Source organism: Notothenia rossii (genome assembly GCF_949606895.1).
Source record: "Notothenia rossii genome assembly, chromosome: 3".
NCBI classification, from domain to species: domain Eukaryota; kingdom Metazoa; phylum Chordata; class Actinopteri; order Perciformes; family Nototheniidae; genus Notothenia; species Notothenia rossii.
Window position 1 is genome coordinate 68,743,151 of NC_136901.1, and position 72,089 is coordinate 68,815,239.

Below are 72,089 nucleotides of genomic sequence, written 5' to 3' on the forward strand. Positions count from 1 at the left end.
CCAAGTGTAAAGTTAAACTAAACTAAGTTTAAGACTTACCAACATGGACATCACGTAATGTTAGCAAGTGTAACATTAAACTAAACTAAGTTTAACATTTACCAACCTCGACATCAAATAATGTTACCAAGTATGTTTGCAGACAAATGGCAAAATATATAGCATGGAAATAACAGTATGCTACGAAATACAGCAGCATAATTAAATTGTTGTTTTCACTTCCCACAATGTAATGGTTGCTCTCTGTCTCTTGGTGCAGGAAAAGATCTGTCGTGCTGAGAAATGGCTCGCTTCCTGGGCGGCCTGGGTTGTTTGAAGACAGTCCTGTCTTATACATTAGTTTTCTGTTTAATGCACATGTGCGGGCCTATGCGTAACCTTAAGATTGTATATTCGTCAAAACGGATATTTCTTAGTTGAGCTCTGAATGAAAAATATTTACATTCAAAAAAATATATTGAAAAACAAATTATTAGTTGAAAAAATAAAACAAATAATGTTAAATTGAATGAAAGGACAATTATAAATTGTGTGGAGTACAGCTCGAAAACCTTTTTTCAGTGTGTTGTGATAACAGCAGTATATTCCGCTACTCGCCGACAACAACACGGCACTCGATCAACTGTTTGAGATTATCAACAAGACCGAGACTTGACGGCCAGAGACGGCGTTCGTTGTGGCCGGGGATTTTAACACCGCTAACGTGAAGAAGGTCCTGCCGAAGTACTACTAACACATCAGCTGCCCGGTGCACGGGGGAAATCACAACCAGTGGATGTATAGGGTCTATAGTTTCTATAGATATTACGAAGATTATTTGAGGTCTCGCCAGGAGAACGTGTATATGCGGCAGCGTCCATGTGAAGTTAGCGTCAACAAGTATTTCCTGTCTCGAAGTTTTCATAATAAAACCGTATTCCCCTCATAGATTTTAAAGCTATATCTGCAGTACTCATCCACTAAAAAACATCAGTTTATCCTTGTTAATTACATAACATTAATTGGTTTAAATTGTGTACAATGCTTTTGTGTTTTTCCCATAGGTTTTTCCCTTTCGATTCTGAGACACATTTCTTTTTTAAGAGTTTTTGATAGGCTACAACATCAAACTAATCCTCAACTACCGTTCAAGCTCGGTGATTTGGATGTTTTAGCCGCAATGCACGTTGGGATATGGTGTTTATGCGATATGAAATCCGAAAACATTTTAAAAAATAATAATATTATTCCGAGTGTGCTTGCTTTTCTCTTTGAAAGTCATCACAAAACGGCATTGTAATACATGGTTCGGCTGCATTAAATATTACACATCTGAGGTAGTTCTTTATTTATAGAGCCCTGATCAGAAGACTTTTGAACAAACTGGAAGAACTGCCACCGAAACTGAAAACGTGACGTGGATCATAAATATATCCGCAATTAAACAACATCTTCCATTTCTTTTCACACAATATGATGTTGATGTTGCAGTATCAACACTAATTCGGCTGACTTTTATATTTGATCAAATTGGTAAATAGGCTGTATTTACACCATAACGGTGCACAGCTGATAGAAAGGGACTTGTCGCTTTTAAAGATATTACTGATTTTCTTTGAATTAAAGAATGTAAATACTGAGTTGAGAGAATAGTCAGGGGTTTTGGGCGATGGGAGACACATCTATGGAATCAGAATTTCAATAGCTTACCATTAAATCAAGGATATACCTTTCTGTCTGTGATGTTTTACAAATCAGATATTAATGTCTATACACATTAATATCTGGTATATTACATTATATATATATGATATGTAATATATATATATATATTATAGTGATGGGATTTATGGCTCTTTGAAGGGAGCCGGATCTTATGGCTCCGTTCCTTTCAAAGAGCCGTTCAAAAGAGCCGTTCAAAAGACCCGTTTTTTTGGCGGGGTTACTTGGTTTGTCTGTGAAATAATCACCAGGATAATGATTGACTGTATTGCCAGACCTAATGTCAATAATCTGCTTTGTAAACACGACACAAGGTGGCGCCATATCCATGTCATTCATGTCCGTGAATGTACTACTTTGAATTTACCCTCCGTATTTGTTAAGTAAATAAAGTTGCCTTGCCTTGAATGAAATTCACGCAACTCTTAATATTAGATACTGTGTTTTTAAGTGGCGATGGAGATCATTTGTTGGCCCTGCTTTAAAGGATATTTTGCCTTTACAAATGGTGCGCTTTTTTGGTTGAAGTGCATCAAAATGCTGCTGCGTTTTCGCCTTTGGCTCATTTTCCATCCGAAAAACACGTCGTCTACCTGTCCTGTAGCCTACCACTTGTTATGACTTCTCTCTCTCGCGTATTCCGTTAAGACCCACCCCATCTCACTCCTCCTGCTGAAACCTACTAATCAGAGTAGGGGCGGGTCTTCACATAATACGTTTGGGGAACAAAATCAAGCTTTTTAACAGGCGAGTGGATTTTGGCAGGCAGTGAGTGCGGACTAACAATTGAACGATAACAAGAACGGCTCTCACCAAGTACGACTCGGTTCCCCTCGTTCATACCAAAGAGCCGTTCAAAAGAATCGGCTCGTTCGCGACCGACACATCACTAATATATTAATGCTGTCAAAATTATCGCATTAACAGCGGTAATTAATTTTTTGAATTCATTGTGTTAAAATATTTAACGCATTTAACGGATGTGCAGAATGGCCCGCCCCATACATCCCACCAGTGGCAACGCTGGGGTAGGCTACAGCCATACCAAGAAATGGCTTAACCCCACCTTAGCCCCACCATGAAAAATGATGTTAAAGTAAGCAAAATAAAGTCCGCCAACTCGCGCCGAGTAAATTGCACAGACAGCAGTTAGTAAGATTGATTTCAGTAGTCACTTGTCTGGAAATACCAAAGACTAGAAACGGTTTTGAAAACTTTTGTCACGTATTGATCGTCTTCTCAATAGAACATCTTTGATAATGTCTTCTGGCCAATCAGAATCAAGATAACGGCGTGGTGTTGTTGCAGGAAGTCCTGACAGAGAATACCTTTGCTGTAGTACATCTCTATATACATCGATACAACATTACTTGTTGATAGAAATCAACATGTAATGAAATATGACCCCACGGTTTGATGATTGATAGGTGTGTGGAATGTCTTTCATTTTGACACACAGAACAATGTTATAATAAACATACATACGTATGTTAAATGGATATATCCGCCTTCTTTCATTTATCTTTCCATTCCCACAAAAATATACATAAAGAAATGGCATATTTTGGACATAGTTCGAATGGTGATTAATCATGATTAATTAATTTTTAATTTTTAATTTTTAATAATTAATTTATATATATATATATATATATATATATATATATATATATATATATAAGTATATATTGACTGTTACAGGTCTTTACAGGTTTATTGTCATCAGACAAAAGACCAGCTATGAAATAAAGCTCTTCTGACCTTAGCTGTCATGCGGGTATATTAATGCTGCCCATTATGGACACAAGCAATTTTGTTTTAAATTTGATAACACCAATGTGTTTCGTATCCCCTAAACCTCCAGGGATGTACACAGTTTAATACTGGCAACTTCTAATCATGGGAAATACGAAAACATATTTTTAATACTACAATTCCCAGTTGAGACGTGCCATAGAACATGTTGCGAAACACATTAGCCAGCATTTGTAGTTCTGGGGGGGGGGGGCGGCTGTTTTGGATAGTCTGCCGTGGTTACATTCCATTTCAAAGAGCTGTTTGACGCTCGGCGTAACCTTGTCGCACTGCCACTCCAACATCCAAATCACAGAGCTTGAGGACTAATCACGGGGTTTGTAAAGCAAAGCGGATGTTGTAGTCCCAAACGATAGCTGAGGATTCTGGGTAGTGTAGTGTCTTCGGAAACTCTGTAGTGTCTAAATTCCGAAAAAACTATTTGTTTCTCCGAATCGAAGGTTAAAAACACATAAGCATTGTACACAATTTAAACCAATCAATATTGTGTAATATTGATGTTTTTTAGTGGATGAGTAATGCAGATATCACTGTGTAATCAGTGCATGTCATTAAGGATTTTGGGCGTTGGCCCTGTGGGCCATCTAAGCTAATTTACAGATGGCCCTGAGCCCAATAGAGATTGCCCTGAAAAATGTGCGCAGACGATATGACGCACAAAGGGTTTGGGGGGCCTCCCCCTAGAACATTTAGATTTTTTTTACAATTTCTATTTTATTCTTCATTTCACGTTTGTTTGTTCTTGTTTGTGTTTGCTCGCTTGCATGCCCTGCATAGCTATAAGAAATACTTAAGTTGTTGGTCAAGACACTTTCCATCTGATGAAGGCAAATGCCTTCCCAGATGTAAAAAAGTAGAAAACATTACATTCAGTTATAACTGCCAAAACAAACATGATTTACACTATTATATCCCCTGTTTAAAATGTTTTTAATGTTATCTACTGTAAGTTGGTCGAACGAATGCCTCCTCATCCGGAAGCTGACCGAGCAGACCCGAGCAGCAGTCGAGAGGAGCCGAGCGCATCCGCGAAGCAAACAAAATGGCAACGTCAGAATTCCCTTTAGCCGGCAAATCGAAATCTCTCCGGTCAAAATAATTTTCCTTTAGCGCAATACCGCTGTCACTACCCGACCTGCAGCTCTGCCCGATCTGCAGTGCGCATGTGCAAGATGGTCCACCATATTGGACAACTCCGGACGGCAACCCAAGAAGGACGCTTGACACAGTGGCTTTTGGCAAAGCTGAAAAATAAAACTCGAGAGAGATGAGTTATTGTTATTACAACGTGACCTCACTATTATTTAACAACTCTTTTTATTGGGTTCTTTTATTTGGGGTTAATTACATTGTCAGCATAAGTGAGAAATGAATTTAACTTCTGTTAGACAGCTATCATACTGAATAAATATCTACTGTGAATGTATGCAAAAATGTATGCCATATGGCTGTCTAACAGAAGTTAAATCCATTTATCACTTATTCTGACAATGTACTTAACCCCAAATAAAAGAACCCAATAAAAAGAGTTGTTAAATAATAGTGAAGTCACGTTGTAATAACAATAACTCATCTCTCTCGCATTTTTCTTTTTGTGATTTGCCAAAAGCCACTGTGTCAAGTGTCCTTCTTGGGTTGCCGTACGGAGTTGTCCAATATGGCGGACCATCTCGCACATGCGCACTGCAGATCGGGCAGAGCTGCGGATCGGGTGGTGACCATAGACTGTATATATAAATGGACGTAGGGTCTGTAACGTCACCCATAGGATTCTGCAGAGTTGCCGAGAAGCCCTTAGTAGGCGGAGTCGGCCACTAACGGCTCGACAGTGACGTCAGAGTTCAACTCCCGCCTTCTCCAGCCTGCTCCAAATAAGGGCAAAGAGGCGGAGCTGAGGCGGGACGTGCTTCCACCGAGCTGAAAGTTCCAGAGCTAGCTGAAGCTACCAAGCTAAGCTAACATGCTCCCCATCTGCACACTGCCGTGGCATTTTACGTTTCTAAGGAAGGCGGACATGAAACTATCCAGCAAAACTACAAATAATAATCTAAGTTATTATGTTTTTAGCATAATACTTAGAATCTTAAAATCCCTTAACGTTTGTATGCAATTGTGCTAAATTCAACACTGGAATCAAGCAAATATTAATATGTTTGCATGACATTAGTTATTTATATTTTGATATCACTTAATTATACGTTTAATACATTTAATAAAAGCTAAGGTACATGTGATGCTAGCTAATTAGTGCTCTTACCTGTGAGGCCTCCTCCAAACAGCATAATAACCAGACTGTATCATTAAAACTAAGTACCAGTTCTAGATCCTTGACTTTAGACAAACAATTCAAAAGACAACATGTATTTAAAGAACAATCTTTATTTGAATGTGCCTCTTAACCTGATATATTAGTTATACAGTAATAGTATTGACAATCTAAAAAAACTGAGCAACTCAACAGTCAACTTTATGTTTCTTATTGTCTAAAGTATTTGTTATTTTCATTTTTCCCCTCTCATATTCAGTGTGGACGGATTGAGACAGCGTGGTGTCCAGAGAGCTGCTGAGACTTCAGGGAGAAACCTCTGCGTGATGGACGTCCTGTCTGTTGGTTTGGATAGGACTGAGGGTCTTTCCTCTGCGAGGAGGACCAGGCCTGATGGAGGAGCCCATGCTGGGCAAAGCTGATACCAACTGAACAGGCCTAGTCTGTCCCTTTATTTGACTAAATGTGTTTAATTATACATTTAATAGGTTTACACCTTCTGTCCATATGTGCTTTTTATTTAAAACATGTTTGATTAAGTTTGGGTTCGAATTTCAATCAATTGTATTTGTATTTGCACTCCTTTTGTCCATTATTCTTACAGAAAATGTTAGATTACACATTCACATCTGACTGAAGATTGGCCTAATTTATTCAGAACAAGTGTGTTATTTATGAAAGCGGTGTGTTTGTGTGTTTAGGGGCTGTAGATATAATTATTTTGTAATTGTAATGTTTTTTTTTTTATTTCAACAGTGAGCTACAAAGACAATCAGATTATGAATGAAAAGTATGAAGTTCATCAACATTGAAATATATGTTATTATCAAAATAATATTTAACTGTTACAAAACGTAGTGCAACTGTAGAAGCTTGCTCTGTTGTCTCACTGAAATAATAACTTTTAACACTTTTTTTGAACAATATTCAGAGATAAATAGTAGCAGTTCTCACTATGTGTTAAATATCTTTGCCTTTAATACATTAAATTAGAAAGCTGACAAAAATCGTATTGCTTGTTAACATCTAAATGTAACTTTTTGCACAGAAAAACCTTCATCTTCACTGGTGTGTAGGTGATCTAGTATTGTTTAATGGAATGTATATCAGTGTATTAAAGTCAATACTTCATTCATTTAAACCAATATCTTTCTTGATTATTTGTACAGTGTGAAGAAAATAGAGTCTTTGTACCTGTGCTGAAGTTCACTGCTGTGAGGAGTCCAGTTCTGTCTCTCACTCTCTGGTCCAGCCTGTCTGCATCACCTGGACTCCTTAAACAAACAGATATATATGTAAAGTACCATGTGTACAAACAATATAACTGATTCTCTTCTGTTGAACCAACCATATTGTAATCATCTTGAAATATGACATTAATAACTGTAATATACACACATCTTATTGTGAAGTTGATTTCACATACACTACTTCGACATTAGCTTGAGCATTAACTTGAGCATAGCCAATTTAAATTAACCTTAGTGATGCATACAGTTCCTACCTACATAATAAAATATCTCAAGGATGACCTTATTTTATCGACCTCAAACAGAAGCTGTTTGTTCAACAGTATTATCCCACTTTACGCTTAACACTTCTCAATTTTGTTTTAACCTTTATATATACATTCTATGATTTTAACTTGGAGGCTACAATTAGCATCGTTACCACCGATGTAGCTACCACTCGCTTACACGCTAACCCAAGCCTTAACATTCATTACGTAGATTAGAATCATTAACACATAAATAAAGCACTCGAATTTCACTTACTCCAAAACCGCATTCATGCACTGTCTGTTTTAACCACAGAGCGAGTCACAATAGCCCGATATACAAGCATGAAGAACAAACAACCACGGCCGGCTTCAAGTTGTGTTTCCTGGATGTTCATCCAGGAAGTCCCTGTAGCTAGCTTCACGGAGCAGCTAGCAGAGAGACAAGAAGCTAGCAGCAGCAGTCACTTGACAGAGCCGTCATTCAATGTGACCACGCCCTAATTTATGCAAAAAACTTTAAGACCTAATATAAATAAAAGGGTTGCGTTAGAAAACAATTCACTCACAGATTCATAATCATGAAGGTGGAATCTAACTATATCGATAATAAAATGTATGGAGCCTAGGATAGAAACATGTTTTTTTCTGCTGTAAAATTGGGCATTTTAACATGGGTGTCTATGGAAATTGCTCCTTTCTGCAGCCATCGCCTATCGGCCAATATATGAACTGCAGTGTGTAGCACTTCCGTATTGGCGTCCTGGCTCTTTTCCCCAGAGTTTGCCGCTTGGTAGTGACAACCGCTTCAGTTTTGCCACTTATGTGACAGACAAGAATAGTCAATTCTAATGTCTAACACTTAATGTGGAGAAAGAGATGTCCTGTATGGGTTGATTGTGCGTTGATCTGTTGGTAATGCCTCAGGGTTCCGGTGGGCATGTAAACAAATGCATAATGCTGCGCTATACTTTGTGGCCTCACCCGGTTGCATAGCGACACTTATTGTTTAGGTGTCTTTTAATAAGCAGGTAGTCATATCATTAGCTATAACTAGCTGGATCTGATCGATATGGACATAAACGTGAGTGAAGTCTAATCTGACGGGAGAGAGAGATCAGCTGCTGCTGACGAGTCGACACGCAGCTCTGCATGATCAAATGCAGCGGTGAGCGGACAAAACACACACTTCAGGTAAGAATATCACACGTAGCTATTTTAATCTCAAACTACTTAAACTAGTTATAGATATGTTTAGTTTTACTGTCGGGTCACTCATTACTGGATCCGCGAGCTGCATGGGCAGGTGAGGCTTCATTGCCCGAGCTAAATACTAGATGGCCCTGGTCCATCGGGCAGTCGCTAATGTCGAGCCCTGGTAATCATTTGACAGTGAGGGGAATTCTTCCGGTTTTATTATGAAAACTGGAAATACTGTTTTCACCCAGTGAGGGTTGACGCCGACTTTACATGGACGCGCGGAAAGACGTAGTATACTGTATACACGTTCTCCTGGCAAGACCTCAAATCATCTTCATAATATCTATCAAACTATAGATCCTACAAATCCACTGGACGTAGATTTTAAAAGTGCAATATACACTTCTTGCTAGAAATCTAATCAAAAAGCATTTTAATGGCCAAACTATTCCACAATTTAGGATTTTCCGGAGAGGGTTATTTGTGAATAAACGACCCTTCGGAGTGTTTGCAATCAACGGGAGCATGTTGTTTCTTACACGACCACTAGAGGTGGCTCCTGGACCTGATGGCATCCCTGGCTGTGTTCTCAGGGTGTGTGCAGTTCAGCTGGCAGAGGTGTTCACAGACATCTTCAACAGGTCCCTGCTGCAGTCTGTAGTCCTCACATGTTTTAAATACTCCACCATCGTTCCTGTCCCCAAAAAGACAAAAATCACCAGCCTCAATAACTACCGCCCAGTAGCACTCACCTCCATCATAATGAAGTGCTTTGAGTGGTTAGTCAAATCATTCAACACCTCCTCCCTCCCTGACTCTCTGGACCCCCTGCAGTTTGCCTACAGAGCAAACAGGTCAACAGACCATAGCCCTCACCATCCACACTGCCCTCTCACAGCTGGACCAGAGGAACACATATGTGAGAATGCTGTTCATTGACTACAGTTCAGCTTTCAACACCATTGTGCCCTCCAAGCTGGTCATCAAGCTCAGAGACCTCGGGCTCAACAGCGCCCTCTGTGACTGGATCATGAACTTCCTGACGGGCAGACCCGAGGCAATGCGGGTGGGAAACATCACTCCCTGTTCACACACGACTGCTTGGCCACACACAGCTCCAACACCATCGTGAAGTTTGCTGACGACACGACCGTCATCGGCCAGATCACAGATGGCGACGAGACGGCGTACAGAGAGGAGGTCGAAAACCTGACATCTTGGTGCCAGGATAACAACCTCCATCTCAACGTCAGTAAAACAAAGGAGCTGATTGTGGATTACAGGAAGCAGCAGGGAGAGGGACACGCCCCCATCACCATCGACTACGGGACTACGGTGGAGAGAGTTAGCAGCTTCAGGTTCCTCGGTGTCCAATTGACTGAGGACCTGACATGACTCTTCACACTAGTGTGATCACAAAAACAGCTTGACAGCGGCTCTTCTTCCTCCGCAGGCTAAGGAGGTTCAACATGGACTCCAAGATACTCTGCAACAGGTGCACCATAGAGAATATCCTGACTGGCTGCTTCACGGCCTGATACGGCAGCTGCACCGCCCTCAACCGTAAGGCTTTACAGAGGGTGGTGAAAACTGCACAGAACATCCCTAGGACGGAGCTGCCATCCATGGAGGACCTGTACTCCCAGCGGCTCAGGAAGAAATCCCTCCGGATTATAAAAGACCCCTAACTGTTCTGTCTGATCCGGACTAATGGCACATTTCCACTGTAGCGGGGTAGCCCCGTTTAAGCGTCCTCGCTCAGGCCTCGGTCTGCCTCGCTGGCTGTCCGAGGCCGTGGCGCATCTCCATTACAGTTTAGGACCTGGGGTAGCAATGCAGTGTAGGCGGGGCGATCGGCTTTTTTTTGGCCAATGAGATGTAGGAACGTCGTCACCTCCTCGGTCGACCACGGTGTGCTTTTCTTTGACGTTGACATTTTTGTAGCTCCTCCGTTTACAAAAATGCTGTGTATAAAAATGCTGCAAGCTAGCTTCTAGATATATATGCGACGATAGGGACGATCTCGCGCGCGATCTTGTGACGATTCTCTCTGACCAATCAGCAGTCGAGAGTGTTGACGTCACTAGTTAAGCCCTGGCCCTAGCCTGATAGAACCACGATTTTATGGGGCCGGAAAAAGAGGGAAAAAGTACCCGCTAGCCGGTGCTAAGCTATATGGAAAGGCCACCAAAAACTGGCCTGGCCGTTTGAGGACGATTAAGAAGGCTTAAACGGGGCTACCCGCTGCAGTGGAAATGCGCCATAAAACCACCAGATTCAGAGACAGTTTCATACCACAGGCAATAAGACTGTTAACCCTTTGGAGTCGACCGTCACACCAGCGTGATCAGATCACATGACCTGTTCAAGCCGGTGCCGCATAAAAACAACAGCCCGGACAACATTGCCGTGTGTGTCTGTCGAAAGTACTGGCTTGAAACTATATCCCATTCTTTGTTTCATGCAAAAAAGACCCAGTAAACACGAAGATACGATGATATAAAGTTAATACATTTCAAAAGTATGAAAAATGGAAGCACATATTTGAATATCTTTGCCGTATTTGATCATTTTACGAAACGGAAAATACTGGAAAGTGTAGATCCTGCTCAACAGGATGTATATGTGTAATTCTGTCAAAAGTACTGGCTTGAAACTATATGCCAGTCTTTGTTTCATGCAAAAATACCCAATAAACACGGAGATACGATGATATAAAGTTAATACAAATATATTTCAAAAGTTTGAATAATGGAAGCACATATTTGAATATCTTTGCCGTATTTGATCATTTTACGAAACGGAAAATACTGGAAACTGTAGATTCTGCTCAACAGGATGTATTTACCAGGGAGGGGGTGAGGTAATCAGGTAAACGGAGTGATACAAAGCAAGACGAAAAGAGACGAAGAGGGAACCGAAGAGGGAACCGAAGAGGGAACCGAAGAGAGACGGCGGGAAATGGAGAGAGACGAAGATATACGAAGACAGGCGGTGGAAGACAAAGAGAGACGGCGGGAGACTGTGATTGAAGTAAAGTGACAGACAAACATTGATAATTTAGATATAGTTAGATAGATTTAGAGTTTTGAAGATTCAACTATGATGAAGAGAACTCTGAACGTGAGTCAAGCTATAAGCTTGTTTTTTGACATGGAGGAGGAGGAGGAGGAGGAGCCTGTGATGTTGCCCTCTGTGTCGTAGTTGACAGAAACTGCTTTGAAGCGTGGCACAGATAAAGACAGAAAAAACAGATTTTTGTACATAATGTGTGTAAATGACCTTTAATATGTTTAACCTTTTGTAGAGGTGGTTATATTTATGTGCCGATGTTTTCCTGTGGTAAAGTTTTAGTTTTGTACTTTTATTTTGATAGTTATAAGATCCGGACTTTTATTTTTGAAGGGACTTTTGCCGGAAGTGAATAGAGAACGAAGGATTGTAAACAGGTGTAATGACGGATGAATGACGGAGAAATTAACTTCAGATAATTAGTTAGGTTTTTAGCACCTGGCTGATAGGTTTGTTATTACTTTAATTAATATGTGTATTGATATTATGGGGTGTTATTTCGTACTTTTGCAGAGTTTTGAGTTCACGCTTTTGTATTAGCAAAACTTCTATATAAGGAATGGAGATGTTTTATCTGTGAGATGGTGGATAATTATTGTGTTTTCTTTATTTTCTTAGCTCACGTTGGTACTTGGCAATTAATGTATACATGCAAGTGTGTACAATAAAAGGATACCATCAGTTTGAGAGTTAGACCATTATTCAGCTGGGGACGCTACAATGTGTACATATATATTTGTATTATATTTATAATAACACTTTTTCCTTATCAGAATGAAATCCCATGTACATTATTTAAGCTTTTAAATGTTTTGTTGTGCCTACTGTGTCACTGTTGACAGAACTTGAGAAATGAGGAAAAAAAGCCAATGGATACACCTGTTATTTGTTCATAAAATGTGCATATTGGTTCATGCTACCTCAATCAAACTTTCACATTATCATAGTGACATCCCATGTATATATTTCCAACTTTCAAATGGTTTCGTTGTGTTTGTTTGTGTTACCTATATGAAAAATAATATCATTTTCAAAATCTGTTTTTACGTTTTTTTATGATTTTGGGTCCAAAACGTTCATATAGTATCTCAAAATGAAATAAATAACTATCAGGTTATATAGGTGAGGTTATCCTTAAAAAAAAAGATACCAAAGATTGACATGCCAAACATTTCTTAATGGGGTTTAGTAAGACAGTATGCGAAAACGGCCAAATTAGCCCAGGACTCCAAAGGGTTAAACAACTGAACTGTTAAAACAACATCCATAAAATTCATCTGCTACTTAGTAATTATTTATCTATTTCTCTAATATATAATTCCAATAACTTGCATATAGACTCTTATTAATCCGTGTATCTACCGTCCAATTGTTTTTCTTTATTAAACACGTAAACGGAAGAGCGTCTGAGAGGCCTTTTTGCTTTTTGCTTTTTACTTTACTAAATGGTCAAATGGTCATTGGAGCGAGGGACGGGGCAAAACTCACGGAAGTGATTTCAAAACAAAAGCACTCTTTAGCTAAAATCACAATTTGAATCACGACAGTATCCTGCTGAAGGACCGGTGATTCATATAAACAGGGGGGATTTAGCGATCACAACGAAAACGGCCGGCCAAGACACATATTGAGCCCAGAAGATTAATGTTATTAAGGGCTGTAAATATAATAAGCCTCTGTCTAAAATGGACAACATTGTAGGAGATTAAACTATACAGCGGTTGTGCACTGCGGTCACTCAGCTGTCTCTCGAGTTTGTTTTTTCAAATCAGCTGCTCTTCATTATTCCTGCTATATTTGATGAGTGATACAAATATTTGTTACCACAAGTTCTTAAGGAAACTGACACTGTTGGACTTGGTTCTAGTTTGACTTCTACCAGAAATAAAATGAAGAACTGTTACTGTGTACTTTGTGAGTAATCCTCTGTCAAAGTTCCCTCCATAGTTTTCCAAGTTTTTCTGCTATATTTGATGAATGATAAAAATATAATTTCACCATTAGTTCTTAATGAAATTGATACTGTTTGACTTTGTATTAGCTTACTTACAATACATTGAAGTACTTTTAATGTGTATTTATTGAGAAATCCTCTGTCAAAGTCCCCTGCTGAGAACAAAATCAAGCCACTTCTGCTAAGTTTGATGAGGGAATTCTTTTTTGTTGCCATTAGTTCTTCGTGAGATTGATCCTGTTGGACTCGGTACTACTGAAACTACCCCCACAAGTACTATGAAGTACTTACTGTGTACTTTTCCAGTAATCCTTTATCAATGTCCCCTCCTGAGAACAAGAATGCATGTTTCTCTGCTATTTTGAATAAGCGTTAAAAAACCTTTCTTCATGAGACTGATATTGTTGGACAGAGTATTTTAAGAGGATGGTAGACTGCACACTGACACACTCTGTCACTCTTGCTGGCCTCTTATGATGCTGCTGTCTTTTAATATATGATTATTTCTCAGCTGCTAGTTCGTCACAGATTCTTCATTCTCATCAGCCTCATCCTTCCATCAGTACCAGTCAACGCCTCCAGCACACTTCCAGTGTCTGACTCCATATGATATTGTCCTGATGCTGTAAGGGTCATGCCCCATGATCACACAATGACCCCTCTAAAGTCTGAGTGCCAAGGACCTCATATTATGTCTGTCATTAATGTTACATCACCCATTATAACAATTTGCTTTCCTTTTTCTCTTCTTTTAACTGAATAGCCCTGTCTGTAAGTATAATACAATGTAAAGGCCTTTTCCTGCACCCTTTGAAGGCTTCAAAACAGGCATCTTTACTGTATGTGTTTGGAGAAATGACACAATCAATGGCCCAGAATTGTACTTTATAAACTATGAATCGTGTGGTGCTTGAAGAAATTCACACTGGCTTAGCCGGACAGGTTATATGCCTTTTTTGGAGCCCTTTTTTGCAATATTTATTAAAATGTCACTAGTTATTTAAACAAACCACTATCTGAGGATAATACTAGCAACCATACAACGCTCTTTATCTAGAGAGCCATTGAAGTCCATCAATAATTTATCCTTCCACACATCTTTTCAACTGCTGTAAGTTAGGGCACTATCTGCAGAACATTTAAAATATTCTTCATTTGCAGTATTTAAAAAAAAAAAGTGTTCAGAAAGACTGCATCAATTATATGCTGTATATAATATCAATATTTGTATTAACTAACCAAAGTCAATTTAAATAGCGGGCAAAAATAGGTTAATTGCCATGCATGTGGTGTTTGATATAGTTTACGTTCAATTTAAACTATTTTAGGCAGAAAAACGTATATTGACCAAACCTTTTTTAATAATTTACTATAATTTAGAAAGGTTTTTGTGAGAAATCATTTCAAAAGTAAACTTATTTTCATTTTATATTTAAATTTGAAATGTTTGCCCACAACATTATTAATGTATACATTTTTATCAATTTTTTAAAATTATGAATCCATTTATTTTATTGTATTTCCTTGAGGCTGGGAAGATATCCAGCATGTAGTTCAACATACAAACGTTCTAATGCAAGTAAGTATAACATGGAAAAGGAAATAAAATACGTTTCATAGGAGGATGTGGATTTATTTTTCTCTCACCTTGTAATTACACAATCAAACAATCTATAATTTAGCTCTGGCTTTCACTCACAAAAAACATTTAGTTAAATTGGACACATTTTTCGAAGCTCTATTGACTGACATGCAATGATTGGGACTGATGGAAGAATCTGCGAGGAATGAACTAGGAGCAGAGAAATAATCATATATTAAAAGACAGCAGCATCATAAGAGGCCAACAATAGTGACAGAGTGTGTCAGTGTGCAGTCTACCATCCTCTTAAAATACTCTGTCCAACAATATCAGTCTCATGAAGAAAGGTTTTTTAGCGCTTATTCAAAATAGCAGAAAAACATGCATTCTTGTTTTCAGGAGGGGACATTGACAGAGGAGTACTGGAAAAGTAGTAAGTACTTCATAGTACTTGTGGGGGTAGTTTCAGTAGTACCGAGTCCAACAGGATCAATCTCACGAAGAACTAATGGCAACAAAAAAGAATTCCCTCATCAAACTTAGCAGAAGTGACTTGATTTTGTTCTCAGCAGGGAACTTTGACAGAGGATTTCTCAAGAAATACACAGTAAAAGTACTTCAATGTATTGTAGTAGTAGGCCAACTAATACAAAGTCAAACAGTATCAATTTCATTAAGAACTAATGGTAAAATTATATTTTTTATCATTCATCAAATATAGCAGAAAAACATGCATTATGTACTAAGGAGGGGACTCTGACAGAGGATTACTCACAAAGTAAACAGCAAAAGTACTTCATTTTATTTCTGGTAGAAGTCAAACTAGAACCAAGTCCAACAGTATCAGTGTCTTTAACAACTTGTGGTAAAACATATTTGTATCACTTGTCAAATATAGCAGGAATGAAGAGCAGCTGATTTGAAAAAACAAACTCGAGAGGCGGCGGAGTTGACCGCAGTTTAAATCTCCTAACAATGTTATCCATTTTAGACAGAGGCTTATTATATTTACAGCCCTTAATAACATCCATTTTCTGGGCTCAATATGTGTCTTAGCCGTTTTCGTTGTGATCGCTAAATTCCCCTTGTTTATAATGATCACCGTTCCTTCAGCAGGATACTGTAGTGATTCAAAGTGTGATTTTAGCAAACGAGTGCTTTTGTTTTGAAATCACTTCCGTGAGTTACGCCCCGCCCCTCACTCCAAGGACCATTTGACCATTTAGTAAGGTAAAAAGCAAAAAGGCCTCAGACGCTCTTCCGTTTAGGTGTTTAATAAAGAAAAACAATTGGAAGGTAGATACACAGATTCTTATTGCACTATTTCACTATTTCACTTTTTAAAACATTTTTCTTTTTGTATTTACTTGCACTATATTTTTCTGTTTATCTGTGTTATTGTGTTGCACTTTTGGAGAAGCCTGTGACCTAAGATTTTCATCGGCATAACTACATGTAGCTATGTTCGTATGACAAAATAAAGAACCTTGAACCTCTTTTTTTTTTCGAGGGAAGGGGGGGGGGGGGGGATCAGAGGGCCTAGTATAAAAGTCACGGCTCGACACTGCATCTAATGAAACCCTTTTCTCTATCCTCGGAGCAATGATAAATGCACTGCAAATCAGGCGAGTGTAGAGACAGTGTCATTAATCTCAAGCTTTACCTAAGGTTTATGGAATGGTGCTTAATAAAGCCTCACACATACAGACTGTTCTTTGCTATAACTAGCAATGATTATAGGATATTAATGTCTGCTGAAACTAATGAATCTGCAGCACACACATGACCTCTTTTGGCACTGAGCTGCATTACAGTAATAACTCCCCACAAAGCAGACTTCTCCATTTGTATCTCCTTTAACTTATTTTCACCCTGATATCGTGGACATATTCCCCCGTATCTCTTCCTCTCCCAACCTCCCTCGCTGTCTCCCCCTCTCACAGGGCTACATTCACACCTCCTCCTCCTCCTCCTCTATCGCAACCCTCCCTTTTTTTACCCGCTGCCAGTGACATCAAGTGCAGCAGGAGACGTGAGGAATCCAGTGAGTAAGGCTCCGTCTCTGCTGTCAGACAGGCCTCAGTCACAGTCTCTACCCCTGTCTGGTGATGAGGTATACACATATGGCAAATTAATCCCAATGCCCTGTCTGCCGCACATAGTGCTCATGTCAAAAGTACTACGCTGTATGGAGACTTGGGTGACATTTTCGAAAGACAGACACTCAGTGGGAAGCCATTACAGTAAGAAACAACACATCGAGAGGAAGCGATGGAGAGCGGCGGGCCTAATGAAAGAAGAGACTACGAGAAAAAGTGAAAGAAAGAGGATTAAACAGGCAGGCTAATGAAGGGTAAACGAAGGGACACAAATAAAGCTGCTAATGAGACAGATGCATCAACCTGCTGTGACCTTTTCCTCTTTATCTAATCATGCATGCCTTATTATGGTCTTTTTATTCACTGTTTACCATTAATAATAGTTGTTGCTGTCTCTTAAGCGGCCATTCAGCACGCACACAGATTATAGGCTGAAATCAAAACCATTTGTTTTACTTACCCTCATTTGTTTCACTTACTTGCGTATCTATTGATTCCATTCATCCCTGATCCGACAATCATACTGCGCAATAACAAGCATCAGTTAATATTGGTTTAAAGAACAGATGATGGAGATGGCTTTTTTAAAGATGGTGTAACCCGTTTGATGGATAGAAAAATGTGCTGAAGAAAAGGCTGGCCACTCATTCAGGTCAAATAAACACAGAAAAAAAACGTTTGGAAGCGCCTGACCTGAGGGTTCACTTGGATCCAGCATCAAATCTCACAGCAGCTCAGTAGTCAATACTGGCAAGGGAGCAGGGCTACATGCCAGTATTTATTGCTGTTGCCATGCTGGTGGGATCAGGGAAAGCAAACGCCCTTTTCATTTGCCAGGTGGCAGAGAACACTTCCTTTTCCTACACCGATGACAAATGCCACTCCTATTTTAGTTAACCTCTAAATGTGGCTTTGATACAGCATTTTATGAACACATTTCAAGAAAAGCGCACAAACACAAAGGGACATCATTTTACCTGTGTACGTTTAATTTTGCAAATGAAGATTTGAATCCACTGCTTTGACTTTTACCAATCTGCAGAGCCTCCACCAGATGTTCTATCACAGCTGGATCTGTGCTATCAGGTACTTCAAATTGACCATACTGGATTTAATTGCTTGGTTACTTTGTTATCTTCATCCAAATGTAGTTTCTGAAATCATTTTACAAGCTAACTAAATCAAGCCGCCATATGTCCTTGGTGTGTTTTCGCCAGCTTAGAATGAATGGAGCTCTTCAACAACAACAACTGCTGCTCTCGCCCCTCGAGAACCCGTACTAAGACTTGGAGCGTGCTGCTGTTGTTACAGCATTATGCTTTCCCTTCCAAGATGGAGGGGCTCAATCAAATGACTAATGGCATTTTTAAACAGATTATTTGCGATTAGCTCAGATGCAGAGAAGACAAAAAGACTGCAATATGGTTGGAGGGAACATGTCTTTTTTTTTGACAATTCTCAAAGAAAACAAGTCCCTGGAGAACTATTTCAAAGGTCCATTCTGGAGAGTGAAATTAAATGCTGCATTGTTTGGTCTTTAAAACAAGGTATTTTCTTTCTCAGTGGATGTCCCGACACCCATCGCTACTCTGAATGCTAGACAAGTACAAAAGAAGACAAACTCGGATGAACCAAAAACACATATCTTTAGTTTTATTGTCTGACTGGGTGAGAATATATTAGTGCTCCAAAAAATCTATGTAATAACGTTGCACCTCTCTCATTCAGTGAATATGGTGCACTTTGAGAGTGGAGGCTATTGTGCTTTGTGAAACCAAGAGGTTTCTCTAGGTCAAGGCTATTTGGTAGATGTTTTCAAAATGAAACAAATCTAGGCATCGCTTTCCTTTTTCTCAGACGGGAATTACTCTTTCAAAATAACCCTGACAATAAAGGAAATAGTCGCTTTGTATGCGATAAAGTGTAAGAAATAGCAAATCCTATTTTTGCCTCTGAATGTTCTCGATTCCGATATGATGCGTATATATTGAGTGTATATTTATGTCGCCAGAGCTGTTTTGTGTTGTTTTGTGTGGAGAGTGCATCCATGTAGGTTGAGAAAACAACAGCACTTGGTTTAGGGGAAGGGAAGGAAGTGGCAGGACTACTGGGATCAGAGATCAAACCAATCGCCTGCAGTGAGAGGAGAAAGTAGAGAAGGGAGAGGAGGAGGAGAGTTTGATGGAGAGAGTTACAGAAAAGTGCTCTTATACACAGCCTTCGGGACTCTCGGGTGTGAGGGAGGAAAAGACGAATGTCTATTTTCCGATCTCATTCCTGTTGAAATCCCTCTCTCCATCCTAAGTATTGAGGTTGTGTGTGTGTGTGTGTGTGTGTGTGTGTGTGTGTGTGTGTGTGTGTGTGTGTGTGTGTGTGTGTGTGTGTGTGTGTGTGTGTGTGTGTGTGTGTGTGTGTGTGTGTGTGTGTGTGTGTGTGTGTGTGTGTGCGTGTGTGTGCGTGCGTTATAGTATCTTCCAGCTTGCCTGGAGACATGGCACTGTGTTTCGCAGCAAGATCAGCAGTAACAACCATTTCCACTACCAGAGCTGTCACATGCCGTCGCTAACAAAGCTACAGCCCCCACTGCTAACACAGGTCACATTTAACAAGGAAAACAGCATGGACTGTACCCATACTGTGCTTAATGCTTGTTTCACATCAAAACTATATCTAATTTCATGTACACTAATAACACACAGTCACACACAAAACACTTGCTTTACACACACACTTTTACACGTCACATTTTCCAAAATTAAAGCTAATTTAAAAGTAAGGTTAAACGATGTTTAATATTTAGGGACAAAATTGGAAAACTTCTGTTTGAAAGCTATCATACTGAATAAATATTTACTGTGAATGTATGCAAAAATGTATGGCATATGGCTGTCTAACAAAAGTTAAATCCATTTCTCACTTATTCTGACAATGTACTTAACCCCAAATAAAAGAACCCAATAACAAGAGTTGTTAAATAATAGTCACGTTGTAATAACAATAACTCATCTCTATCGGGCAGAGCTGCAGATCGGGTAGTGACAGTCACTGTCACTACCCGATCCGGATCCCTACCCGATCTGCATTGCGCATGTGTGAGATGGTCCGCCATATTTGAAAACTACATACGGCAACTCACATAGGACACTTGACACAGTGGTGTTTGGCAAAGCAGAAAAAGAAAACAAAAAAACCCGACAATATTAATCTGAACGAGAGAGATGAGTTATTGTTATTACAACTTGACTTCACTATTATTTAACAACTCCTTTTATTGGGTTGATTACATTGTCAGAATAAGTGAGAAATGGATTTAACTTCTGTTAGACAGCTATCATTCTGAAGAAATATTGACTGTGAATGTATGCAATATGTATGGCATTCATAATTTATATCTAATTACATTAATTGTGAATTTCCTTCATTTTATTTCAAATAAAATAAAATAACAAAATATTTTTGTATAGATATTTGAGACTTTTATGACTCGTGCATGCACGATGCAAATCGGGCAGCCGTCTAGACGTCAAATGTCCTATTTGAGTTGCCGTATGGAGTTGTCCAATATGGCGGACCATCTCGCACATGCGCAGTGCGGATAGGGCAGGGATACAGATCGGTTATTGACAGTGGCTCTGCAGCAGGTATACTCGACATTGAGAAATGGCCACACCCTGATCGTCCAAGAGCGACGCTTGGTCAGGGTCCTTTGGCCTGCAGTTGTGACGCACCGAGTCTCCTTCAGCTTCATAAACGGACGCAAAGAGCTTTCAACTGATTGCAATGTATTCCCAGCGGCGGCGGTATTTGATGCTCAGGGAAGCACCGCATCTGTCCATGTCGGCGGCAGTTAAAGGCAATGTGAGCGTCCATTCCGGACACCCGGAAGTAAGTATTCTCCTTACTGTCGATTTATTTTACAGTGATATCTGCACTACTCATCAACTCAAAAACATCAGTTTATCCTTGTTAATTACACAACAGTAATTGGTTTAAATTGTGTACAATGCTTTTGTGTTTTTCTCCTTCGATTCTGAGAAACAAATAGTTTTAACAGAGTTTAAGATTGCCAAAGACACTACACTACCCATAATCCTCAGCTATTGTTTGAGACGACACCAGTCCGCTTTGCTTGAAAAACCCTGTGATTAGTCCTCAAGCTCTGTAATTGGATGTTGGAGTGGCAGTGCGCCAAGGTTACGCCAAGCGTCAAACAGCTCTTTGAAACGGAATAAAGCCCATCGTCGCTACACTATCCAAAACATGATTCGAACGAGTCCCCCCCAGAACTACACATGATGGCTATATGTATGTTTTGTAAAATGTCCTATGATGCGTCTCTACTGGGAATTGTAGTTTTAAAATACATTTTCGTATTTTATCATAATTAGATGGTGCCAGTATTAAACTGTGTACATACCTGGAGGTTTAGGGGATGGGAAACCCATTGGTGTATCACATTTAAAAAAATATCATTTATAAATCGGTGAAAATTGCTTGTTTCCATATAATGGACAGCATTAATATACCCACATGACAGCTCAAGTCAGAAGATATTTATTTAACAGCTGGTCTTATGTCTGTGACCCCTCCTGTTGTTCATTGATAAGCCTGAAACATGCACTTGTCAAGGTTCAGAGGCACAGAGGATGGTCTGAATACATTATTTTACTATGAAATAATACAGTAACATGTTGTGAAATCCTGGTAATCATTTATCCTGTACATTCACAGTAATTAACCGTGCCTGCATTGATTTCACTGTGAAATTCAAAATTACAGTATTATATTGTGAACATTACAGGTAAAGACTGTAAAGTGGAAAACAGTAATTTATTGTAAAATATTACAGCTAAATATTGTGAAATCATGGTAATATTTTATAGTGCACAACTACGGTGTAGTAAAAAAAAACTTGAAAAACTTGGGTCACAGGTTCCTCAACAGTGCATTACAAGAGATATATCTTAACCTGAAGTATTATTAATGTTTTAATAAAGGTTCATTAGTTTGTATGTTTAGCACATGCCCCTATTAATATCTTTGTACATCTGGCACTGAACTGTTTTATTCTAGAGATCACTTACAGTATCTTTTTGAAATTTTCTATTCTATATTTCTATCAGACCTTCTACTTTCCCCCTATTTTGTATGTACTCTTAATATTTAAATGTTTTCATCAAATATAACACATTCAACAAAACATACAGCAGACCTTGGGCAAGGCAAGTTTATTTATATAGCACCTTTCAACACAAGGCAATTAAAAGTGCTTTACAAAAATGAAAGAGATTAAGAAAAAGGCATTTAAAATCAGTCATTAAAAGCAACACAATCTTCCTGCATTGCAATTACTCTAAACGTGTAATAACGTGCTTTAATCACAAGATGGTGCGGGTTAAAAAACTGTCCCATTTACAGTGAAACACAATAAATTATACTGCTGTTTCCGGTTTAGTTTACGACGGATATATTTTGTTATCCACACATATGTTGTTTTGATATTTGTAACATAAAAGCGATGGAAAAAACCCACAGCAACACAGCAAAGATGGTCTTAACACGACCCAGCGGTCGAGTTAATACAAAATAATAATATCAAAACTAAATATTACTACTAACTTTATTGTGAAATTAAAACAGAACGGTAAAAGAATAGTTTCCGGTTTATTCTGGGGTCCGATAGATAAATAAAGAACTACGACAGATGTGTAATATTTAATGCAGCCTAACCATTTATTACAATGCATTCATGTGATGACTTTCAAAGTGTAAAGCAAGCACTGCTGAATAAAGTATTATTTTATCTTTTACGAAATTTTATATGGAATACAGTTGGAGGTCAACCAATCACAGAGCTTGAGGACTAATCACAGGGTTTGTCGAGCAAAGCTGACTGGCGTCGTCCCAAACGATAGCTGAGGATTATAGTTCAATCAGGAGAGACGTGATGTATGAAATACATGTTTATTATCGGGACACATGACATGCGGGAATAGTGATTGACGTATTACAACAAGTAACTGTAATGATGTTTTGGCGATTAGGCCCCCGGGTTTGCAGGATGATCATTCAGGAGGGAAAGAATCGCTCTGATGAACCCCCCGGCGTCTAGACACTGGTGGTGGTCATAGTAGTTCTTCCGATCTGAAGGGAGAAGGTTTCAGCTTGGCCCTGTATTAGGAGACAGGAGGCGAAGGGGTGGAGGAGGGTTGTGCGTTGACACCGGAAATGAAAACTGACGGGGAGGGGAGAGCAGATTTAAAGGGGTTAGCAGGTGCGATGATTGGCTAGCCGGGGCGTGATGCCCCTGATCACTTATTGAGATAACGTGTGGCACCCGATAACGTTGTCTTCCTGATTGAACTTGCGCTGAGCTACATTTCAATCAGGAGAGACGTGATGTATGAAATACATGTTTATTATCGGGACACATGACATGCGGGAATAGTGATTGACGTATTACAACAAGTAACTGTAATGATGTTTTGGCGATTAGGCCCCGGGTTTGCAGGAGGATCATTCAGGAGGGAAAGAACCGCTCTGATGAACCCCCAAAAGAAGTGAAATATGAAGTACTGAGCTGTGGGCAATTCTTACCTTGCGGCTGGCTGCGGAGATCTATGGATGAAATGAGAGATTAACATGGGGACGTGATAAGCGCCGGAATCGCTTCCGGGCTGCGGGGTTGGATATGCGCGGACCCACTGGCCGCAACCTGCACTGCAGGGTTAAACATGACGCAGACCCACTGACCGCAACCTGCATTCGCAGGGTTAAACATAACGCAGACCCATGTCCGCAACCTGCACTCGCAGGGTTAAACTTAACGCAGACCCATGTCCGCAACCTGCACTCGCAGGGTTAAACATAACGCAGACCCATGTCCGCAACCTGCACGCGCAGGGTTAAACATATCGCAGACCCATGTCCACAACCTGCACGCGCAGGGTTAAACATAACGCGGACACATGTCCGCAACCTGCACTCGCAGGGTTAAACATATCGCAGACCCATGTCCGCAACCTGCACGCGCAGGGTTAAACATAACGCGGACACATTTCCGCAACCTGCACTCGCAGGGTTAAACCTAACGCGACCCACTGGCCGCAACCTGCACTCGCAGGGTTAAACATAACGCAGACCCGGAGGTCACAACCTGACGTGTAGGGTTAAACATGAACACGGACCCGAAGGTCACAACCTGACGTGCAGGGTTAAACATGAACACGGACCCGGAGGTCGCGACCTGACATGCAGGTTTAAACATGAACACAGTGACACGTATACATGCTGACGTGCTATGAACCACCACCACCAGTTATAGGCATAATTATAATTTTTATTGTTGAGAGACCTTGGATGGCCAGCACGCGCTGATGTCCGGGCGAATGCGGGATATGAAGGCGGAGGAGGACCACCGTCCGAGTTGCAGGGATGAGGGAGAAATGCCTTGATTGGCAGCAGAGGTGGCTGCACCTATCTGAACGAAAGCCCTGATATACTATTAGGACGCCACAACCAGTTATATGCATATTTACCATAGGTAAGCTGAAGAGATCTTGGATTGGCAGCACGAGCCGATGTCCGGCGAAGAGGGAGATGTAGACAAGTAATGCACAAGAACTGTTAGCTGGAGTACAGTGATGCATGAATATCATGACCTGGATTAACCCAAGCCAAGTGAGCATAAACCCGAGAATATGGATGAAGTGCAGATGCACGCAGAAAACCCATACGCTTAGTTAAATACTGAGACATGACCCGTGATATAGACTAGCTTAATAGCAGTTAAGTGCGCCAGGATGAGTCATAGATGCTAATAAGCTGATTGAGTGATTAGGACCGTCTTCTATCATCTGAGAGAGGATGATGGAGGGACGCTAGTGTTAGATCCAGCGAGTGTGATATAAATGTGTAAGCAGGAGTGGAAATCTGAGCGTGCCGCTATAGCGGATGATCTCATGCAGATATTCCCCCCAAAACGGAGGATGTGCAGTGCACGTCCTTAAGAGTCGGGGGAAACGTGGTCGTCGTGAGGCCGGCGGATGCCACTTCCAGAAACGGGAGATGATGCGTGCCGAAGATTATCCGCATGCAAAGTACGGTTGCCCGGTGAGGAAGAGCAACTGTCGTTGAAGATGTTTGCTGTATACGCCTTGACGTTTATGTGGATGCGCGCAGTTTGGTTTGGAGAAACATTATACCATGAGCTTGATGTGATGCCTAGGCACTCCGGGTGTGTGACTGGGCCTATAGTTCCTCATAAATAGGAACGCTGTGCTCCTAAGGAGTCTCTTCTTCTTCTTCTTCTTCTTCTTCTTCTTCTCTTTTCCAGTTGAGCAGTGTTAGGTTAGTAATGTTGTATTTGAACACTAGATGACACCTGAAATGACAACTGACGGGGAGGGGAGAGCAGATTTAAAGGGGTTAGCAGGTGCGATGATTGGCTAGCCGGGGCGTGATGCCCATGATCACTTATTGAGATCACGTGTGACACCCGATAATGTTGTCTTCCTGATTGAACTTGCGCTGAGCTACATGTAGTGTAGTATCTTCGGCAATCCTAACTCCGTAAACATATTTGTTTCTCAGAATTGAAGGGGAAAAACACAAAACCATTGTACACAATTTAAACCAATCAATGTTGTGTAATTGACAAGGATAATCTGGTGTTTTTGAGTTGATGAGTAGTGCAGATATCACTGTAAAACCAATCGACAGAAAGGAGAATACTTACTTCCGGGTGTAAATCCTCCGTTATCCAATGGGAATGGACGCTCACATTGCCTTAAGTGCCGCCGACATGGACCGATGCGGTGCTTCCCTGAGTGTCAAATACCGCCGCCGCTGGGAATACATTGCAATCAGTTGAAAGCTTTTTGCGACCGTTTATGAAGCAGAAGGAGACTCGGTGCGTCACAACTGTACGCCAAAGGACCCTGACCAAGCATCGCTCTTGGACGATCAGGGAGTGAGACTGCACTGAAAAAAGGGGAAAGTGGGGTTGTTCAATTTGCAAATATGCAGTTAATATATGAGACATAATTGATTCATGTTTCTCGTCGAAACATGAATCAATTAAGTAGAACTATTTTAATCTTGAGGGGTGTACGTTCTATAAGTCTCAATCATGTTAAGAAATAAGAAAAAAGTTATGTTTATCTCTATCTCTGTAACTCCGCCCACTGAGCACATAAGTCAGCAGCTTGCTCCGCAGCCGATTACTCAGCTTCTAATTATTATTTACAAATATTTTATTCACAAATGAATATGGTCGGACTCAAACCCGTACTTTAATAGTTTCGTAATTAAACCTGAACAATATGGCACTTTAATGGACAAGATGTAAAGCAGAAAAAAATTGCTAAATATATTTATTTTAAAAAATGTGAAGCTTTTTCTTTTTTAAACAAAGGAGGGGTGGAGGGGTTCTACCATATTTTCTTCCCGCATCGGAGGAGTAAGCTGGTTCTGTCCCGAGAACATCTCTACAAGGTAAAAGTTATTTAAAGGTTTTTAATGTCATCAAATGTTCGTCATAGTTACAGGTTATCACAAGACGTATTGTTTGCAAAAAGCAGAGTTCACATTTGCCGTTACAACGAGCAACGTAAATACAGCTGACAATTTGTAAACATTGTCATTCACGAGTGTTAGCTAGGATAAAGCCATGAAAATCATAAGGTGAGTTTATATTGATTGACTTGTGTTTAGCGTGTTTTTATACTGTGAGTATTTGTAGAGCGTAAGTCCGGTGTTACCAGGGGCGGACCTAGCACATTTGGTGCCCTAGGCGAGCTTCACCACTGCGCCCCCCCCCAAAAAAATATCAAAACATCTTAACAGTTATACAGTAAAGTACTGCAGCTTTATTTATTACAAGCAAGAACAAGAGCTAAGAATAAATGTAAAGTGCACACTAAAGAATTAAAACAAATAAACAACTTAGCTAACAAACAATAATAATATCAATAACAAACAATAAAAGAATGTGCAAATTTGCTTTCAAAGAAAATTAAGAAGAAATGTAAAGTGCACACTAAAGAATTAAAACAAACAACTTAGCTAACAAACAATAATAATAATAACAATAACAAACAATAAAATAACGTGCACATTTGCTTTAAAAGAAAATTATGTATTGTAAAATATGTTACACATGTCAAATAATCAAAATATAATATGCTAAATAAACAAACAAATACATAAAAATTACAAATTCACTTTGTCTCAAGAACTATTTACATTCCACTCCCTATCATCACACAAGGTTGGCCTACATATTAGCTCCTACTGGTTTCCATTTACAGTGCAATCCTTCTGGCCTTCCTCGCTGCAAAGTCATCAATCACATCATCATATGAAATCTGACCACCAACCTCATGGTTAATACTGATTACAGCCAGACCACTGAGGCGTTCTTGAGCCATGGTGGACCTCAGGTATGTTTTCAAGAGTTTTAATTTGGAAAAACTCCTCTCAGCTGAAGCTACTGTTACTGGTAGCGTTGCACTGATCCGCAGAGCAATACACAAGTTGGGATATATTTCGGTGAGCTGCTTTGTATGTATGAATTTCAACAACTCAAGAGTTGTCATGCTCTTTGATGGCAAGTCAGGTACATTTTCCAACTCCTGAGCCAGCTCCTTCCCATCCAAATCAGATTGCCCTCCATGGCTTAAGGTGTGTGCAAGTGCCTCTGCTTGCTTCATCAGCTCTTGGTGTGGCAGGTCTGGGAAGTTGTACAGAATGCCAAACTTGTCTTGCACATGTTCAAGAGTGGTAAACCTCTCCTTTTGTGCTGACACTGCTGCATCTACCACCACGTTAAAGAACGTTACCTCCAGATGTTGCAAGGCATTCCTCAATGGCTCATCAGGAGACTCATATGAGAAGTGCCTCTTTGTTGACTTCAGCCGCTTTTGCACAAGGACTGCATCCACATTCATGTCTTCACACATGTCCTTGGCTGATGTTTGTGAAGCCACAAAGCCTGTGGCTCTGTAGGATTTGAGAGCTTTTCAGTCTTTTTCAGTAGACTTACTGCTACATCCACTTGCATTGTTTGGGACTGCAGGACTTTGCTCACCTGCTGAATTTGACTTAACATGTCATACCAGACCACTGTGCACAGTGAAAAGCGGAATGACCCCACTTCTTCTGCCAGAGACTGGGCTTCAATCCTGATGATTGGGTCTTTGGCCTGGTTTCTCACCTCAAGCAGTGCCTCTCTCACAGCTGCGGCTTCATATCGCAGAGGCTCCACAGCTTTCACTCTGCTCTCCCATCTGGTTTCTGACCACATTTTGAGTGAAAGGTTGACGTGTTTCTTGAGGATGGCCCATCTCTGTGTAGAGGCAGAAAACAGGCAGTATAGCTTCTGCACAATGCCAAAAAATGATATGGCATCTTTGGAGCTTTTGGCAGCATCAGCAATGACCAAATTGAGTGTATGTGCCCCACAAGGCACAAACAAAGCTCTTGGGTTCAACTGCAGTAGCCTGGCCTGTACTCCCTTGTTCTTCCCTCTCATATTTGCGCCGTTGTCATATGACTGTCCTCTGCAGTCATCAAAGGCAATCTGCAACTCCTCCAGCCTCTTCAAAATCAGGGCGGACAAACTTTCACCAGTGGACTCCTCTGCTACTAGGAATCCCATGAAGTGCTCTTTAATCTGGGGGTCTTCTTCCAGTGTCACAATTCTGATGACTACTGACAGCTGTTCAGTGTGGCTAACATCCGGGGTGCAATCTAAAATGAGGGAAAAGTACTTGCATTTCTTTATTTCTTGCACTATTGTTGATATAATCTTTCCACTGATGCATTCAATCAACTCATTCTGAATGGTTTTGCCCAAGTAGCTGTGGTGGGATGTTTGACTTTTAATCTTGTGGATGTGGTCTTTCATCACTGGGTCAAACTGCGCCAAAAGCTCAACCTCTTTCAAAAAGTTTCCATTTGAAGGAGAGTGGAGTATTTCTGTCTTTCCTCTCAATGCCATATTTCGCCCTGCCAGAGACTGTACAATAGCAACCAGTCGTGTCAGCACTGCTCTCCACCGACTCGTCTCTGCCTCAAGGAGGGCCTGCTCTTGTTTGTCTATTGTTGTACCTTGTTTTAATCGAACTGCCAATTCTTTCCATGACGCCAAATTGTTCAGGTGTTCCGGACTATTTTCATGGCTGGTCAAAGCAGCACTTGCATTTTTCCAATCCGACAGTCCTGCATTTGTTAAATGAATTTGTTTTGGAGATAAAAGTTGACAACAAAAACAAAAAAGACTGTTCTTCTTTTTTGAATATGTCACCCAACTTCTTTTGATCCTTTCTCCATTTACTAAGGTCCTGCTGAAGTACTGGTGGTGGCAACTTCTCCCATCATCTCTCCTTGGGAAAATGAAATCAGGTGTTATCTGATATGGTCCTCTCCGAACAAACTCTGTCCTCATTGTGTCTGTGAGATGTGAAGGGCAGTCAGCAGGATCGGTTGGTAGTGGATCGTCTGTCTTTGCTGCATCTGGAGGGCATGTGAAGCACATTTTCTCACCTCATATTCACAATATCTTCACACACACACACACACACACACACACACACACACACACACACACATACACACACACACACACACACACACACACACACACACACACACACACACACACACACACACACACACACACACACACACACACACACACACACACACACACACACACACACACACACACACACACACACACACAACCCCAATTCCAAAAAGGTTGGGACAGTGTGTAAAATGTAAATAAAAACAGAAAGCAATTATTTGAAAGCATGAGGACAATTAGGTTTATAGCTAAACATCTTTACATTCATAAGGCACACACCTGAGAAGAGTGTATGGGTGGAATCTGTGGTGCAATCAGGATGAGATGCAGCAGGCTGTTCTGACGTTCCTTGCAGTGGTTCTGGGCCTATACATATATAGAGAACACACAAGAGCAAATATATTGGCTGGATTAGAAATGGCACGACAGTCATTTTTACATTCAATTATTTATCATCACATCAGGAACATCTATTGACATATTGTACTCACCAGAACAAACAGACACAGTGGTCAGTGGCAGGGTGGAATCAGTGGTCATCTCATCAGGATGAGCAGCTTGCTGTTCTGACGTTCCTTCATGTGGTTCTAGGTCTATAAATATAGAAAGAACACACAAGAGAAAATATATTGACTGGATTTCACATTCAATTATTTATCATCAGGAACATCTATTGACACATTGCACTCACCTGAGGAAGCCGGCACAGCTGAGGTGCATGGCGGTTCCTTGTCAACTGATGCAGCAGATGGTCCCAGATATTTTAAAAGTGAATCTAAAATGATATAACAAAATGTGTATTATCAACATTGAATCATTTCCATTTGTTAAATGTAGCTATTATTTAGTTAGTAAGCATTAGGACAGCCTGACAGGTCTGATTCAACTAATCAAGAGCTATGCCTATCTTATTAGAACAGTTGAATCAGGTGTGTTAGTTCTGGGTTGGAACGAAAACATTCAACAGGACTGGAGTTGAGAACCACTGAGCTAGTTAGCTAACGTTAGCGCACATTATGACAGGGTTGAATTTGGCAAATGTTTGACTCGGATAGTCAATGTGCTTTCTAAGGTAAACTTAACGTTAGCTAACGTTACCAACTAACTAACATTCCACCACACTGGCTAGCTCGCTACACCAAAACTAACATTGTTTTTATTACTAATATTTCTATTTCATGACACAAAGAAAATAGCCTTATGACAGTTTCGACTGAATGGCAATAACAAACGCTGGCTAGCTAACGTTGGCTTGGCTAACTAGCAAGATTACATGATCCATTCGCTAATGTTGACAATACAATCAAAATTGCATACCTTTCACCTTGGCACGTTTCTCTTATTCTTCTTTTCTTCTGTTTTTATACTGCGCCCCAGATGGCTTTTGCCTCTTCATAGTTCTCTAACGTTAGTCTTTCTTTCCTCAACGCTCAATTTGATAAACACTTGACCGATACCCATCAATGCACAGCGCTCTAGCATGTTCTGACTGTGAACACCTAAAGCCGAGGCTCTCCGACCGACCGTTTTAGATTTTTGGCTCATTTTCCCTTATGTTAGAATTTTTTTTTTATGTAAGAATAATGGTTGCAGATATAGAGGGGGGGCGCCAAAACTGCGCCAAGCAAAAAAAAAAAAAAAAAAAAGAAATTTTTTTTTTTGTTGCAATATTTGGCGCCCCCCTCTGGGTGGCGCTCTAGGCAACCGCCTATATTGCCTGTAGGAAGCTCCGCCCCTGGGTGTTACCCAATAAGATGTGGGCCGAACAACTGGTGATATTCTATAACGGTATAGGCAGATGTATCAGGGGCGTGGCCTTTGTCGAATAACCAGGAAATTTCGATCGCTTCTTCTGTCGTTTACATACATCTTTTGGCTCCATAGGAACACTTTGATGCACATTCAGTACCACTGTGTGAGGTTGTGGTTGCGATGCCGATATGCGGACGCGTACAGCGAGGACTACAAAAAGACACATGAGGTGACTGGGGATGTGTGTTCAAAAACATTGCAAGCTTGAATAAATCATTTAAACCATTTATTTTTGCCAGACTTATTTCTGAATATCATTCTTAATGTGATACCAAGTCCATCTGAGACCTGTGTATACCTTCAGACAGCCTACAAGTGAAGCACACGTTGTTTACTCACAGTTTGAAAGTAGCGTGGAGAAGTCTTCAGCTGTGGAGCTGTGATCCGCCCAGGATAAACTGTGATACGACTTCTGTGGCTTGTTCTGGTTGTCAGTCTTATATTTGTATCATGTATCGTTATTAATATGATGTCGAGTTGATTTGAGTCCCGTTTATACTTTCATACCGTCTTTTAGTGAAACATACAGTCTGTCTGAGTTATTTACACCCATCTCCAACGCAGCGTGGAGAGCTGTGGTAAACAGTGATCCGCTCAGATTAAACTGTGATACGACTTCTGTGGTTATCAACCAGCGATCATGTTTAATATTAAAGACTACACACATGTATCCCTTATCAAAACGGTATTCTGCACTTTGCCGCACTTATCCAGATCAAATTTGACTGTTTACTCGTTTTGCAAAGATAGAAGCAGAAATGTCATTGCTACATTTGCAGGGATATTTAGAATTTAAAATGCTGCTTGATCGTTAATTTTGTTCTCGGCAAACAATATTATGAGCTCTATTCAAAAATATTATTCAGTGTCCATCGACATGAAAATAACAAAAAAGTTAATGCTGGACTCAAACCCAAGTCCCAATAGCAAAAATCCCCTATCGCCATGCGCGTTATAAGTGAGCCACGGATCAGTACGATGTATTTTATCATCACAGGTTATTTTCTCACATTAACATTGTTAAAAGAGTCAGAACAATTCAACCCGATCATCTTTTATAATGTGAGCGAATGTATGTACACTTTAAGCCACATAATATAAATATTATAGTAGGCATTTGCTTTGAATTAGTATACTGACCATCATTAAGACCCACCGAGATCAGATATCCTAGTTTATCAGCCTGCGAGCCTACATTATGTTGTGATAAGTGGTCATTTTACGTATTATGTATTCTAGTGCACAGATTAAGTTCACATATGCAAATCAGGCCATGTGTTTCGTTATGTAGTAGCTATAATCATCACCTGTCGTGGAAATACAACAATAACAAGGAGTTCATATTAATATTACCAAGTTACACAGAAATAGATAAAACACATGAGAACAAAGACCACATGGATAAATGCATACACGTTAAATTAGAAACTAAAACATGTCAACAACAGTGTGAAATAGTATGAATATATGTGTTTCTAGTTCTCAACGTAGCCTATGAGTACCCTCGTCATTCGGTGTCGCTGTATCGAAATGTAACCAAGTAAAAAACAGTCACATCTTATCTGGATAAGTGTGGCAAAGTGCAGAATACCGTTTTGATAAGGGATACATGTGTGTAGACTTTAATATTAAACATGATCGCTTGTTGATAGCCACATAAGTCGTATCACAAGTTATCCTGGGCGGATCACAGCTCCACAGCTGAAGACTTCTCCACGCTGCATTCAAACTGTGAGTAAACAACGTGTGCTTCACTTGTAGGCTGTCTGAAGGTCTCAGATGTACTTGGTATCACGTTAAGAATGATATTCAGTAATAAGTCTGGCAAAAATAAATGGTTTAAATGATTTATTCAAGCTTGCAATGTTTTGAACACACATCCCCTGTCACCTCCTGTGTCTTTTTGTAGTCCTCGCTGTACGCGTCCGCATATCGGCATCACAACCACAACCCCACACACTGGTACTGAATGTGCATCAAAGTGTTCCTATGGAGCCAAATATACCAAAAGATTTATGTAAACGACAGAAGAAGCGATCGAAATGTGTATTTCCTGGTTATTCGACAAAGGCCACGCCCTGCCCTGATACATCTGCCTATATCGTTATAGAATATCACCAGTTGTTCGGACCACATCTTATTCGGTAACACCGGCAGTTGCTTGATTTACAATATTTAAAACTATGAACCTTGCCCAAAGTTATGCACATTAAACCGAGCTCAGTGAGGAGGGGTGAGTCATAGCTGATGGATGAGCTTGGCATGTTTGCATGTATATAGGCTACGTCTTGTTTTAAATGATCTTTTCATGTCTGCTGTCAGGCGGTGTAGAACTTTACTGCGTCGGTCCGGCTCTGCATGTGTACTCTTGTGCCGACTTTTAAGGGCGCTGATGCAGGTTGTAGGCCTACCTTACGTTAAGTCACCATCTTTACCCATTTAAGGTGTTGATTTTTAAAGATACAATATTGTCTGTGGGACCGCAGTGTTTTCCCTAAAAAACTGTGTTTATGTCTCTGCTTTGATCCGCTCTGTGTTCATGTAAATACCGTAAATACACACAGATCAAAACAGATCAAAACAGAGACACAATATTGAGTGTGGGGGGTGTGTCCCGGAAAGCGATACTGGAAAGTGGAGGATATTAATGATTGTGTTACATTTTAGCAGCGGTGCATGAATATGGGGGACATGCCGGAAAGATCAAGTAAAGGTTACGATCCACCCGCTGGGAAATGAACTTATCTTCCATATTTGCCGTAGGCCTACACTTGTGTTTACGGAAGTTGAGATGTTTCTCGGTTGTGATTGGTTGTTCCTCGTCACATGACGAGCGGTGCGCGCTGCTGCAGTGCACGTCTCGATTGAAACCAATGGAAATGAGCTCGCAACGCTGATGTGTATGGCTCCGTACAAAGTTGTAGTCATTGCATTATTATAGGCTACTGTAGCTTTTTACACTGGAGGCGCCCATCTCGGCCGAAGTCGGTTCATATTAACCTAAAGGTACATAATTAAATGGTAAATGTCGCCTTTAAGGAGCAGAACATTTTTGTTTTATTTGTGTGTGAATAATGAAATAATTTCAAATATGTTTTTCTGTGATAGGTAATTGGTGTGGAGAAGATTGACCTCAGCCTTGCTTTGAACATTGTTCCAAAGGTTCTGTAGTAAATGGTGAGTATTCAAATGTTTTGTGTGATTTACTTGACTAACTTAAACTTGATCTTTAACTAATTGAAAACTGGTATTAGTCTGATAATGTCTGAATATTTATTCATAACATTTACATACTGCAAGCATTGCAGGGATATACACATTTTCTGATTTATTAGGCAAAAGTTATTCAGAAAGTGAGAGGCAAAAGGCAAACATTCTGTGATAAAGCCTCCTTCACAAAAGTGATAATGTTTTGTTTGTTGAAATGGCTATGTCGCGTTCACACCAAAAAGAGCCGGAACTCAAATTAGTTCATGAGAACCTTTTTACCCCCTTTTCCGTCTCTGCTACAGAGTAGGGACTCTCATGCGGCTCTCTTGTGAGAAAAGAGCTATATTTCTGATTGGCTGGGCGGATTGCTAACCACGCCCCGTAAAACAAAAAAAAAGTGTTGTGAAGCCACCATTTTATTATACTCGCATTAGCATTAGCATTAGCCCAGCGCAGAAACACAGAGAGACTAACTTATGGCAACACAAAATAAAACATGGGAGCGGTGGAGATGAGGAGGTGTCGGCGTTCTGGCGATTTACTCGGAAGGCTTCAGTAGAAGCTGCTGGGAGTCCCAGCAGCTTCTACTGAAGCCAGTCCCCAACTCCAGGGACTTCCGGCCGGGGATTTTGGGCGGCAGTATACGCCGTGAAGTTGTTTGAGGCCTGCCAGTAAACCCAAAGCAGAAGAAGAAGAAGTTACGTCAGCGGCTTCATTTGCCTAATCCACCCCCAGGGACTTATTCCGGTGTGAACGCGATCTGTACTTAGTTCATCAGAACTAAAGAGTTCTGATGAACTAAGTTCTCATGAACCTTTGTGGGAAAAGTACTGCAGTGTGAAAGCGCCTATTGAGACTTAAAAGTACTGAAATCTGACCAAATGTACTTGTTAAACACAGGGATTTATTAATGGGTATATATATGTATTGATTTGTTAGATCTCACTCTGTTCCTTTTGTGACTCTGCACTCTGCAGGCAGAAGATGAAGACGTCATTCTGCGGTCCATTCAGAGGATTACAGTGGGACTTTATGTTGTCAAACACAATTCCACCATGAGAGCAGATGACAGATGAGACCAGAGGACAGATTGTCCTGGAAGGCCAACAGGTAGCCTACTAACTGATGTGGACAACATTGCATTAGCTGCTACCATGCTGTTTGGACTAATGTATGCTATGAACCTGAACTACCCCCCTAAACTGAAGTGCACGTTCGAAGTGCTCCAGCAAATGTTAATGGAGCTAGATGGCAACATGCTCTCCAAGAAAGCCCAAGCGTTTAAAAACAATCTGTTTGAGTGAGCTGTTGCCATGGATCATTGTGCACTTTTACAGCATTCATACTGGACTTTCATCGATACAACTGTCTTGCACTTGCTTTGCTCATGCTTTTTGCTTGATTTGCATGTTTCAGAAATGTGGGTTTTTCCTGGGGTCATGTGTTTTCAGAATGTACCACTTGTCATGTGTTTCAGAATGTACTAATTGCGCTACTTCAAAATGTCAGTTCTTGTTTTTATTTGTAATACTTTCTGTAGTGCATATGAGAAACCAGGCCAAAGTAATGCCATTTCTTTTTTGCATTAAAGTGCCCTTTCATATTAGCAGGTTACTATTTAAATAATGGATTTGCAAGAACATTTCCGGCTAGGCGTTGACATTTCCTGTTAATTGTTTACTATGAATGAGTTACAAAAATAAGCCTTTCTTTGCCATTTGGCACAATAAACCTTTATTTTGGTCGGGAGAATAGTTTCCTTTAAGCTTCTTTGCTTTGTTCTAACACAATAATGTATATGTACATGCATCACAAACTTTTTCTATTTCTTCTATTTCTTTATTTTCAATTTATTTGTTCATTCTCCTGGGGCTGCATGATGGAAAAACCAAAAGCTCATCTGGATGTGTGATGGTTGTTAATATTGTTTTATTTTTTGAGAAAAATACATGAATGTTGTTCAAAGAAATGTGTTTGTCTTTATTGACTATTTGTTTTAAAATGTTGTGATAAATGCTGTAGATATAAGAGATTAGGATGGATCCTAGAAGAATGTACGATATGCCTCTATTCACATGAAATAAATAATCTTATACCCCTTGAGCACTAGGTAGATTAAACAGAAAACTATAGCATGTAGTTTAAACAAAACATTAATGTGGCTCTGTACAGAAATATACTGAGTATATTAAAAGCCTAAAATGAACATAAAAAGTCATTTTGGTTAAACATAGGGTAAATTAATATAACTAATATTAAAGGAAATATTCACATTAACATAACAATTTCATGTTTCTTTGACATAACATAGTTGTGTGTCTTTAACATAATGGAATAGTTTTGAGTACACATGATTTTAATATGTGCAACCGATTTCCATGTTTTTTATTACTTAAGTCCAACAGACTTTTTTTTCAGTGCGTGTTGTTTCGAGAAACCCAAGCTGAAAGCTAATGCTGCTACTCAGTATCCTTGTGTAACCGCATTGACTTTTGCCTACAGTGACATCACTTGCACAACTTCTAAAGCAATGTTAATAGAAAGATAATATAAAAACCCATTCAGTGTTTGTTAACTTTGTATGGATTTTATCTACAAAGTGAAATAAACATAGTTAGTTTTAAATTCCCCCTTTCCACTCAAGGCTAATCCTTAAATGGTTGAAAATGAAATGGGGAATTGACAGCCATTATGTAGAAAGCATTGTTCTCAGCCAGCTCAGTGTTTCCCTGAAAATCCTCATTATTGTGCAAAAAAAACAAGAAAACAATTAAACATGCATCTGTTTCAGAGGTGGGTAGCAATAATACATTGATGAAACAACTACTCACAAACACTATTGGACAAATAATAGATCCAGCACCATTCTCCTTTTCTCATTCCCTCTCATTACTTGTAATATAAGCAGAAGAAAAGGATATTTCATCGAGTGCCACCAGGGACACGATATAATGGAAAGGAAGCTAAAAACAAGGAGAAGAGGGAGATATACAGTAAAGGACACAGATAGATGGATAGATAGACAGAGAGGAGTAAGGACGTGCTGGCTCGTCCCGAGGGAGGTGCTGGCCTTAATTATGCTCATGTGGCTCATCAGTCTCCAGGCTGGCCTATAGCCTCCACGTCCTTTCTTATCGTACACTGGGAATTATACATCGCTGCGGTGTTTGTCCATAAAATTAGTCTGACAGATTAACAGCTAAACACCCACAGATCACACCAGTGGCCCATGGGGACTCTGCTGCCTGGGGAGCCCTGCCCAGTAAAAGAGAAAGATAGATGCAGAGAGGGAAAGTAAAAGCTTCTCTTCGGTTTCTCATCCTCCGAGGCACACAGAGAACTTTACCTGCTCGGTTATTTCTGTCTGTATATCTCGAAGCCTCAAAGGCAGCAAGGAGGCTAAAGTTTTGGAAATAAGGAAAAAGAGAAGGAGAAAAAAAAACAAGTGAGAGGACGAAATTGGGTATAATGGGGATGGATGGGGCAATGTAAAGGCTTGCATAGAAGGGATGTGAGGAGATTCAAGTCAAGCAGGGACTTGCTAATTGGAACAACAGCAGCGGTACTCTATTCCTGCGTGTCTAATTCTACGACAGGAAGTATTGTAAGTGACATCTTCCACTCAGGGTAGTGCTTTACAGCCACAAATGTTAAGAATAGGGCCAAAAACCCATGCAGGGGAGGAAGCATTTTATTACTTTATAATGGCTCGATAGAATGTGCACTCAACGAAGAGAAGGGGAATGTAGATTTTTGAAAATGTAAAAGTGAAATAACAAACAAGATATTTGAGAAGCAAATCCTGGCTGGAATTATTCCAACACATGTTTTTTTTATTGCAGGGTTTAAATGTTAACATGGAAAGTAATAACTCCGAAGCGTCTAAGCCTGCTTGATTATGTCTTTTAAAAGAGAATGAAATTGACTTTTCAGATTGACAGCATCCAGGGGGATTTTAAAGACCTTTGGGTATTTTATGTCAATACTTTTTAATATAAAAGTGCAGTGTGCTTGTGTTGAATTGTTAAACAAAAAATAAAATCATTTGAAGTCAGCACCTTCAGGTTTGTCCCATGGTGAAATTATAGAGCTCTTTAGTGCTTTCAAAAATACTGTAGACAGGTGTGTTGGTAGAAGACAAATCTGTACATTTGACAGACTGTTTCATTTGTACCTTTCCTCTTTTGATGAAGCAAACACTATTATATGGTATAATTAAGTGTAACATTTCCATGTTTTTAAAGCATTGACGATAATAATTTATATTTAATATCAAATGTAGAGATGCATTCTTTGAAATGCAAAATGGGTGAGAAAAAAAAAAAACTCAGCAAATGTGTCATTTGCAAAACAGAATAATGAATAACTGTAAAAGTTATCACTATAAATGAGTGTTAAGCAGCACCAAGACACTGGTGCTAAAACATACTGTCACTTGATCAAAAGACCCTTATGCATGTGTCAACTCCCATATTGCTTGCAAACAATATTGCAGAGAGAGTACGCTTACAGCATGCAGCTTTCTCTTCATGCCTTGAAGTGAATGTGTTGTGCAGCTGCGGCACATAGTACCACAGACTAAATGAAATGCTGCTTTTGTTTATGCTCATTCTAAGAAACAACCACTCTAGTGTGCTGCGAGCATAAACACCAAGTTCCTTCAGATCTATTCATTTTCTTTCTGTTTTGATCACAACAGCATGACAGACAAAGTGGTTGCATTGAGAGGCGGTGTTATTCCGAGGAGGGGCTTACTCCTCTTCACTTTACTCTGGTGACAGAAATATTATTCAGCATTATCTCTATGTACAGCTAAACCTGTTCTCTTCACAAAAGCCAGCTTTTCAGGAGGAAACAATGGTGTGCGGCTCGAGGAGCTCTGTTGTAATTGAGTATTAATGAAGGTGGCGAGGAGGTGGATGCCTGATGTCTGATCTGTTAGCAGTGGCAGGGCCTCTGTGGTGCAGGCAGCTAGTGTCTCTGTGTTTTAGAGGATTTGGTTATCTATTATGTATGAAGGATTAGTCTCCTTCTGCTCTCTCCACCGGCGGGATATCAGCTCCTCGATAGCCTTGACTGCCAGGCTCCAAACTTGTTAGCAGATTTAGCGCCCTCACTGCTACACACCCCCCGCCCTCAGAGTCCTGTTTAACCTTGAGGACAGAGAGCCAGAAGTCCTGCTAACGATCAAATTCCTGGTGGGAAACACTGCTCGTGGTCTCTGCTACATAACTGGTGGCTCAGGTTGCCTGGGACACGGCAAGCAAGCGGTCAGGGCCAAAATGGAACACACATAAACACAGGTACTGTAGGATACACATACACATATACTGTATATCCGCAGAAGCATAACCGCCACACACACTGGTTCCTGCATATATATGCACACAATGGGGCTGCTGGGTTCAGCTGCTCACCGACAGCTTAGAATTGGCTTGTTTCATATGCATATAAATATTAATAAAAGACCCTCGACGGGCCACAGTCCGGCTATGCTCCTTTAATCTCTTACAATTGAAAGCCAAGGCTCATGAGATGAGGAGAGGAGGCATAGGGAAAGGGAGAATGGGAGAGAGACAGGAAAAAATAAAGGAAAGAGGGAGTATAAAAGGCCTTTGTGATTTATCATTCTGAACATTTCTCAGATGTGGAGAAGGTCTGCAATCCATCAAGGTCTATTTTCTTATTAAATTCTTCAGGATACACTTTCCACTCCCTAAATGTGGTTCACTGTCCCTTTTGATTTGATGCATAAATAGATAAAGGACCAACAACTAAGTGAAACACCCATGCCTTGGGAGACAAAGTAAGGTTTATGAAATTACATTTGTGCGATATGTACATGACAGCACTAATGCCATGTCCCTGATGATTTAGCACAGATGAGTAAAAAGCCTCATGGCTTTCTTACTTGTCAATATCAGTGCTGCTGACACAGTTCTTTGTAAGTCAAATGCAGAATATTACAGGGTACTCAGGTTACTCAGCTTCGGAGAAGTATTTCCTATGCATTTCCGTGTGCAAAACTAGGAAACTACTTACAAAATGGTGAATTTTAAGTAAAACATTATTTATAGAGCACTTTCTAAAACACAAATTAGCTTACACTCTTCTTTCAATTTCCTGGATCTGAGTACAATGTAGAAATGCAAGTCCTAAAAAGATTTATAAAGTAAACCAAATACTTGCCTATTTTGAAAGTCTTGTATTAAAATCAACCCTTTTTCACAAACAAAAGGAATTTACTCAGAAAAATATATTTGTGAGAAACGTCAGGTCATTCGTTACATGTATTTTTCGCCATTGTTGGTCATGTACTGTAACTTGTTTGTCACTGACGTTTATGTCATCTTTACTCTTTTACTTACCTCAACCAAGGAATTTTGTTGCCTAAACTTACATGTTATAGCAACTTCCTAAATGTTTTAAGCAAGTGGTAATTGACATGCCATCCCTGATGTTAAAGGGCATTACTAATAGCTAGCTTGTTTGCACTGTATTGCCATTAAACAAACTGTCATTTTTGACCACTCGGGTGTGAGAATTTGTTTGACCAAAGATAATGTGCACATCATTTTCTAGCCATTTTCTTTCACATTTCTACTTTCAAATACATTTTTCAATATGTTTGATTTTAGGGAAGCAATCATCAAACCTTTTCTGTGTTAACGCCCTCTTGTGCAGAATTTAACAATATCAAACTGTGGTGACAGACAGCAACACACTTTGTCGAATTGTCCTATTCTGCTGACAAGGACATGACCTCCCATTGCCACCATTTTTGTTAGTTGGAAAGCCCAAATATGCTGGAGGTACTGCTACAATGACAACAATTGGATGACCAAATTGTTGAAATTGTTCATATAACAGAAGTTTAACTCACGTTTTTATATTGACTACTGTTTTAACTGATATGTATTGCCAGTGTGAAACACATCCCAAGTACCCAATACTGTTTTACTCAGAGTTAAAATTAAACAATAAAAACAACACATAACTGTTTTTATTGCTTTGATTGGTAATGAAAAGCATTATAGGGTAGCTAAAAGCAAACATGTTTTTGTAACTGAAAAGAATGACTAGAACTGCGTTTGATATATTTTTTCATTTTCAAATTTGAAAAAGCAAAAAATAAATTACTTACCACTATTTGTAAGAATGTCTCTAGTTAAATGCCATGTTAGATGTAATAATGTAGATAAGAAACTCAAGGCACAAAGGCAGCATAAAAGAGACAAAGGAGGAAAGTGCACGGGCACTGGCCACCACCAGTGGCTTTCTAATGATAAAGTAGTTGCCATGGTGACAAGCCTTTATGAGACTCTATGAGGCCTAGCCCCGTACCAGTGTGTTTGCGTGTCTGTATGTGTGCTCGTGTCCTGAGCACATGCCATGCCAAGCCTGCCTCCCTCACCGTGTCCTCAGGCGGGCTCGGAGGCTGTGAGTCAGCCTGAAGAAGCCAGGCTGTGATAAGATGTTCCCAGCAGCCTTCAGTCCAGATCTGTGCCCTTTCTCCAAGGCTTGCATACAGTGCCGCAACGTGCCCTGGCTCTCCTACTGTGCCAACCCCAGACATGACACTCCATGGGGGTGGGGGGGTTGGGTCTGCGTGACCAGCTATAGCCTCAGCCCTGACCTTTTTTTTCTGGTGGCTCTCCTCCGGCCCTTGGCTTTCTCACTAGCTTTACTTGACCAACCAAGCCACAGCCTCTGTCCCCGTGTGTTGTCCCCATTTGCCACAGTATTGAGCGGAGAATCAGGCGGGGGACCTCTGCCTAATGCTTCCCGATTGCTGTTAATTCAATAAGTGAGCGGCCCTGTCTTGATTTGCCCTTGTGGGGAGAGTAAATGGAAAGGAAAAATACATGGATACAATGGTAAGTAGGGAGCAGATAGAGATTAATGGAAGAGAAACACAATACCAGAGAGGGTATCCTGTCTCACTTTATCACTCAAACATCCAAGAGTGTTAATGAGGCTGGATGTATCCTTCCATATCCTCTTCATTCGTCTATCCAAGACATGACGTAATGAGTTAGTCTTCACCAGTGCCTACTTGACACATGAATCTACAGGGGCTCAAACTCTGGAGGCTTCCAAGGGACCACAATAAGACAAGTAGAGGAGAAGGGGCCCCTCCCTGCAACTGCAGTACAATGTTGCTGCTTGTCCAAAGCTCACATTCACTATTTTAAGGAGAGCCACAATGGAAATTCATATGATGTTGTTGTTATAAAACTTAAAACTTAAAAATACCATGCATACATATTACCTACCGTGAGTGAGTGAATTTGATAAATAATCTGAAGTGATTGTTATCGGCAAAAAAGGCTGGAAGGAACTCAGCCAATACTTTTTTATTGGTATCTTAGTAGTTCTTTCTGTTTTATATATTTTTGTTTCAATTTATTAAGCAGAGTGATATGTGACTTGCCAACAAAACATTTATTTAAAAAACTATAACCTTCAATAAACCTTCATTAATCTTTTGGCCAACGTGAACTGTTGATTTGATGAACATTCACTGTAAACAGTTGGCTATTTACTTGAATGTTTTGCTGAGAACTATCTGCAAAAAACCACATTGATGAGATGGTGAGATGGAATAAAATAGTAAAGTTGTAGCCTGCGAATCCAAAACATCAACTAAAAACGCTTTTGGTAGTTTGATTTTCCTTTGGGCGAGGCTTGCCCAATGCAGTGCTCTTGCAAGACGGATATTGGTGGACAATCTCATCTTAACAGGCAGAGATTCACAGGTTTATGAGCACCGTCTAAGTCCTGTGAGTCAGACTTTTGTTAATATAAAAATATCGATTAAAATCCTTAATGAATGGTAAAGAAAAGGGCAGTTTGTTTTTAAAAACCAACCAAATGCCATTGTAGGATTTCTTTAATTCCTAGATCATGCTGTTATTTTATCTAAAACCACATCACTGTTACAGGTGAAGTAGATTCAGGTGAATCGGAGGAACCTTTTTTATATTAGAAAATGGAGGGGCCAGGTGATCAATTTAGTTTTAAAACTTTAAATTAAACACATTGCAGGAAACAATTGTTTTTCTTCTTCCTAAGATGGCTGTGCTCTCTTGCAGACACCCTAAAGAAAGGGTGTGGGCGTTTGCCCCTTGATATTTGGCTGTTGTCACCGTCTAGCTGTGTGACACGCTTTTTACTCAGATGGCTGCTTACGGCGCTGCTCTGAGACGAGAAGATCGGCACGTCATACAGGGAGGTTCACAAACAAGTAATCTCTGAAATCCTGCAGACAAGCACTCATCAATTAGCCTGGTCTTAGATGATAACGTAGCTGTTCTCACTAGCTGTTACATCACACTCCATTTAATTTACAAGAGGAGGCACACACTGTCTCTGTGAAAACATTATAATGAAAGCAACAAGGATTCCTCCTGTCAGTGTGTCGTAATATTTTAGCTATTTCCATAGAAGATCTTTAAAAATTAAACGCAATTCATATACACATGTATGATCTATCTATGAAAAATATATTGCCGGCTTTGCTCTCTATGCACAAATTTCCTTGACTTTAAGGTATCATGCCAATTTGAAGAGCTCTTAAACTGAATAAGGTTATGCATTTCTAACCCGCAAGCCTCAAAGCAGGTTGTGAGTTATAACCCGACGGGAAAAGAGAGGTTCTGAAATCTCCTTATACGAGACTCGAAGGTTCTAAGATCAAATTCCTCCGAGCCATACTTGAGAGGGAAATGCTGAAATGGGCTCTGAGGCATCTCAACCCCCTCCACAAGACAAGTGGAGTGTGGGATATTCCTGCTTCTCCGCACAAACAGATCCATCTGACATGACAGACCTTAACCCCTGAGGGCCCACTTAACTCACTGCCACATTAATTGAATCTGGCCCTTGTGAAAGCACTCCAGAAACCCTACACCATGAAATCCGGTATAGAAAAACGGCGGATTTGGAGCAAAAGAGAATGCACGTCATGGCTTTGAGACTTGATGTGTTTTGAAGCTAATGAAGCAAGAGGCTGTGATGTGTGTTCCTCACATCATTAAGTTGAATCAGCTGAGATTCATCTGAAAATGCTGCTGTATGGGGCAATTCTCACAGATAGCTGGTTACATCTCATTGTCTATTTCTGCAGTGCTCTCATTCCAATCCCTCATTTTTCTGCAGGTAATGGAGAGGTCATCTGAGCGCATTTTTCGTATCTGTGCTCCGTGTGGGATCTCCGCAGAGAAAAAAGGTTGACCTCTTGGTATGTAATCATCCTTCTCCACATCGCAGGTGAGGAAGGTAAGGGCATGATCTCGGAGAAGACGAGAGCATGTACGCACATACACACAGAGAGGGAGAAAGACACACTTAAAGCAAACACACTACCCTCTCCAAACACATTCCTTCCGTTCACCTCAATATGACCCCTGTGTTTACTCCCAAGAACAACATTTTCACTCTGCCTCACTCCGTCAGAGGATTAATTCACTGGATAGAGGCTGATAATATAGACCTACAGAAATCATGGTGCTCCTCCTTTTACAAATGTCAGATAAAGTCATCATCATCATTTTATTACACAAAGCCGATTACTCCTCCAGCCAGGCGCGTATGGGGATAAAAGTGGGGATCGGGTGGAGAGCCCTGACACAAATTGGATTTCCGCTCTCCTATATCCTTAAATATAGATTTATTATCCATTAACACACCAGTATCCCCAGCTAGTTGCAACACAGGGATTTACGCTAATGAATAGAAATTCATGCCATGTATAAAATTCTATTATTTACTTTCCAGGGCTTGATTGAATTTAGAGCAGAAAAATGCAAATGTGTAAAAGGGTGCAGGGAAAGCACCTCTTTTTTAAACATTACTGAAAATGCAGGTGTTGCATGAGCTTGAATTAGCTTTTCCCAACAGTAGAATTATTATTTGTAATGTTGAATGTCTGGCAGATCACATTAAGCATGTTGTTCTAAGGTTATTTGAATAACAAATCAACGTTATGCTCAAAAGAGGCAGAGCTTCTGTGTGTTTCATGCATATGTGCAGGTTTCTGCTGCTTGTGAACATGCTCATACATACTAAGTGTGTTTTATGTGTTTGTTTGCATGTCACAGGGCCTGCACGTGTGTCTTTTCCGACATGTGCACGAGAGTGCGCATGTATTGAGGGTCAGAGTTTGTTTCTCTCCCTGGCTGGTGGCTGTTGGCAGGATTAGCGACAGGACAAGATGTTCAGTAAAAGCCCTCAGTTAGCGATGCCAAACATTGCATAATGCTCCATTTAGCACAGCACAAATTTGAGGATTTACTCTCAGACCTCTGACCTATTTGTAGGCCCTTTTTGGATGGATCAACCCTTCAATGCGTTTTAGCAGATGGATAATATTTGTGGTGATTTTCCTTGGCTTAGTGGCTAAAATATGTTTGTGCTTCCCTTGTATGGCAGCTCAGAGGCTGCTTGTTCTAGCTTATACATTTACGTCAACCAATGCTCAACGCTACACCGACAAGCCAGGGATGCCTCGCAACAGCGTGTACTATGTGTAAAACCTTTGAAAAACAGAGCATTAGTCATTCATCGTTAAACATGAATCACCATGTGAGAGGAGCGAGAGGGAGACTCTTCACTTTCAATCACCTGATAGTGGAAACTAATGTCTGACTTCTCACTGTCTCTGCAGTGCTGTGCAAAGTGATAGGCAGAGGGAGGAAGACAAGTCGAGCAATAATTCAAAAGTGTAACCTCGGGCTATCTGAGGGCTGTGCAAACACACCGGCCTATCAGGCTCAACAGAGAAGCATGTTGGAGGAATAAGGTGACTTTATGTATTTACCCCAAGAGGATAGATGTGTATCCCTCATATAAAGAGGCTTTACGGATGTGAAACTGTCTCATGCTGTAGAATATGTTTTGTGTCAAGAATACTGCACTTTTGGCTGTTCCATTCCCCATCATGATTTGCTTTCTCTGTACATCACTGTTCTCTTCTCCCAATCGTAGCGTTTCCTTCCCTCTGTCTTAGAACTGCATATGACTCCTCTTTCCTGCCCTGCCAAATTCTCCTCCCTACACTTTATTTCATCCCCGGTTACCTGGCTCGCCCTCCTCCACTTCTGTTCTCATCTTTCCCTCTCTCCCTCCCTCCCTGAGACGACTCTAAGTCATCTTCACATAGAACTACTCTCATCTCCTCTCTCCATTCCAACCATCTCTTTATTGACTTCTACTTGTCCCCCCATCCATCCTTTCCATCTCTCCAGGCTTTTAGAGTGAATGATACAGATAGATGCTCTCTGCACCCTTTCTCAAAGCTCTCACACACAATCAACAGCTCCTGCACTCAGCAGCCTATACCTCTCATCTCCCTCACTCTCTCCCTCTCCCTCCCATACACACACACTGAAACACTGCTTAAGTCTTTTTACACCTGGCGTTTCGTGGAACGGAGAGTTGCAGGTTGATACAATGGAGGCAGCAAAATACCTCACTTGTTTTAATGGGGGCTGGCTGTAGGGGTCAGAACTTTTACGTCCATTCCCACTGGAGTACAATATGGGGGTCTTTTGAGGCATTGTACGTGATTTTCTAAGTACAATTAAATGTTTATTGGCTGTGTAATATATTGGAATATTATTATGGATGCATCAATGTGTAAGGACAATTGGATTATTATTGTTTGGTCATGGTCAGCTGATTTCATTGCAATGATATCAAGCTGTTAAACTGGCCAAAGAACCCCAAAGGCCCAACTGGGAGTAACTTCATCACACACTTTTCTGCTTTTTTTCCACTCATAACATCTAAACACAAATGGGCTACTGCATTACATGTTCGAGCCCTGTTTTGAAGAAGAACCAACATTACTTACCTTTAATATTATAGTAAATATTATACTATTATATCATCAGCATACATTTGCACTCACTTTGCGTTGGGTCAATGGGTCATGATGCACCTGGACGCCTGTTTGTCAACAGCCTTATACAAAATGATGGCATTGTGATTCTCTTTGTATTGATTGTCTTTAGGATCCTGCAACAAAATGACATTATCCTGATCAAGCTGCCTAGGATTCATGTTTCACAGACAGCTGAGCCTGCAGGAGGTTAAATTAACATGTCACTCTGCTAAATCACCAGATTATAACATGTACTGTAAAAAGATGTTCCCACTCTCTCTCCCTCAGCCTTTCCACCATAAGCTCCTGTGGTACACATCGATGATAAACGAGCCTTCTGTCTTTTACAGTGCGATAAAGCCCCCTGTCTGGGCTCAGATAGGAAGGATATTGTTGGAACGCTATAACCTTTTATTTCATCTGCTGTACAAGAAATCAATTAAGAGCTATGTAGGATCCTGCTTTGCTTTTAGCACAACTAATCACATTTTGCTCACCCACACTTTTTTTCCTCCAATTTATTTTTCTCAGTCCATTCTTTTCTTTGAATTTCGTCTTTTATATTCTTTCTTCCTCTCTCTCCCCCTTTCTTTTTAATTTGTGACAGCAGGAGCAGTCAGAGCTCCCATTTAACCCTACGCCTGCAGCTTTAATAGCTTTAATCACTGCCTTCACCATGGCAACCTGTCCGGACAACCATTCAAATTCAACGTGTGGTATTTTTTGTATACCATTGCCCAACTGAAATTGATACCAGTTTTATGAAAAAGCAGACTTCATTAAAAGAAAAGGCACAAGGATTGATGTAAACAATAAAAGAGTTGTCCATGGAACATATTTAAGTGATGAAACGTATCAAAGGACAATCAGTTTCAGACAAATTCTCCACAATAACCCACATTTCAAACCACCGCTTCACATCATGCACCTTCAAAAGATGATCCGCTGCAAAGCCTTGGGAGGTTAATGAAGCGCACACTCCAATTAAAAGCTAGCAGGTTCAAATGATGTATTCGATGAATTTCTAGCAATGCATGGTCAATTGCAGTATTTTAGAACCCCGCCTCAAAGTGTGCATCCTTCCTAGTGTATTTTTCGAAACCATTCAAACTGCCATTTTTTAAAATAATGGTTGTACTTTTTTGAAGTCTTTCATACTTTTAGGCCAAGACAATTTTTTAAATAAATGGTTTTCACTTAAAAATATATATTTTTGATCCTAAATGTACTACTTTACTTGAATTATGTACCAGGAAATAATTTAGATTCCAATTTAATGTACGTAAAATCACTATTACAAAACGTGAATAAAATAGTTCTATTTACCATTATTAGTAAACACAATAACCTTGACAACATAAAGCAGTAGCCTAAGCTGGTCACTTTTTAAAAAAGTGTAAGCGGGCTTGAGAGGCTGTCCAGGCTGCCACATTAGCTGCAACTGACTGATGAATTTACTGTTCATCTAACCAAAGATGAGACAATATTTAGCTAGGGTGTCTTGCAGTTCCTCCACCCTAACATCCCACTGTAACTGTGATTATACCGTTAATAGTTTTACAATTCTAGCATGGAAGCATGTTGGAATTTGCAAACTAGCTTAGCATTAAGAAACAACCCAGTCTCACGGCATTTCGTGTTTTAGTCACGACATGTAATCTATTGATTCGTGTTCACCAACACGATTTTCCCCTTTTTTTCGTGTCAGATAGAACGATTTAAAAGCAATGTATTTCTACTGGTAGTATGTTTCGTGCCTGCACGACGTCTTTTTGTCCGGTCGGGTCTTGGAATACCGGAAGCTGTGGAGTTCATAAAAACATATTCTTACTCAATATCAAGCCACGATTATTGTTTTTAATTTTAAATCGTAGAATGTCTGACTTTTCTTGCCGTCCGTGAGGAAAAGAAATGTGGCTCAGAGCCTCAGAATACTGAAATCTGTATTTTAAAAATATTTATTTCCTTCTAATTTGTTATTCTTTTCTAAATAACACACTGTTATTTACTCAACAATAACACACAATTATCTTTGTTATTATTTATTTGTTTAATTCTATACTCTCTGAATTTTTTGCCCCGTCAGGAACTGAATTTCAAAATAAAATAACTGGAAACAGATACACACCCACTGAACTGATTACCCAAGATCCTCAGCTATGGTTGAAGCTCGGTAATTGGATTGTTTAGCCGCAATGCACATTGGGATATGGTGTTATTATGAAATCCGAAAAACATAAAAAAATAAATAATAATACTTTAATCCGAGTGTGCTTGCTTTTCTCTTTGGAATTCATCACATAACGGCATTGTAATACACGGTTCGGCTGCATTAAATATGACACATCTGTGCCGTAGTTCTTTATTTATAGAGCCCTGATTAGAAGACTTCTGGACAAACTGCAGAACTGCCACCGAAACTGAATACGTGACGTGGATCATAAATATATCAGTAATTAAACAACATCTTCAATTTCTCTTCACACAATACGTCTCCTTGCAGTATCAACATTAATTCGGCTGACTTTTGTTTTTGATCCAATTGGTAGATAGGTTATATTTACCTCATAACGGTGGACAGCTGATATAAAAGGACTTATAGTTTTTAAAGATATTACTGATTTTCTTTGAATAAAATAATATAAATACTGAGTTGAGAGAATAGTCAGCGGTTTTGGGTGATGGGAGACACATCTACGGAATCAGAATTTCAATAGCTTACCATTAAATGACGGATATACCTTTCTGTCTGTGATGTTTTCAAATCAGGTATTAATGTGTAGAAGTAAAACATGTGAAAAAATATAGCAATATCCTGTAGAATTATGTAAAAACATGAATAAAAGTATACATCTTCAGATGTTATACATACATAAGTATCCTACACTAACAATAATAATAATAACGTTATTATTAGTATGCTGTGTGTACCTTTTGTGCACCGCCTAGTGGTTAAAGCACATTATTGAATTATATTTTGAATATGTTATATTTGATGAAAAAAATATTAAGAGTACATAGGGGGAAAGTAGAAGGTTAATGATAGAAATATAGAATAGAAAATATAAAGAAGATACTGGAAGTTATCTCTACAATAAAAAAGTTTAGTGCTGGATGTACAAAGATATTAATAGGAGGATGTGCAAAACAGAAAAAATAAATTAACCTTTATTTAAACATTGAAGAATAATTTAGGTTAAGGTCTTCTTTCAAATAAGAAAAAAGCTTTGGGGGTATCTAGATACATATTAAGCCTGACAAAGTACTTAACGTCTAATATATTGCTTTCCTGCAATATTAACTATGTTGAAGCACTTATTTTAACTGATATTATCCACATTAATTATACTCTTATGTATGTAGATAGTATAAGAAATGTGCAGAATTTGACAGTTTAATGGTGGAGGTAAACATATTGATCGATGTCTTGTAATGCACTGTTCAGGAATCTACGACCCAAGTTAATCATTCATTGCATAACTACACCGTAGTTGTGTATAATATGTCAATAAACCTTTGAAAATCTTGAAATCTTGAAAGAGATGTGCAAAATAACAATTATATACAGTCTTTAATTAACTATTAGTAGAGAATAACGAGTAATGAATATACTTTATAGAGATCTGCAGATAAATGTTTAGTCTTCTCAAGCACCAACTATCTATCTCTCCTGATTGTTGGCACTTGACAATCACCTTCCCTGAATTTTACTCAGGTGTAACTAAAGTCTGATTTAAGGGTTGTTTATATTTCACATCATTAATCAGAATCTGCAAAGTAACTCAAATAAGTGTAGTGGAGTAAAAATACCAGGTTAACCTCTGAATTGTAGTGGAGTAGAATTACAAAGTAACAATGAGCTATCATGTGGGTATATATTAATGCTGCGCATTATGGACACAAGCGATTTTCACTCATTTGGTAATTATAGTTTTTAAATTTGATAACACCAATGTGTTTAATATTGGCAACTTCTAATCGTGGGAAAAAACGAAAATGTTCCCAGTAGAGACTTCCCATAGAACATTTTGCGAAACACAATAGCCAGCATTTGTAGTTTTTTTTGGGGGGGGGGCTGGTCCCGTTCGAGTCCAGTTTTGGATAGTCTCCCGTGGTTTCATTCCATTTCAAAGTGCTGTTTGACGCTTGGCGTAACCTTGGCGCACTGCCACTCCAAAATCCAATCACAGAGCTTGAAGATTAATAACAGGGTTTGTCAAGCAAAGGGACTGTAGTCCCAAACGAAAGCTGAGGATTATGGGTAGTGTAGTGTCTTCGGCCATCCTAAACTCCGAAATGTTTTTCGGATTTCAGATCGCATTAACACCATATCCAAACGTGCATTGCGGCTAAAACATCCAAATCACCAAGCTTAAACCATAGCTGAGGATCTTGGGTAATCAGTTCAGAGGGTGTGTATCGCAATGATGCTTGTAATGTCCCATATAGGCCTACGTCTATTTCCTGTTACTTTATTTTGAAATTCACTTCCTGACGGACGGCAAAAAAGCCCGATATTATAGAATTAAATAACAGTGTGTTATTTAGAAAAGAATAACAAATTAGAAGGAAATAAATATTTAAAAAATACAGATTTCGGTATTCTGAGGCTCTGAGCCCCGTTTCTTTTCCTCATAGACGGCAAAAAAAGTCCGACATTATACGATTTAAAATAAGAACAATAATCGTGGATTGATATTGAGTAAAACATATTTTTATGAACCACACAGCTTCAGTTCTTCCAAGACCCGACCGGACAAAAAAACGTGGTGCAGGCACGAAACATACTACCAATCGAAATACATTGCTTTTAAAATAAATTGTTCTGTGTGACACGAAAAAAAGGGGAAAATCATGTTGGTGAACACGAATCAATAGATTAAATGTCGCGACTATAACACGAAATGCCGTGAAACTGGGTTGTAAGAAACGGGAAACAGCTAGCCTGACAAACAACCCTGCCATCACATTAACATTTCTGGTATTTTATAGATAGAAATAGACGTGTTGAAGTGAAAATAAGAAGCACTGGTTAACATATTTTGTTAGTTTTGGGGACGGAGTCGGTCTAGCTGTTTCCCTCCTCTTCGCAGTTTTCGTGCAAAGCTAAGCTAATGACTGCTGTCGGTAGCTTCCTTTTACCAAACAGAGATTACTTTTTTCATCACAAGTGGTTTTCATCAATTGACTGATGCATCATCTTTCACCTCCTTTGACAGCAATAAACAAAACATAATATGGTATAATTCAGAGTAGTTCAGAACGTCATAAAAAGAGCCAGCAACCTTATGCAGAATTATTTAGATGGCAACTGCTGTTGTATTAATTCACAAGTGCCTGTCTGACTCTTCTTCTTCTTTCTTCCCTGCACCTCAAACCATTTACTGTATGCACAATGTACTCCGTCACCATTTCCCTTTCCTTTCTTTTTTCTCCTTTTCTCTGTGTTTGCACAACCTTGGAATCAATATGCTGCCCTGAGTCTAATAGTAACAAAAAACAAGTTCTCTATTTTTTTGTAAATACACAACCAAACTCTGAAAACTTTTGAATGAGCCGAGCTGGCAGGGTGCATGACCCCTCCTCTGCAGACCACCGCATTACTGTTTATCATTCACTTTGCAATATTCTCCCACCTTAATTCTTCGTACTTTCCCTCTGTGCCTTTCCTGTGTCTCTGTCACTGGTGCGCTTGACTATTCCCCCTTTTCTCTATACCTCACCATCTCTGTAACTACATTCCTCTGCCCATGTCTCCCGGAGGGTAAAGGGAGAGAGAGAGGTTTTAATTAGGTGAACACATCGTAGCTCCAGGGGAACCAGACATGGCACGCTAACACACGGCCGCTACTTAAAGCACCATGACCCAGTCGAGGAGTGTGGCGATGGGGCGGAGAGACTCATCTCACCCATTCCCTGGAGGGCCTGGCACTGAGGCCTCGGCACGGTTCCCAGATCTCTCCATCTTGTTTGTGTCAGTGTTACAGTACAGATTCCCATCAGCAGCAGTAATGGTTGTCTAATAGGGCACTCCAGTCCTGCCTGTGGACGGTAATGAGGACGGCTGCCAGCGAGGCACAATCGCGCTTGCTTGAACGTGTGCCTTCCTGTCTTTGGCCCTTTCATCAGGAAGGGAGCGAACCCTCACCCTAACACGCCCCTCCCAACATCCCTCCTTTTTCTGCTCTCACTTGCTATCTTATACAAAAACAGTCCCAGACTAATTCCATCAGTCACCCTAAGATTGTATTACATAAGCAGAGTCAAATACTTAGTGGGAGTTTGGCCTTGGGGTATGTCTGTTTGCTCTACCTTAGATACCCTATACTGATAGTCAAGGGAGGAACAATTACATTCTAACCTGCAGCGCTGTAGAATAGTGCTTATATTTCCCCTTTCATCTTTTCATCACTTCCTTTTTCTTGCTCTTGCTCTGTCTTCATTAGCATCACAGCATGGCTGTATTTATCGTCCTTGGAGAGGATCAGTGGCCTGCCTAGGGGCTGGTGTGATCAAGTTAAAAATGTACACAAACACACACACACACACACACACACACACACACACACACACACATGCACGCACGCACGCACGCACGCACGCACACACACACGCACACACACGCACACACACACATACATAAACAGGCACACACACACACACACACATGCATAAACAGGCACAATCATCACAGACCCTGTCAAGTCCTGTACGCGACTCGGCTCTATACATACAAGACCCTAAGGATATTGTCTTTAATGAGGACACTGGTATAGAGCAGGGTTACCATAACAAGCTAAGCTCAGTGTGTGCGTATGGCTCGGCACAGCCGTCCATGCGCTCCCTATCAAGTGAAAGGCCCTTTGAAGCGGTAAATATACCATTAGCTGGCGTGCAATATGCTGCTGAAGAAAAAAATGTCAAAAAAGCATGAGGTGAGCAAGATCAAGAGATGAATAAGCAGCGCTTTCATCTCAGGGTTTCAGGTATCTTCTACATTCTGTTCACGTCAAAGACTATTGGCAGAGGCTTGTATGCACAAACCAACTTTCTGGCTCAATTATGAAACCCAAACATCAAAACGGTGGGTTTTTTCTTTTCTTGACAGCTGATTTAAAGTGATACAAAGCAATCTCCTGTTCCTGATTGCAAAGGTGCTGGCTGCTGATTCGTATGGAGAGATATGTATGGGTTCTTTTTAGCAAGGAGCTTTTATTACTTTGTTTCTGAGGGGGATTTCTCTAAATGGAGAAAAACATTGGGATACGCTATAACCAACTTTATGGATTTTGAGTGGATGATATAATCCCACCACTGATAACTAAAGCACAGAAGCCCTTTAGTCACTTTACACTATGCAAACTCTCCAGTCTGCTTCATCATTCTTTAATTGGGGCTGCTAATTGCTTCTTTAATGGCTTCTCATGGACCTAGAGCTGGCACTGTGGGAAGACAGAGGCCAAGGATGGCTTATGTCACCCCACTAGGAAGACACAGAGCTGGACAGGGAAACACAACCTCATTGACCCGGCAGCTGGGGGCTGAACAACATCATCAGCCTTCAGGGTCACTTCCCTCTGGCAGCGAGCAGAATGTATGCATTAAGTAAAACAAATGATAATTTCCTCCATAGTATGGGGAGTACTTAACTGTCATTACCGTGAAAATGAATCCCGCTCTGCAATGGGATCATTATTTATTATTGTGTAGTGAGGCAAAATGCAATATAAGTATATTGGCCTTACTATATACTTTACATATTGACCTTTAGGTGAAATTAAGATGGCTCTTAGCTTCCGGCAAAAGTACATCTCCCTTTGCCCAGAGAACTCTCACAGCAGTACACTTTTGACAAACTGTTCTCAGGGTGTGCCATTTGGGGCATCTGCTCTAGTTTTGAAGACTCTATTGCTGAGAAATAAATGCAGAGTTTCAATGTTATCTCATTATATCAGCCACCTGGAATGTTTGAGCTTTGAGATCAAGTTGTTTCCTCTCACCCGATGATTAAAATGCAGAGCACGGATTTTGCCCTGAAATGTCAAAGTGCTCGTTGTGTTCCCGCACCATAACCACTGTGTCATATCTGACCTTTTCCCTCCATCACTGTCAGCGCCACTCATGTCTCGGAATCAAGCCGTCGTTGTACACCTGGAGGACCAACTGACTTAACAGCAAGACGGCGAGTTGACAAACTGAGGGGAAACAACCTTTTGAATGAGATTAAACTGCCATTCTCTGTTGTCGAAGCTGATTTATCAACGGCCTGTTAGCAGAAACTGACAAGTCCAAGATATGCTATTACCTGTGAATTGTTGTTGTTGATTCAAGATACAGACAAAGGTGAGTTCCTGATGAATAAGTCTTTACAGTACATATCTTTGAATCTCTCCAAACCCACCAGGTTCAGGGGCCTTTGGTATGTAAATGATAATCAACCTTTAAGGATGTAAAAAGGTTTTATAGTCATCAGAAAACAGTTCTGTAAATAGCTTTTACTTCAGTGACACTGAACCTTTTATGATCATTCAAAACATTTTTGATCATCATTTTATCTTAACCCTAAATCCTAACTTTAAAATAGCAGGTGTTTTTATTTGTAATGCCATGTGTTATTTACAGGGGCACAGGCTAGAGAACTCAAAGCTTTTACCAGCACGTAAATGCAGCCTCAAACTCCAAATGTAATCCACACACTGCAGTCTACATGTCTAATTAAATATCTATGTTTTTTCATGTATACATGCACAATACATACACGTATAATAACTTCTGTACTTTTTTAATCAATAAGTTCTAATGAAGCACAAAGCAAATAATAAAATGGCAGGCCCTCCGTTCTTTGTTCAGCGTGCATAAGCTTTGATTTCATTTGATCATAAAAAGCAATCAATAGCCCATCACAATGTTACCCTATTAATCTCAGATCCAAATCAATTCAGTTTGTATTCCCATACAAACTCAGGTAACAAGATACTCCACACAATGGTAGGCGCACAGTAACTGCACAATTACACATTCATCACAAGGCACTCACTCACAAATATAAACGAGCTGTCAGAAAGCCACAAGAAAACTAATTGGATTGAGAAAAAAATGAACAAGCATTTTGTCGTTTGGTCAATACTAACAGCATGGATTGGGAGTTTTACATAAAATCTACTTAGACTTTGACAATAGCCAATTGACGCGGCCTTTGGGGGGTAAATGCAATCTCTGTTGTTTTGTTTTCTCTCTTGGATTGGTTTTAAGTAAACATATTTTCAAGTGCCGGCCTGGAAAAAGGAAAGAGTACTCATGGGTAGAAACACACACACACACACACACACACACACACACACACACACACACACACACACACACACACACACACACACACACACACACACACACACACACACACACACACACACACACACACACACAAACACACACACACACACACATTTTTCAGGACAAAGTCGGGCAGTTCTCAAAGTCGAAAGAAATGCCGTACACCACAAGGATCAAAGCCTCGGAAAGTTAAAGAGAATAACAATCTGATATCTCTGGAGGGACGGAGCGTGGTGGAGGATAGAGATATTTAACACGTAGCTTCAAGATGTATACAAAAAGAACCGTCATACATTTGTTTTTAACAACCAGGCAAGTAGCAACAATTAGATTTTTGTCAGCAGCAGTTTTCAATGACCAATTTCTTTGTCCCTTCTATATTGTCCAAAATCTTTTTAATTTGCATCGCAAATGGCTCTAGTTTCTGCTGCAGTATCTATTATGTACTGTATGATACATCACAATAGAGCCAAGCAGGCTTTGCTTCATATTTTACCAGACATGCACAACAGCGTTGAGGGCTTTTTTTTGTCTCTGCAAGGGTTCAGACTTAACAATCCAATTGCTTTAAAAACTGCAATAAGAGTTATTTGAAGTTCTAAAAAAAGACATTGTCAGGGATCATACTACACACTCCAGGAGGTGTTTCAATGATGGTCCCTGATGTCCCATCATTCACTCTTTGCTACACCATGATGACCATGCTTTGATTTTATGTGAAGTGTCTTTGAGCATTATACACTATACAAATCTTGTGTTATGATGAAGATTACTATTATGTGTAAAAAATGTAATTAAAATAAAAAAAACGTTTTAAAATGACCATATATCTTTATGAGTTCTGCGTACCACCTCCAAAACAAAATGTATCCTACTCTGTATAGCATCAACATGTACAAGTTAGTGACCCTACTCTAAGGTACTTGGATTTTGGACTGATAAGTTTGTAGCTTTTTTATTTTTTTTTATTTAGCCTTTATTTATACAGGTGTAAAATCTCATTGAGACACAATGTCTAATTTTCAAGAGAGGCCTGTCAGTGGTAACATTACCACACAAAGTCACAGACAGACAGAGGCAACACTAAAATACAACACCGTAAAAAAAGTAGTCAGATATAGCAGGTGCAAACACCCACAGATGATTTCTCCAGCTTTTTTTTAATTAGTTTAAAATCTGTGATGGGTATCAAACTGGTCAGCTTAAGTTCCTGCTGAAGTGTGTTCCAGGTCGAGGGGGCAGAGTACGATATGGCTTTTTTCCCAAGCACCATGCATACAGTACTGAGGGAACGGACAGAGTGATGTAAGCTTTTGAGGTAACTATGAACTCGTACGTATTTAATTGTTCGATCTGGCACACTCTATCCTCAACGGTGATCCAATGGAGCAGAAGAATATTTCAATATTATTAGCTGATAAGATTGTTTTGATGAACACGTTCACAAACAGTTGCATATTCACACATATAGCAGACATAGAAGAACATCAGCACTTTGTTTGTGTCAATCCAGTGAATCCTATCCTACAATCCTTTTAAGATGTGGTCTGAAAGTAAGGTCAAGAAAATGAGCATGATGGGAGTAAATCTGTTTGGGTGCCAAAACCCCCAAAGAATTGATGAACGGTCGATGCCTGCACAGATTCAGAATCATGTGATAATTCACTGTGGTTTCGTCACCACAAGCACAATACACAATACAGACATTTGATTCAATGTTGACATACAAATATTGATCAAGGCTTTTAAGGATAAATGTCTGGTTCTATATAAGTAGTGTACTGTTAGTATCTAATCTGTAACAATGTTTTCTTTTAAAGTTCAGAGTCTTACTCAGCTCATTACATGTATTCAGCTGCAATTAAATATAAATACCAGCACGGTGTCAACCTTCTCACTACAATATGCAGCCTAAGAAACCAGTAAACAGTTTTAATATTGATTGCACAATAACCTGTCTTAAAAGCTTTTTAATGCTCGGAAAGGAATATGTATTACAGCCAATCAGCCCTATTTAGCTGGTATAATGAACCCTACTTCCAGAGCTTTAATGAAGTCAACAAGCTCAAGGTTAGCTAGGTTAACGTTAGCTAAAAAGCCAAGCTGGCTGAATGTATTCAGGGACCACATTGAGTTATAAAAAGTTGATCGGGTATTTTTCACAGTCTGTATCAATTCCAGATTGTGTGATTGACGTCGCTCGCTGTGGGTTGATTCATTCATCTGAGCCATTTGGCGTCAAACCACTTCGGCTGACAAATGCAAACGACAAAGGATGCTTTTGGGGGGTAAAATCAAAACAACTCGACTCCTGTGGAGAGGTGCCAGTGCAATAGGGATTTTTAAAGACTCTCAAACAAAGCCTCTTGTTCATAAGTCAATGTTAACAAGCCAGAGTTAAATGAGGAGTCACTAACAGAGGTGTTAAGCCTGCAAATCTTAAGCCTTGATGAGGTGCAGCTCATCTACTTCTCACATGGGTTCACCTTGGCTATACATAAAACTAATGTACTCTTTATTACCTGTATATGCAGTGACTATAATATAGACACAAACACACAAAGTAATCCACACACACCCACACAGATAGTAGCAGGTGCTCTCTGTTGGATGTGGATGAAGACAGATGAGCGGTGATCATTCTCATTAGAGCAGTGATGAGCTCCCGTGAAGACATACACCTGGACCAATGCACACCTGGGGAGACAAAAAGGGATGTGTGTGTGTGTGTGTGTGTGTGTGTGGGGGGGGGGGGGGGGGGTGTGTGTGTGTGTGTGTCTGTGTGTGTGTGTGTGTGTGTGTGTGTGTGTGTGTGTGTGTGTGTGTGTGTGTGTGTGTGTGTGTGTGTGTGTGAAAAAGAAAGAGGAAAAAGATCAGAGAGGGTTGAAAATAAAAGAGAATGCGCAAGAAAAAGTATTACTGGGGTTCCACTTTGCACATAGACACATACGGCAAGAGATAAAAAAAGTATTTATCAAACGGCACGTATACAGAAGGAGAGACCTTTATGCTGATGGGCCAGTCAGTCCAACTCATTTTCATGCTATTACAAGATATAATTCTTATCACTACATATACCTTCATCCTGCAACCTGCAGACTGTCTCCACGAACACATGCACACATACTGTATTTGCTTTATCTCTGATGAACCTGTCTCTGAACATCTCTGGCCGTACAAATGTATTGCAAACCCTATTTCATGTCCCCCATTGAAGCAGGTGTCTGTGGTGTAATGCTCACAGTGTGTGTGGAGGTTTGTTTTTTAGAGATAGGCTGTAAGGGGAAATATGGTTAGTGACACCATCTGAGAGACAATCCTCAGCCTTATACATGTCAACGTGAAGTCACAGGTTGGGCATGGCATTAAATAAAATAAAAACTTTTATCTGAACGCTTGCTTTTCCTCTCTCTGTTGGAGGTTACATCCGACATGCACATTGTTATAGCCCTATCAGAAGATGCAGCATGCAGGAGGCAGACTTAACAACCTGCTTCATTTTCTGTGTGTGTGTGGGATTGATAAGAGTGGGCGGGACAAGGTCGGGAAGGGAGACCTCAATCGTTTGTTGATTGACGGATGCTGTCATCCAATTCCATTAGCTCCATTCCTACACACCTTGGCGTTTGCTAATTTAATCTCGGCCCTGATAGAATGTAATTTGGTTAAAAAGGGCCCCTTATTAATATTTCCAGAATCATTTTCAGCCACTGATGGGCAGAGGAACTTTTATTACAGAGAGAAATTACAGAGGCAAGGTGGCGTGTAAATGAGGAGACAGTGGATCAGCCAGGACAGAGATGTATGGGAGCATGGATGCAATAACTGACATTGTTAGCTTTAATCAGTACCTGGAAGAAAGGACACACACATACACAGAGAGACACAAAAGAACATGTGCAGAAAAGCTTTTGTTAACTAATCACATAAACTCAAGTACTTTTCACTTGACTAAAACTGTAATTACTAGTTTCTTTGACTTTATTAATTTATTTGCAGATCTAGCACCATTAAATTGGTAAGATTAAGATAAAGATTAAATGACTTCTCCCAATCCCTTTAGCTTGTGAGCCCTTGTAAAAGTGGACATTTGTATTTTGGTGCCCCTTGCCATAAATAACTGTATTTGACCCAAAGTATTCAACAGTGAGAACATTACATATATTTGAGGTAAAAATAACAATTCTTCAGTTTCTTCCTTGGTTTCATATGGTTTTCATTTCTAATTTGAAACCACTGGAATACATTACACAAATTGTTTTTAAAACGAGTTGTTTATTTTATGATGCATAGAGAAGACCATTTTTCGATATGTTCATAATATTTACATTTCACTGCAAATGAGTCAACTTTGTGTCATGTTTTGTTGGCAGGGTTCCCTTATAACAGAGTATTTCTACAGTCTTCTTTTGCTACTTTTACTTAAGAAAAAGATTTCCTCCACCCTTGATAGAGTGCACCGACACCAATTCCTTTATATTAAGTTGCAATCTTTTGGCTGGAGGATGTCTGACAACCATCTAGCTGTCAACAAACATAATAAGCACCATAACAACAGAACATAATCCAAAAGGCTTAGGGTTCCCAAGAGGTACAAATATCACCCTGCTCGCTCTGAGAGGAAGTTTCTCTCCTCCGCTCCTTCTATAGGACCGATCTATTACTGCCCTCATCCCTCTCCTCCTCCTCCTCTCTTCGCCTTGAAACAGCCATTTAGCGCCTGACATGTCACACATCTCCAGATTATATACATAAAACACCACTTCAGTGCATCATACCGCATCTGGTCGGCTAGCAGAAAGTCTATTATTGCACTCCTGTGTGTCAGTGTGTGTGTTTGCTTTTGCATATATTGCTGTGTTCAAAGGAAACAACAGGAAAGGGAGTAATATTTGGCAATCTCAGCTGCACTTGTGATGCATCCCTGCGCCCTTGCCAGTCTTTGTATTAATTCCTCAACCATCATCTTCTTCCGCTCCAATACGGACTTTGAGCCCAGTAGAATGAATTTCTGGCAGTTAATCACTAATTTCGGGCAGATTACATTTAGAAAAGTAGTCTTGTATGTAACTTTGGAATTGCTTTTGCTTTAATTTCCTGCTGTTTTACTTTAGTTCCCTCTGGTGCTTCACATCTGTGCCCCCTGCTTCATTCCTCACCACAGGCAGCATCCCAAACTCCCCTCTGCTCGACTCCTTGTCCCACCTTCTTCCTCTGCTCCCTATACACCGTCACCTCCAAAACCTTACCTGCTCACTACACCAAACCTCCTTTTTGTATCCATCAATCCCTCCCTTCCTCCCTGCCCCAGGCCACCCCTCTTCTCCAGTCTCATCCAGCCTTTTGGGATAAAGAGAATACAGGGGATCAGTTCTGCTCAGTGACCTTTGGAGGTGGCCTTCAATCTAAAGGTATGGCAGGGGAGGCAGAGCTTAGAGAGATTTACTAGGGTTGCCTACGGGAGAGAGAAGAGATTTCCGCTCCTGCCAATTCTCCGGGGGCAAAGAGAAGGGGAACGGAAGGGAGGAAAAGAGAGAAAAAAGTGACTTTTCTGTCAGAGACTGAACGCTGGGATGGATGAGAGCAGATGAAAGGGGAAGAACTGCGAGGAGAGAAGAGAAGAAGTGCCTGCTGGTCACAGTAGTGGTCACAACTGAAGGCACTGACCACTGAGAGCGGACAGATGCATAGATTATGTATAAGATGTAGGATTAGAAAGAGACGCATGTGGAGCGAGAGCATATCATGAAAGCAATTGAGAAAAAAAAGTATATCCTAAGACACGCTGCAAACGGCACTTCAGAGAATTGAAAGAAATATGTGCTCCTTTGTTCTCGTCTCTATGATCGTAGCTTTAAACCATACACCTACGTATTCTCGGTATGTTTTTCTGGAAACAGACATGCTAAACACACTATTGGGACAGTTGAAGGGTAAAACTGAAGAAATCATGCGTGTGTGTGTTTTTACAAAACTGTTCCATGAGGGGTCCCCTTGCAGGTGGCTTTTAATTTTTGTCCAATTTGCATATTTCCAATCAGGTAGAGTAATTGGGAGTGTGTGAGATAGCGCGGGGTAGACTGCACACACACACAGACACACAGAGGGCGTTTGTCTGTCCCGGGATACAACAAAAATGTGCTGCAGACGAGCTGATGACACTGATAATTGTGACACTGAGTGATGGCTCTAATCAGCAAAAGTATCTTCCTAATCAATTGACCTCCCCCCCTCCCCCCCCCCCCCCCTCCCTCCTGTCTGCATGTCCCAGGCTTCAAAACAATTCCTTGCCCCTGCATGAAAGGTGTCCACATTGGAAATGAGCTTGAATAGCCTGAATTACAATTATTGACCTTGACAGGCAGCGGCAGACAAAGCCCAGCGATAAGAACGGCACGGGGAGAAACAAATTCTCAACATGAAGCTGGATGAATAAACGACACCTGTCAGCTGATTTCAGCTTTGTCTTAAGATGCAAGATTGCAGTCTTTGTGCTACTCAATCTACATTTTGCCAGAATTTTTTTTTATAAAAAATTACAAATCATTTAACTCATCCTTCACTCGAAGGGACCACACAACAATGGTGTGATATTTGTAGGTTTATTGAAAGGAGTAACAATGAATTTTTATGGAGGGATGATGAGATTATCGTGACAACAGCCATCTGTTGGTCCGGTCTGGGAGGATGTGCTGTGGTCCCTGCAGAGGGAGACTCAGAGTGGAGGTACCGCCTCCAGCATGAGCTGCTCGGGCTGATTACGGGCTCCCAGAAGATTCCTAGAATTAGACATTTAAATTATACACAAGTTGAATAACGGAGATTAGAGACAAGTGAGGGCCGGATGTTTGGCCGGATATAAATAAACTTAGAGAGATGGGGTTGAGGCGTGGCCATGCTCCTGAACCTACTGTAGGTTAACAAATTAACTTAATTTTTGCTTTTTACTTTAGATTTTTTTGTCTTAATTGAAAAAATTATAATAAAAAATTGGGTTCAGTGCTTTTGTTGTCTAACACTGTTAACACTTTGTACATCTGCAAACATGCAGCATAACAACATGACAGCCACTTATTGTTGCCGTCACTACACATTAATTTTGAAATAAAAATTATATTTTTCATTGAAAAATGTATGATCAAAGACCACATTCTTTTTTGCTTGCCAAATGTTGGCATTTTAAACCGTTTTCATAGCGTTAACATTGTTTATCATCAAATCTGAGATACAGGGTCCCACAGTTTGATAAGCTTAGACTGAAGCACTCTTTTTAAATACAGAGTTAAATCCAGGGTAAAATGCATGTTAGAGGGTCTTGACTCGAGCATGTCTCTCTTCAGTGATCGTGAAGTTATGTTACATTTCTATTTGCTTGTATCATGTCTTAAATACTTGATGTTACAAATGGAGCTGCTGTGATGCAAGAGAAGGCATCAGACAATAATGATTTGCATGATTGCAATAGGGTCTTCGCGGACCTCTGGTCTCAGACCCTAATTAAATGTTGCTGTAATTCTTTCTCGTCCATGGCACCTGACCTGGCAGTGATAGGGAAAAAAACTATTATAAGTTTAGTCAGAACCAATATGTAGTATGTTTTTCGATTACAGGGCCTAATTTTCTAAGGTTTGGTCTTTGTAAGGTGCACCTGTATGCATATAAATGTTCTATTGCTGCTAATCTCTGCTTATCTTAATCTACAATCCTTGATGATTTACTGAAATATGATATTTGATGTAGAGAGAATGGCACAGAAGTATAGAAATACAGTGCGCAATGTGTAACACCTCATTGTTGTATTTAGGGTTGTACTGGAATGATCAGCATTCTTTTGCCCTCTGAAAATAAACTGCTTATTTCCAATGTGTACAGTATATCTGACTGCATAACTGTTCATCTAAAATACCTCATTTACAGGATGTATCAGTGGATCAGCAAAACTTTCAGCAATGTTTACATAAACGGGAACGCTTGTTCTATCCGTTCCAGTCCTGCGCTTTAACTGCGGTTTCATTCTCTGGGGGCACGATGAAAATTGCACATGGTTGGACTGACAGCTAATTTCGGAGAGAGTGACAGAGTTTGTGGATTGTAATACTCTGGAGAAGCCTAATCAAAAGGAGAAAGGGGCCGGATTGAGAAGAGAGAAACACTGAGGAAACCCATAATTACCAACAGCCAAGCAAATGGCCCATCTAGGCACACAACCACTTAATTGGTAGTTAGGTTTTTCCGTTGAAAGGCACAAAAGCACCAGAGACAATTTCTTAATGGGGCCCTATTAAGTCTGAGAATCTGGCATTTAGGGCTCACACACACAAACACCCCCCCCCCCACACACACACACACGTTTAAAGTTCACCTCACTCTGGGTGTCCACTGTCTACTCACACACTCATTCGCAGATCTTTAATCGTGGTCGTCTCGAAACTGCTTTCTCCGGCACGGCTCGTTGCAGAGTCATTTCCTGCTTTTATGTTTCTTAGACCCCATTTACACCGGAAGGCAAACGCAAACGAACCAAATTCGATATCAAAAAAGTATTCCGTTCACACGGATACGGCTCAATAAACGTGTCCCTTCACACGAGACCGCTCGACCCGCTGGAGATGCTGTAGTACATATGCCAGGCATGTAAGTGGTGCTGTCCTTCCGCCACAAAATACACCAAAAGCGGAGAAGAAGACCCCCGAGCATGGCTACTGACAGCTACTGACAGTAGCTACTGACCATGCTACAGCAGTGAGCAACAGAGGTGGGGCTATGGCTTCATCGTTATCAGGTAAACGATCGTATAGGACAGGGGTATTCAACTAAAATTCAACGAGTTCCAGTTAGAGAAAATCTCCCCATGCAAAGGTCCGGAACTTCAAAATGTCTAACTTGCTTCATGAATTAGTGTGATATATATTGAAGTAGCCTGTAGCTTTATCAACGTCTGCATGTAATCAACTGACTGCCAATCAAATAAAGAAAGTACAATTCATAAACAACAATATTTATTGTCAATTAACATTGAACTATACAGATATACAGTAAAATACTGTGGATATAAGTAATGTTCCTCTCGGGCTGCATTTAAAAATAAAATAGAGAAAATAAATTAAATAGCTTTTGAAAATGTGTGCATCTTAAAAGTGCTTAATTTTAGATAAATAAAGTGTAGCAGCAGCAGCAGCTTGAGTTTCCCTTTTTCTTTGTTAACCGTTTCACATCATGACTTAACTGTTTCAGACCAATATAGAACAATATCAGTCTTTACACATCATAACAATTGGACAGTTTTAAAGTTTCTCTTTCTTTCCCTCTTATATTGCAGTCCCTCACTCACTTTGTTCTGTTCAGTGCGAGAATTGAGCTTGATCTTTTCCTGCCAGGAGTTTAAATCTGGGCTGAAATGGTGTCAGGGCCATTCTCATACACACATGCAGGTGCTCATTGCCTCGGTTAGCCTGTGCTGGAACGATATTTATTTTTTGTGACCTCAGTTCTGACTTGAGAGAATGTTTGGTCAAACACTTTGTGTTTTGTCTCATAGTGGCGTTTTGGCACTTTTAATGAGCGCCACGGTCTCTGAACAAATGAGACACACTGGCTCTGTGCTCCCAGTGTGCAGGATGAACATGAATGAGTCCACTCATGGTTAAAAGCTCTGTTCTCACTGTCCACTTTCCTCTTCTTGGAGAGCGCCATGTGTAATTATTCGTGTCTCCCTGTCTGCCACTAACACGCCTGTTCACTCTCCTCTCCGCTTCTCTCCCTGTATCGCTAATTATTCTCTTCACTTACTTCCCTCTCCGCTTCTCTCTGCCGCGCTCTCATCTCTTCTTCTGTGTTTCTCTCCCTGTGTCACTCACTTGTCTCTTTCGCCCCCTGTCGGCATTGGTTAAAATAGAATCGCCCGTCAAAATTGAAATCCCCTATTCATGTATTGATTATAGGTTCGGGTCCGTATAGGTCGGCGTCGGGGTCCGCCTGTTGGACCTAGGACGTACACACGGAGCCGTTTGGTCCCCCAGAGCGTTCAGTCCACCGATCTATCAACCTTGGGACCCGTTATCGTTTGCGGGGTCCGTTTCCGCGATTAAAGCTTTTCTATAAGCATGTGTCATTTGAATCTATTTCAACATTTTTATAGCAATACAGTATGAACCTGATCTTGCCTCAGTATATCCAGCGGAATGTGTAACTAACATATGTTTCATAATATTAATGGTACAAAAATTGAAACATATTCCAGTGGAAGTAAAAGTCCTGCATTTTCATTTAAATACAAATGTACTCTAAGTATCAAAAGTATTGCAGTAACATGTCCCCTGTGATTGTATAATATTTGACAGTATTAGATTGCTTAAAGAGATGACTTAGAATGTGAGCAGCCTTTTTTTTAAACTGGGTATGTTTCAAAGGTTTAATAGAAAAAAGTTGGGTTGTTTCATACATCATTTGTGAGATATTAAAGTGGAATTTATCCTTCACATAGTTCTATAAAATATTGTCTGCTATCTTTTTTTTTTCTAGAACATTTGAAAAAAATATTTCAGAAGTTTTGGAAAAGTTCTAAAAGTGCCATTTCTCGTTTGGAAAATATCATTAAGTAGAAGCATACATTAACATTAGCAATACTAAAGTACCTCAAATTTGTACTTAAGTAAATATACTTATGTTGCTTCTGGGGTGAAATGTGTCACATTGTCTGACAGTTTCTATAGTAACGATATGACCCTACTATAGTCTTCGGTTTTGGACATTGGAATATTGCATGGTGAATAACGTTCATTCTCTGTCCATTTTCTATCCAATAGTCCGTTGTATAATATTGCCGCTGTATCGATATCAGGCTATTTGATCAGATATAATGCGGTGTTTGGTTTGTTCCATATCGCCCAGCCCTAACGGAAAGGTAATAAAGTACTAGTGGCTTTGCTAGACATTTGTCCCGAACATGGGGAGAGATAAAGGCACACACACACACACACACACACACACACACACACACACACACACACACACACACACACACACACACACACACACACACACACACACACAACCGTCAAGCTTAGCAGCTGCGCTTGGTCAGTGCAGCGGGCCGGCTCTGTAAAATTACACTTGAGGACATAATCTTGACACTGCACTGTGTTATCTCAGGCCGCCGTGATGTTGATTCAGCAACAGAAACGGCCATACCCCAGACAGAATCTGAGAGGATATGAAGTGTGATCGACCTCTGCTACACTTCAGTGTATGTGGACATGTCTCACATTATATGGAGGAAAACGAGAAAACACATTATTTTTTCCTTTCCTTAATTTAGACATTTATAGAACTTGGTTTGAAAAACAACAGATTTGGGTTCTGGATTACCATTTATATGAATGTTTCTAGACCCTAAAGGCCCTGACACACCTACCCGATTTTGGGGGTCAGAGGCCGTCAGAGGCAGTCGGGCATTTGTGGCGCCCTACTCAGGTTGGTGTGTCCCGCACCGGTCGTTGCTTTACGGCACATTTTCACACCTCCCGCTGCCTCTCGCGGCCGATCCAACATGTTGAATCGGCCAAAGAAAGTCGGCCAAAGAAATCACTCTGATTGGCTGTTGCCTCTTTTGAATGACGAATACACACTACCCCTGCCTGCTGGTAAGGACAGTTATTACCACTCGTCGACTGAAGTCTTTGCGGTGTGTTCGTAGGCGGGCGGACGTAAAAGTCGGGACGCCTTCGGTAAAGGTTCTTTGGTCTCAGGTTGGTGTGTAGCGGCCTTAAGAGACAATTTAAAGCCAAGTAGGAGTGAACTCCTACTTGGCTAACTGTGCTCCATCAGCAATCATATAAAGGAGGAGGAGGATGCGAGATCTCACCCGCAGATGATATATTTCAGGAGGTCTCTCAGCGAGCGACCTATCTTTTCTGCTATGCAGCATCACGGAGTAATCTGTTGCGGAAACATTTATCTTTGAGGAATCATGCTTAATCATCTCCATGGTGTTGTGCGGCTCAGCATCTGAGGAGTTAGGAGGTTTGGATTAGGCCCTCCTGCTGTGTTCAAGTCTTATCTCAGCCTCCACACTATATCCAGCTACAAGTCGATGGTCTTAGCCTGGAGGATCCTCTCTTAGAGCGAGCCCCGAGTTCAACTCATTGCTTTTTTGTCAAGTGACAGTATCTGTCAATGGCTTTGAGCAACCCATCACTCGATACATCAATCTCATAAGGTCTTAGTCTCAACAGCCTTTTTCTCCCTCTCCTCTCTGAGGCAGTTGTATTCATTTACGTGCCTATAGATACAAATTCAAAGGGTAATGTGTAAGGCCGCGGCTAAGTTAGAGACCTGTCTTCTATCTCCAGCACCTTATCGCCCGTCCTCATCGCAGTTTATATATAGGCCGTGGCTCTCGGGTACAGAGAAAATGGCCGCCGCAGGAAGCCGACATGTCATGGAGTCTTGCAGCGAGGTTAATGACTGGCTGGCTGTCATTCCCCAGGCAGAGATGGAGATAGGTCACACACACATATAATTGTTGACCACACACACTCTCGTGCATGCACACACGCAGAGAGATGGATGTCAGGGCAGTGAGTGATGCATGTTACCCTGAGTGTTTCTGACAAGCCTGAGCAGTCAGGGAAAACAAGGCCATGCTGCATGATTACTAACTGACACCTGAATATGTGCGGACGGGCTGCTTCCACTCCGCTGATGAGTACTCGGTGTGTGTCTGTTAGCGTGTGACAAAACACCTACCACCTGGCTCGGTACACCCCTTAGCATTCCCCAAAGGCACTCCACCCATGTCCTCCAGGCTTCTTCAGTGAGCGTCCCAATAATTGCCCTTTCATCGCTCTTCAAAGTGTATATCAGAGGGAATACGTGTTTAAATATGCGCATGTATATACCTAAGGCATGTGGCGCATGTGTGGAGGGGATAATTATGCTTTTGAAATGTCCTGTCCGCAGCATTCTGGCCGCTCTTCTGACTCCCCATCCACCCTACAGTTTTCTTATTGCGCACTTTAATGTCCATGTCTACATTTATCAATCAATCTCTCTTCGAACAGTATCTCCTCATCAATCTGTGAAATACCTAACCCTCCCTTCTCCCCGCCGTCTCCCCTCCCCTCACTCCCACTCCTTCATCTTTCTGCTCTTGCTAGGCTGATGTGTGTGTGTGTGTGTGTGTGTGTGTGTGTGTGTGTGTGTGTGTGTGTGTGTGTGTGTGTGTGTGTGTGTGTGTGTGTGTGTGTGTGTGTGTGTGTGTGTGTGTGTGTGTGTGTGTGTGTGTGTGTGTGTGTGTGTGTGTGTGTGTGGTTGTCCACATGTCGGTGGATGGAGCCCAGCTGTCAGAGCTGTCAATCACTTTGCTAGGAGATGAAATCAGGATGTTCAGAGGACACACAGCACCTATCTGGCACTCTGCAGATATGAGCGCTCCAAGCAGGGGTTTGTGTATGTGTGTATGTGTGTATCGATGTGTGCGTGCACAAGGGGGGTTATGAGGTTGAAGGTGTGTGTGCTAGGTGAGGGGTATTGATGAGTTTATGTGTGTGTGTGAATCTATAACCAGAGCAGTAATGTGAGAGATAAATCAAGTCTTGGATGTAGAAGTTGAACTCACAGAAACCCAATAGGACAAGTAAGATTGGATGTTTTGCTCATTTGCATTTTCACGTTGTTTATAAATCACATAATATTGTTTGCTTGGGGTTTTGTCACATTATGTAGTCTTGTGATGCATTACCAGTAAATAAGAGCAGCAATTCCTTACCTGACCTGCTTGTGTATAAAATATATACATACTGTAGCATTTTCTCACTTACATCTGTTCAATCTATGGTGGCATAGTGAGGCCAATGTTGGTTTGAAAATAAATAAAAATAAGCCAAGTAGAGGTTTTGTTTTCTGAAAAAAACCATCTGAGAATTTTACATTTATGAGAACATTTTCAGCATATTTCTACCGGAGATCTCAGAGAATTTCGACCTTTCTTTTTGCAAATCTATGAGTTAAATCTTGGAGATTTTCTTTTGCAAATTACCCCCGTCTCCTGGCTCTGTAATTTTGTTATTTTATATCTACATTGGCGCTAATATACCAGCATAGGTAGCCAGCCATGTACAAGCTTTTGGTTTCATTTGTCTGTATAATCCTCAGACATTTTTCTTTGGCTCTGTTATTCTACCTCCGTAGAATGTAATTCCACAAAAAACTGTAGAGGATTATATCCAATAAGACACTGTTGTTGGAAAAACAATGCTGTTAACACAATATTTATGTTGGGTTAAAAAAATACCAAGATGTTACTCAAATCAGTTGCTGTTCATCACAAAATAGGAAAAAACATCAAAACAATGATGACAGTTTCACTAATGAATCATCAATGACAGACACTCACAGCTGACCTTTATGGATAAAATGTAAAGTGTGTTTAGAGTAAAGAAAGTCACAAACATCACAGATTGGTGTGACATGAACCTCAACCTTCTCAAAGTAATTGTATTTTAATAAATGCTTGGTTTAATAGGTGTAGTACGGGCCATCATATTGGTTCAGTTATAGTCAGATTGAATTAAATGATATGTATTAAATCGTTTTGAATAATGAAGCTTTTAAAACAAGACCGGGCCAGAACATCAGGTAAAGCAGGACTATTATCAAGTCACTAAGCAATGTTCTTTAGTAAATAATTGTACCATATTTCCAACGGCGTTATACTGTAATTAATCAAATTACCTCAGGCCAATCGCCATACATTGAGCCTGGGGATTTTTCCATGTCCCCTTGGGCGTGGTTGGCAATCGAGCCTCTGTAAGATATGATGGAAGAATATAAAAGCACCTCATCACCAATCAGCTCCCATTAAATATAATCAGAATGAAATTTGATTGGGCTCATAATGAGTGATTAGCTTCCTCGTCTACTGAGAGAAGTTGAAAAGCATTTTATTTGTTTCTTTGAAGGAACACTCCTTTGACAAAAACTGTTCCGAAAAATGTCATGGAAATCCATTCATCTTTTTTTAGCTTAAGGTTTTGGAATATCAGGAGAAGTGATGTGATAAATGGGCGATAA

The 72,089-nt window shown here is 40.3% G+C and overlaps 1 protein-coding gene and 1 long non-coding RNA gene across 4 annotated transcripts; one reads left to right on the forward strand and one right to left on the reverse strand.

The window, feature by feature from the left end:
• Nucleotides 1-26,958: 26,958 nt before the first annotated feature.
• Nucleotides 26,959-31,118, reverse strand: LOC307033260 (zinc finger MYM-type protein 1-like). Of its 3 annotated transcripts, none has more exons than XM_079671670.1 (4): nucleotides 30,468-31,118; nucleotides 30,268-30,369; nucleotides 30,056-30,142; nucleotides 26,959-29,749 (listed from the first exon to the last, which is right to left on the reverse strand). In XM_079671670.1, exon 4 carries the CDS (start codon nucleotides 29,723-29,725, stop codon nucleotides 28,133-28,135), a length of 1,593 nt encoding a protein of 530 aa, XP_079527796.1. In that variant the 5' UTR covers nucleotides 29,726-29,749; nucleotides 30,056-30,142; nucleotides 30,268-30,369; nucleotides 30,468-31,118; the 3' UTR covers nucleotides 26,959-28,132. The 3 variants fall into 3 exon arrangements, with proteins under 3 accessions (XP_079527796.1, XP_079527795.1, XP_079527794.1); XM_079671669.1 differs by having other exon boundaries at nucleotides 26,959-29,703; nucleotides 30,468-31,117; XM_079671668.1 differs by having other exon boundaries at nucleotides 26,959-29,703; nucleotides 30,056-30,369.
• A 2,508-nt stretch (nucleotides 31,119-33,626) lies between these two features.
• On the forward strand, nucleotides 33,627-36,816 carry LOC307034483. The gene is made up of 3 exons (XR_013806931.1): nucleotides 33,627-33,821; nucleotides 34,697-34,765; nucleotides 35,776-36,816. It is a non-coding gene; the product is annotated as an uncharacterized lncRNA (long non-coding RNA).
• The last annotated feature ends 35,273 nt before the right edge of the window (nucleotides 36,817-72,089 follow it).

Coding starts and splice junctions, on each gene's coding strand:
- LOC307033260 (XM_079671668.1), bottom strand. CDS start 30,209: ATGACTGTCGTGCCATTTCTAATCCAGCCAATATATTTGCTCTTGTGT. Junction 29,704..30,055: donor CACCCATACACTCTTCTCAG/GTGTGTGCCTTA, acceptor CATGCCCTCCAG/ATGCAGCAAAGACAGACGAT.